This window comes from Limanda limanda, chromosome 1 (genome assembly GCF_963576545.1).
Source record: "Limanda limanda chromosome 1, fLimLim1.1, whole genome shotgun sequence".
Classification (NCBI taxonomy): domain Eukaryota; kingdom Metazoa; phylum Chordata; class Actinopteri; order Pleuronectiformes; family Pleuronectidae; genus Limanda; species Limanda limanda.
The window spans coordinates 20748628-20820132 of NC_083636.1; the positions used below are offsets into that span (position 1 = coordinate 20748628).

The following is a 71505-nucleotide window of genomic DNA, read 5'->3' on the forward strand; positions in this document are numbered from 1 at the left end:
GTGTGTGCGTGAGCGTGAGTGTGTGTGTGAGCGTGAGTGTGAGTGTGTGTGTGTGTGTGTGTGTGTTTGTGTGTGTGTGTGTGCGTGTGTCTGTATGTGTTAGCCTCCCTCTGAATGCCCTCCTCACTGAAGGCTCTGAATTGGCTGATAGAGAGAGCAACAGAAAACAAGAGGCCAATTTGGTTTTATTGTGGCTCTGCAGGTCCGCTCCACCCGGAGACACAGGAGGAGGAGAATGAGACTGAACACAGTCGACACAAAGCTGCAAACACCCGCTGCCGAGTGTCAGCGGCACAAGACCTGTCACGACAAGAGGGGCTTTTAAAACTGCTGAGTACTTCTCAGAGGAAATTCATGTTTGACATGTTGACAAATTCTCCACAAAAATTCACAATGCTCCCCAGGTGTAATCTGAAGTATTTGTATTTCTAGTATTGATGAACATGACAGCAGATGTGAATTTTGATTGTTTGATTGCATTTTTGATACCATGAATGACAAACAGTAAATTTGGGTTTAAAGTCGTGGAATGTTGGAAGAATTTACCGGAAAATGGCCTCAAAATCGAATAATTAAAAGTATTAACTCACAGAATACTTGGATTTTATTGTTTTAGACCTTTACTGGCACAAACTATATTTGAGTACAATTATGAGATACTTGTATATTTATATATATTCTTATTTTACTATTAAACACAAGACTTTAACTGGAATCAGAGTATTTTTACTTTTACTTCTTCCATCACTGGATTTGGCCGTTTGTCCTAATTATCCTGGATTTATATTTAGTTTTTAGATACTGTACATATTCAATAAGTTATATTTAAAACATTCAGACTCATTAAACTCTTTTGGATCATAAGACCAAAGACAGAATCCCCACACAACATCAATAATGAGTTTAATTAAAGATTTGTCAGGATTTACTCTGCAAATATACTGTTTTACTGAGATTTTAACTTCACAGCGATGTTTTGCATGAAATCCAACGATATGATGTGGTGGAGTAAAATTCAGGATATTTCCTTGATGCATATTCAATGTAAGAAAAAACACAAATATACAATATTAGAATATACAAGTAAAGTACCAACAACAGAACAACCTCAGAACTGGATAAACCCTCCACCTCTGCTCCTCCACATATCAGCACACAGTATATTGGTCTAATCCCGTTAAACACACACTCTGACGAGACAATAAACGGCTCCACAGGCACCACAGAACACACACACTCAAACACAAACACACACTTAAGGCCATAAAGGGCCGTCGGCAGGCCTGCTGTGCTGTCTGCCGCGGCAGCCGTTAGCGTTAGCCATAAAGGTCCCAATCACAGTGACCTCTACAGTAGAGAATCGAGCTGAAAGAAGAGGGCTGTAAAAATCCCTCGTCACCACTGTACCCGGCTCTAAAGAGTGGCGCCCGATTGGGCCCATAAACTACATGAGGGGTCCCTATCAGACCCGTTAGAGTCGGGTGGGGGGGGGGGGACAGATGGAGCGCAGGGACGGGATAGGTGGGGACGGGTGTGCGTAATTAAAGCAGGAGTCAGGACTCGGAGGAGACCAACAGATGGAGAGGAGTAACCTCCCTCCGCTCCCCCCAATCCCACAGAGGGCTGAGGCTGGCAAGCACAGGAACGCTAAGAGCAGAGTGCGTGTCTGTGTGTCTGTGTGTGTGTGTGTGCGTGCGGTCCTGGGTGTGTGATAAGCACATGCTCCCCTGGGTGAGTGCTTGAGTGATCTAACAGGGGCAATTAATTTGTTTTATATACGATTTAACTCCTCCGAGCTCTGACAAAAGGAGGCAGTCCTCTGGGAGCTCTGAATACTCTGTGATACAAACCAGGACCACAGGGGAGACGCACAATCAGCCCGCCACGAGAAGGCCCGTCCATGCCCGAGCTTTCATGTGTACTGACAGGGGGGGGGGGGGGGGGGGGGGCGAGCCACATGTAAACTAATTTCCCCTCCATGAATATGTAATGGAAACTGATGAGGCTAATGACTCGTAGAGGTGACCTACTTATTTACTCAGAGGAAACGTGGATCTGAGGCTTTTATCTTCAACACGGAGGAGGAATCTCAGATTGTTTGTACGAGAGCGATGCTGCGGTGTCCCAGGAGAGGCCGATGGTCCCAGTGACAGCGTCCGCTCCGTCTGATTGATCTCCCAGTCGTCGCTGGATGGGCTGCAGAGGCCGTGGCAATGTGACCTTTCCCCCCCTCTCACCACCAAAAGTCTAAAATGATCAACACGTGCAAACTCAAATTATAATTGAATTGTTATAAAATGTAGAAAACTCTTTGACATTAATTGATAAATTAAGGGGAAAGTGAGGTTTTGCTGAGTCGTCCAATAAGTTGCAGGAGAGTTCCAGTTAAATTAAACTTAACAAACCTGGCCTGTTAAATAACATCAGCTTTGAGGCAATGTCCAACAGTCAAGTTGTCAGGTTTTCAGAGTCTCGACTGTTCAAGCAGCTTGTTGCCCAGGATGTAGAAAGACTGTGGCTCGATCCCCAGCTCCTCCGGTCTACATGATTATGACGTCATGGGCAAGAAGTTGAACCACAAAGTTGGGCGAATGTGACTTGGACAGTTAAGCACTTTGAGTGGTCAGTAAGTCAAAAGAAGCTCTAGCAATATTAATAAAGTATATCTTCCATATTGATACCAGCAGTGACTATAGCGTCTTTTATATTTATGACCATTCTGAGAACAACAAACATACTGAAACCTAGAGGAAACACTTTATTTTGCCCCTTAACCACAAGTTTATTCTTGTAACACTACATTAAGACCAAAATAGTGGTGATGCCACCAACGGGGGGGGGGGGTCGCATCCTGTACATCACCAGGTACTTTCATGACTTTCTAAATAAAGTGGGTAAGACTCTTGTTGCCTTTTCTTTCAACAGGAGTCCTTTTGTTTTGTCTCCTCAGCTTATGATGCAAAAAACGTAACTGTTGCATTTGGCAGAATTTATTTTTGTCAGTTGAGCGTCGTGGCCTCACTGGTTTTACTGGTGTCGCTCCTGAGTCAAGGTCACTCATGAGGGGTCACAGTCTGCAGCCTGCGGACGCTGCTGATATGAGGAGTCAGCGGTTATCTGTCCCTCATCAAAACCTTTTCACACTACGCTCCCCGCCCACTCTGGCCCTCATTTTACCTCATTAACTCACCCGTCCTCCCCTCCCCTCCCCTCCGCCCGGCCCTCCCTCTCCTCCGCAGCAGAGCAGTGACACTATCTGCCCATCAGCCCCGTATTGGTCTCCTGAGAGAGACCGAAGCGCTGGGAACCAGGACCCCCGAACGGTTCTCTGGAGAACGGGGAACGAGCAGGACAACAGGTTAGATGACGACGATGAGGAGGAGGAGAAAGAGCCTTTTGAAAAACAGCTGGATTCACGGAGGTGAGCGCTGCAGATAGCAACAGGCCCCATTGTGTCCCAGCTAATTGAAATAAACAACAACCTGGACCTGACGATAAGGACGGCATGAGTGTCATCAGCTGCAGATATGAAGAGGAGAAGATGAGGGGACACAAAAGGACAGAAGGGACGAACTGTGGGAAGCATCTGACATGATGTCCCAGGACGGGATGTTGATCGATCAGCACCACTGAAGATTCTGGAGGACATATTTAAAACCTGATAACATTTTGTTTTGTTTCCCTGGGAAACCAAATCTTGGAAGCAGAATCCCAAACAGTGTTTCAACAAAAAGCCATTTTGTTTGTGTTTGAATTTATGGGTTTTCTCTGAGCGGTAACTCAGTCAAACAAGAGCCCACATCACACTCCTGTTCCAGTTGACTGTTGTGTCCGCATCCAGGGCAACAGTGCAAACAGGAACTATTCTTAGGTCAACGACATATAATCAACTTTAGACTGAAGGTGCAGGAAACAGTTTGCTCACTGACTCCATTACAACATTATACGTCCTGTTTGAAAAACCAAGTCGCCTGACGGATCGTCAACGAGATCGAAATCCTCGGCAGCAACTTTCTGGTGTTAGAACCGGGAGGAGGGGCCTGTTCTGAGATTCATGAAACCAAAGAGCCCACGTTTGAGGCAACTTCAAGACATGGAGCATTAGAATTGCATTTTGTTTAGCGCATTGTGAAGATTTCAATCCAAGTACAGATTCACCTCTATTCTTTCTTTGAGTATTGGTTTGTTGCCAGGAGGTGAATCCAAAAACAACACAACGCATTTCCATGGAACTTGGTGGGAGGACGGAACATGAGTCAAAAAATACCTCTGCAGGAAGTTCAGGATCAATAAATCAGTTTGATCCTTCCTGATATTTTGAATTCAGTAACAAGGAAAGTCCTGGAGTTAAGTGACTTCCTGTGAATAAAGGGAGTGAAAACCTAAGAAAAGAAAAATCCCAAACAAAGGCGTCAACGATTTGTTCTTAAAAAGACTCTTACCTCATATTTTTATTAAACTTCACCCTCAAATATTAGTGTAACCTTCCGATTCCCAAAGCCTGAAAACGTCACGATTTAGTGAATAGTTATTTGAAACAAAAGATGACATTTAATCTCCACAATAACCCCCCCTCCATGTGAGTAGCAGTGCCCTGATCAGGAGGGAGAGAGAGTTACATAAGCGTCGGCAGGGAAAGTGTCGGCCCAGGAAAAACTGCGAGGTGCTGATACGGCCGTGAGGAAACATGGCCTCTCCTCCCTGGAAACGTTCATCAGGCCCTAATCCCTTCAGCCTGTGTCTTAATGAGGCGAGCGGCCGCGCTGATTGGACCTCGGACGCCCGGGTAAATAACACCCGGGGGAATGCTGGGAAATTAACGAAGCACATTTCAGTCTGAATCGTTTTATACACAATTATACACAGAGACAGGATGAAAGCATCTGTTAGAGAGGGAATCCGCCCGTAATCACACCACAACAAAACTATTCAAAAGGCAAAAATGGTGACTGTTAAGTGGCTCGACCTTTAGTGACTCCTGCGCTCGTGAAATATACTTTTTGACGTATTAGCTGAAAGACTTTGGGAAGAGGAAGAGAGAGGGAGAACAACAGATTAACTTTCCTTTCATGCTCTGATTTACAGCCGTGTGTCAGTTTAGTTGAAGGAATTTAATATCAAATGATCTATGTTTCTTGGCAAGAAGCCGGCGCAGCGGAAGGTTGGATGTGAGCAGGTAGATTTCCATTCTGCAAAACAACTGCAGGAAGAGACCGAAAGATTCACACTGTCCACGATTTACATTTATACCAATACAAATGTATCGCAGCAGATCCTTCAAGGATTCAATGGCGTCTAATTTTATGCTGATGCAAATGTGCCAGAAAAAAACAGTTGTGTGGCAGTTTTTCTCTCAGGCACGGGTCCAGATCCGTCCGTCACACCCACAGGCTGCACGGTTTAGAAAATACAGGTGCATCACATTTCATGAGGTGTGAGTGAAGTCTACAGATGCAAAGTCGAGCAAACAAACAGATGAAAACAAGATTATTATCCTGAAGTTCATACATAAACTCTAATTAAATATCCAACAAGTCAAAGATATATATACGTAGATTGTAGTACTGTACATTGACTTGTGGTATTTCCCGTCCATTACAGATCAGCATCATTATTTACAAACTGAAGTTGAACCTTAACTCAGACTCTGACCTCGCCCACTTTTTGCATCTCTGCTGGTTCCACTTAGAAAAACAAACTCTCTTATCCGGCACAAACCTCGGCGTGTTTGCTCTCGGCGAGATGTGCAAACTCAGACCTGCGTCAGTTTATCTGCAGCTGACGGCGCTGCACGCCATCACGCCGCCCAGACCCGCTGCACGAGCATGTGGGACTGCAACAATGGATCTCGCTCTCTTCTCTCTCTTGCTCGCTCTGATTCGCTGTTGACTGAAAGATAGAAATGATGCTAACGTTAGCTCGGCTCCGCTATCACACACACCGAAAAGCCCTTGAGCATATGAAGGGGCCACAATGCACTGCCCCCCCTCCTCCTCCACACACACACACACACACACACACTCTCTCTCTCTCTCGCTCTCTCATACAAACAAACACACAGAGATTAAATCTGGGCTGGCTACTGCTGGCCTCTCACTTTGATGAGCCAAGGAGCCAAGAGTCTGGGTGCTGGATTAAGATGGCTGAACTAGATTCACACACACACACACACACACACACACACACACACACACTCTCTCTCTCATTCCCTAGAGGGGTTAACCCTGATCCCCTATTCATTTACATTGAGTAGCCTTTTTTTTTTTTTTTTTTTAAGAAAGACACAAAGACTTGCTCCACAATGGTTACAAAAAAATGTAGATTAGTCAGAATAAACACGTGGTCACCTGAGAGGAGACCTTTCTCTCTCCTCTCCATCACACACAGGCCGAGGCCTCATCTCGTTTGGCCTGGTTAATAAATTATATTGAGGGAATAAAGGAATGATCCACATTATTGGAGCTGGCAGAGGCTTGTGTGACTGGGCCGTGTTTCACCGTGGACGTGATTCTCGCTGTGAGGTATTGTTTATGGAAGCCGACACCGGGTTAAGAAGTGATGAAGAGCGGATTGATGCCGACTGATTCGCGGATCAAGCGTCATCTTTTCCATCTGTGTTAACTGGAGGAGAGACGGCGTGTTTGATGTGGGAGCTGCTAGCGATTAGCAGGAGGACGGGGAGTCAGGTCGGGTCATCGAGACCAGTTTCACCAGATTTGACCAAAAGAAAAGCTCAGCGAATTCGCCAAATCGTCAGAAAAGTCCTTTCTCCGAACTTGAAGTGATGAAGAATGGATCAGGAAAGAACTCATTCAACTGTGGTGGAGATGCACTTCCTCTAACATCGTGAGAACGATTTTCTTTTAATTCATGGATCTTGATGAAAGAAAAATCTGACATGTTTAGGGTACTGATATTTATGAGTGTGTGCAATTTGGTGCAGATCCAAATTAAAGTGAATTTGAAAGTGGTTTCATAAGGGAAGCGTCGGTGGAGGTATGCGCTCGGCTGAGTGACATTCTAGTTTGACAGCGTCGAGCCAAACTCAATCACAGGAGGAGAGGAGGATTTGTTTTATTAGAATAAAGTCTTTTTTGTTGAAACCGGCCAAACGATACACGAACAACGAAAATCCTCTCGACCTTCGCAAATTTGATCCTCTCAAATAACTTGAGTGGAAAATCGTCCAATTCTGCAACAACGATCAAGATTCTTGGAAAGGAAACTAAGAAACTGGATCTAAAAATAGTTTAAATGATGAAGAAACTGATTTGAAGCAGGCGAAGAGAGAAGAGCTGCAACTCGAGTGTGTTGATGAATTCAGATAAACACTGAACTGTGGCAGTGAATATATTGTGTATTTGTTGACCGATTTCTTAGTTGAGAAGTTGTGTGACTTCAGCCGAACATCAGATTCACTCAGTGGAAGCACCGTTGTCTTGTGTTGGGGTTAAAGTGTAAAACCTGTACATGCTGCTGCTGGAGAATGAATTCATGAAGTTAATCTACTGCTTTGCCTTGAAGTAAAAAGGTTCTCATGCAACATTTGACATCATCATTAAAGCTGCAGGCCTGTACTTTCCCGACATTAGTTGCTTGATAATAACTATGAAATGAAAACAGAAGCTGCAAATATTTGGCAAAATCCTGCTTCATGAAATTAGCTGAAAGATTCCCTGGAGATTAACCGTCCACTTATCGTCTCAGTGCCTTCTATCAGGGTTCGATTCCCCAGCTGGACGGGGGGGCCACGTGTCCCTCCTGACAGAGACGAGCGGAGGCTTTTCACAAGTCGGCCGATCTGCAGACTTTGGAAATGAAACAGTTGCATATGCACACAAACCTGAGGAGAGAGAGAGAGGAAAGCCTGAGGTGTGTTTGATAGTAACGGAGCAACAGTGTCTGCAGGATTACAACCGAGTGTGAGTGAAATGCAACAAGAGCACTTAAGTATCCACCTGAGTCCTCGTGCACAAAGACACAATCACTTAAACAGCCACACCTGTAATTAGCCATTCTGGCATCAGGGAGAGACTTCCAAGAACAGTGTGTGTGTGTGTGAGAGAGAGAGAGAGAGAGAGAGTGTTTGCAGGTCTATATTAACTTGACCACATTGGTTTGGTAATGACCATGTGAAAGTTTGACTTTTTGCTGATTTATGACGTTTAAGATTGTGTCATCTCAGCAGAAACAGTAGATTAATTCCATTAGATTAGAGTTGAACCACGTGACAATTTGGTTTCACCGGAGCCTTCCCTTGTGTGAGTGTGGATCCTCTTCGTGCTCCTGCTCCTTCAGACAGTCCCTCACTCGTCAGGCTTTGCAGAATGAATCCTGTGACCTTGTGAACGATTGACCCCGGCGAGCTGATATGAGATGACTCATCAGAAGCTGCAGGACGCGACGCTGTAATCACAGAGGACACGTGTCTCTGCGAACAAAGACCTGAATGAAGTGGAAATCATCTCCAGACGTATCGTTTACACAAGACAACACATGTCATCCCACGCACAACCGACAACCCCACAAACTTTTCTGCTGTGATTCAACCACATCTTCCGTCTCTCTCTCTCTCTCTCTCTCTTGTAAACAGGAGGGTTTTGTTCTCAGCTCCTCTGGTGCCCGTGCTGCGGAGGAAGCAGAGGGGGTGAAGGAAGACGAGAGGAAGACGAGACACGGGAAGAGTCTGCCAAGCTACTCCCTCATCCTAAGTGCCCCCGAGCGCAGATTTAGACGTCCCTTAATGTGCAAGCGTTTCACGTGTTTATTGTCCCCCTCAGAAAAGCATTCACTCCGTTCTGAGGCAGATTCCTTCAGTGCGGCTGCAGCTTGCCACCGAAGGAGACGCAGGGAGATACAACAGCAAGATAAGCAAAACGATGTCAATGAAATGCAAACACAAGATAAAGTTGACAAATTGCCATCTGTGTCATTGCTGCAATTTTAAATGTGGCGTGTCATCGTTTCAGGAAACAAAGGCTCCAGCTGCAGGAATGTAACGTGCGCAGCCCTAAAGGTAAAGACGTGTTCTCACTCTCATTCTCTTAATGCCAGTAAAGTCGGGGCATTCTCCAAACACTGCTACAGTTGTGTGCTGAAGGCTTAAGGGCATTTACATAAGCCATCTGCTATCAAATGTGAGCCAATGTACTTTATGGTCTTTCTGGAAAAGTCTCTTTCTTCCTAAAGTCATTTTCTGTCGTCAAAGAAAAAACTAAAATCATTTAAAAAAAACATTTACGAGAAAGCGAGAATTCACCTGCAGGTGAATTCTCAAGGGAAACGTCTCACTGCTGCTTACACAAGATTTTCTGAAGCAAGGCTGGTGAACCTCTGACCTCTGAGCGCTTTACATCCTGGGAGATGATGCAATCGGGCCTCAGACATGTTTCGTTAGCACAAGAAAAAGCGGTTTTACTGACTGACATTGTCCTTAAGGAATCAAGCACCGTGTCAGGACAAGAAAAGACGATGTGGAGAGTTGAGAAATGCATAAACGATAAAGTGAACAGGGGGGGGGGGTTGCAGGGACGCGCTCGTGTCACTCTGCGGCCGAGCTTGTATCCGAGCAAGCATCTTTCACAAGAACGATTTCTCCCAGAGGAGCCGAGTGTTGCTGTGAAGGAGCTAACGGCTACGAGGCTTTGTGACTGTGTGAGAACTCAAGGTTGATATTCACGACACAGGATCGTTTTTGTGCATGATCTAATCCTTCTGTCTTTTTTCGGGGTGATGATGTCGTCACCGTGAGACAACGATCAAAGGAGCAACGACGGACACGTCACAGTCTGTTGGAGAAAGAAAAAGGAGTTTGCAGGAGACGAGGGGAGACAGACAGATTCGCTGCCTATAATTCAACAACAATTTGTCAGAGGAAGCAATTCTGTCTGGAGTGTTGCCAAGTCTGAGTATTTTACAATCGGCAGGAGGGCTATCATTATATCTTTATTAATTCTCATGAAACCTGGCAGGTGTGATTGGATGAGTCAGACCTCACACACTCAGTGATTGGAAAAGTCAATCAAACTAGAAACCGTGAGTATTTTGGGATCCACGTGGCACCCAGGAATCTCTCTGTGTTTTAGAACCCAGCATGTGGTTGGGATGTCAGAGCAGAAACCAGGGTTCACACCCAGAGAGAAATGCGTCACAGGGTCGAGGCAACAAAATACTCAAGGTCATGGAAAGATAAGCTGCATCATCGTCGATACAAAACACATATCAGGTTGACGTAGTTTCTTCCAGCTCCAACAACAGAAACATGCATCAGAATGACGTATGCATTGTGAGTCATTTACTGCAGGATATTTAGGTCGTTGTGTCTGAGCTGCAGATTTACAGCTGATTTCTGTCGCTGCACAACGTGAGCTGCACCCGGTGAAAGGTGTCGATCAGAGAGCTTCCTCCTCCGACCACAAGGCTCCAAGATGTTCACCACAGCAGGAACCGTTTCCATAGGATGAAGAGGAACAAGTAGACGTTTCCCTCTAGAAGTCTTAAAACTTAAAAACTGCACGAACACCCCGTGTTCTTTTCTTTTTGTTTTGCTAAAGGATAAAACGTTGCCAGACTAAACCAACTCAGTCACCAGAAGAAATGAAAGCATCGCCTGTTGAAAGCTTCTTGACGTAACTGGGAGCTTTATCGTGATTATAATTATAAGAATAACAGCAGCAACCATGGCAGCAAGAACAATAGAGCTACATGTAATAATTCATATTATTATTATGGGTCCAGCTAATGAGGGGAACGGGACCTCAGCTGGAGAGAAGTCCATTCACTGCTCACGTCCATATTTGCACTCGTTTACTTCTGTGCATTGTCCTATAAACTGCAGATTTACGTGGCCTCACGAGTGTGTGTGGACGGCTAAGTGCTTGCATTTACTTTGGCAGGTTAATGCTCACTGCGACTTTGTGTGCGTGTGCATGTGAGCGTGTGAGCCTCCGCATGCCTGTGTAACAGAGCCTTGGTTGGGCCTGAGTGGTTCTGATCCATCCATGGCCGGCAGTCGCTTCCAGGGCTTCTCGATTCCGCTTTGTGTGCGTGTCTGTGTGTGTGTGTGTGTGTGTTCTGGCGGGAGGCTGGCAGCGGGTGTAGCCATGGCTGGCACCGGGCCACCCCACCTCCTCCTCCTCCTCCACACCACCATCACCCCCACCCTCCCTCCACTCTGTCTGAGAGCACAATGGGCGATCCGGTAAAACAATACAGGCCCAGGAACAAGGCCCTCTATAGAGCGAGCGACACACTATCCCTGAAAGAGAAACACTCCATAACGCAGGGCGGCCGAAACAGAAATAGAAAGTAAATTTCTTACCACTCGTCCGCTCGTTGTTTCTGAAGCCGACAATATTATTTTACCCCCGAGGACAAACGGTTACACGGCTCATTTCTTACACTTTGGTTGCACCTTTTCATATTTGTGATTTCTTCTTCTTCTTTTTCGAAAAATGGGGGGGACTCAGTTCCCTTTCATTTTGTAGAATGAGGAGGCCCAACAACCTTCAGATTCATGTGTCAGACACACGCAAGTGTTATTTCCTTACGTGGAAGAATCATGAAGTACTTTTGCTTTAAGGCCAATTGAATAGAATAACAATGAACATGTTACTTGTTACTTTCATTCTCACAATTCAGCTCATATTTCATGAAACTTTTCACCACTTTGTTCCCGTGCCGCTATTTGACCTACATATCAAAAATACAACTGTTCTCATCCGTTTTTTCCGCGCTGCATCCACACGAGACTAAAAAAAGACCACGAGTTTCTTTTATTGGACCGATGACAAGGTGGAAAAGCTCCTGACAGTTTGTGTGTCAGCGTCTCTGTTCCTGCTCGTCCACACTGGACAGTAGCCCCCGGGGCCAGCGGCGTTTACAGAGTTTCTGTGTTAGGTGCATAAAAACTTCGTCAGGTGTCACTGTAGCAACAGTGCGGCGTTTTAAAACCAAAATGGATTCATGTGCTGGTAAATCACAGGTTTATTTCAGGAGCAGGCCTTTACTGTTGGTTTTTGGTTCATACTTGTGTGTAATAGTAACCTGTAGCATGTTGGAGAACATGTGTTGCTGGAAAGAGGAGTTCACACACACACACACACAAGAGAACAAACATAAACACAGTCCCACAATAGCCAGCAACATTTCAGTTGTATACACTGGAAACATTAAACTCACACACATGCAGGGCTCCCACAGAACGAGCTCTGACCTGGCCCTGCGGGTCTGACAGGTAGAGAAGAGGAGCCGAGCAACCTGTTGATGCAAGTAGAGAAACATTCCTCCTGCCCCCCCACCCCCTCCTCCACACACACACAGGAGGAGGGGGGGGGGGGGGGAGTGTGAGCGAGGCGGCGCGACCTGCTCACACGTCCTTCAGCGAGGATCTGTCGCTACGTCAGCGTTTGCAGTTGATTCCTCTTCTCCAGAGCAGCACCTCCTCCTCTCAGTGCCCACTCACTGACACCGGTTCTGAAAACCAACTTCCCGTCCTCGCTGCTCTCTGAGCTCCTTTAAAGAGCCGTCACGCAGAAGGAATCGTGAATCTCAGTCCTCCAAAGCCAGAGCAGCCGTCAGACATGCAGGTCTAATCACAAATCTAACGTTTTCCTTGTTTGCAGATGGAATCTTTCCCATATTTATCAAACCCGGCCCATCTCCTCTTCCCTGTTCCCCCCCCTCAGGCTGCCGGGTGCATCAGAAATGACTGGCACATCGGCAACACACACACACACACACACACACATCTCTGTTACATTACCACTTATGACACATTACACAGCTGATAAGATCCCTCACGCTGATAGCGTCACCTTGCCCCAGAAAAGGTCGACAAAACGTGTCGGGGGAGAAACCATCAAAGAGCTCGCTGGGAGTTTTTAAAAACACGGCAACATGTCATACAAGACATTTGGAGGGAAGTGGCCTAATAGTTTCTGTTTAGCTGCAGAAGTGGCTGATGACTGAACTCACACAGGAGTGAATTTCCTTTTTCTCACCGAGGAATTTCGAAATATTCAAACGTGTCGTTAACTGCTCGTTAAATGACTTGGAATATTTCGAATACTGTTTCATATTTCACCTCCCTAAGCTGTCATCTGTACAGTGCTATTGTTTTCTTACACAACTATTATATATCTGCGAAATACTTGATGAGCAACTTTAGATACTTGATTGTTTTTCTTTAATCATAATTGACACATTTCCTTCTGAAAAACAGATACTTGATTCGAATCTGACAATTTATATAATATCTATCAGAAACCACCATATAGATTACCTACAATAAATATTTATTGCAAATAAACAAGAGTAAGTTAAAGATCAGGATTCCAACAGTAAACATTATTAGCACTTTATTAAATGCTATCTCACGTGAAAGTTGGCTGTTTAAAAAAAAATCTTTTTCAAATTTTCCCTACCGTTCCAAATCACCCGTGATCCTTTCCCCCACGTACGACCTACCAGCGCGTCACATTAACCTTCAGCATCTCAGCACTTTGTGCATTTAAGTCTTAAGATAATGAGATTTTTAAAACATGTCAGTGCCGATGTGAAAGTGACTGAGGCTGAGCGGTTTCCCCAAAAGCCTGCGACTGCACCGCCGGCTGCAGCGCGCTGCATTCCATCGACTTAACCGAGGCCCCATTAAATAAAGTAGTCTTCCATCCAGCTGCCCTCCTGTCAACGGGACTCGAGAGCAGCGCACTGTAATGCAGCAGCTCCGGCTAATTGGAATATCTGTGTCTCACTCCTTGAATCGCACCTGACATGTTACCGCGAGGGAAGAAGTGGCGAGGTGATGAGATGGAGAGGCCCCCGGGGGGGACGGCGAGCTGCTTTTACTCTCCCCCCTCTCTCTCGTCCCCAGCAGCTGAGAAAAAAGGGAACGACTCACGAGGAAGTTTGCTGTGTCTGTGTTCGAGTGGAACAATGGAGACAAACGTTCAAACCTCTGATTTTCATGTCAAATCTTGCCTCGTGTGTTGCACCACCGGAGGAATGTGAGCAGTGTGAGACAGTGTCGGATTTTTTTTGGGACGACTGAAACATTCAACATTGATTCTGTAACTTCAAAGTCCCGTCGTGTCAAAGGTGCATCAGGAAATTGGATGAAACAAGATAACAAGGACCAAATATCTGAACTCCTGCGTTCGTACTGACACAGAAACAACCCGAGCTCGTGCGTTTCATTTCATCTCCCCGTGAAGTACAGCAAGTGTGACTCACCTTTCACGAACTGTGCACACGTGTGCGCTCAGATGTGAGTGGACAAGTGTGTATCTGTATGCATGGGTGGCAGTGTGGGTGTCTGTGTGTGTGTGTGTGTTTGTGACTTCAAGGTTTTAAAATGGAAATCAAGAATGTTAATGTTGCGAGTAGCCCTGCAGCGAAGAGAGCGAAAATAACCAATGACTTCTCTCTCTTAATGAACAGTTGAGCATTCCTCCGTGGAATAGAGAGTCCCTTCTTCCTCCAACACACACACACACACACACACACACACACACACACACACACACCTGTCTCCAGCTTTCCCAGGTGTTCCTGTCTTTCCGTCATAAGGTCAAAACAGAGCCTGGCTACTTTTACCTTTTTCTTGTCGCGATCAATGCGGCGGACCTTAGATTTAATCATGTCTGCTCAGGTTGTGAATCGGACATGTAAGTAGCTCCCTCGGTCGTGAGGTCACCCGAACCGGGGCTCGCACACCTGTGCCGCAAGCCCCTCCCCTTTACACCTGTCACCACGGTGGCAGAAGGCAGGTAATGGTAAGAGCCGGCGATGGCGATCAAGTTTTTGCTGCTGGCCGGTGGTCGGGGCTGCGTGAAGCTCGGCGTGACCCCCGGCGACCCCCTCCACTGAGCTCACAGCTCCGCAGAGCCGGCTCCGGCCTCCGCCTGAATGGAGCTCTAACTGAAGCCCATTATCCAGTTGCACAACCTCCCAACCTGAGGTCCCAATGGGGGCTTCCCTTAGGGGCTGGCAGGGGTGTCCATTATGGGTCTTCAGCCAGGAGTTAAAGGGGGAAGAGGGGGGCGTCTATTACGGCTGTGGGGGGTTGTAGCGTCCAGATGGCCAGGTGCTCCAGAGGAACCTGTCCCATCCCGCAACAATCCCAGCATTCATTCACCTCAGCCCTCCACTGGTCGCACGGGGCCGCTCAAGCAGAGAGGACCTGGAGCAGGACGGAGACGTTCTGGGGACGAGGTTTAGTCCTCTGGTCTTTGTGATGGAAAGTCCTCTGCCAAGAAATAGTTAGCCTCGAAAACGAGTTCACGTTCATCCGGAGAAAAGTCATACGTGAGGAATCTATGACACAGTCGGTTTCTGGATCTGTCAACATGTCAATGTGATGATTGACAGGCGGTTATATAAATACACAACATGCTGCATCATCTCCAACAGTCTCTTCCCAAACTGGAATTACTCGATGTTGAGGTTACGAGGAAGAAAATCTATTTTCGATTCCTCGTTGCTCAAGAGCTTGGCCGGTGTAAAGGCTGCTGCGCTCCCATTCCAACCCTTCACCGCTCACGCAGATACATACCTACGCTCAGAAACTCACACACTTCCCACCCACACGCACACAAAACCCACCCCGACTCTCACAGGGCCATTGTGAGGCCACAAAACAGAAACAACAAGTCGCTCGAAAAACACCCAGGGGACTCGCAATTCACTGCTCAATCAATCTAACCGCTGTGCGAGCAGACGCGCACGCCCACTCTCACACACACACACACACACATGCATACACTTGAGGCACAGTTAAACGCAACAAATATGTTTTATGACAAATGAAGGAAACACACACACACACAGAGAGAGCACTACATTGCATTGCCCTCGAGGGACAGGCCAGCAAGTGCAGATATAGGATTACTAGAATTGACGCTTCAGTCTTTCCATTGTGAACGTGAAAATCCAATGAGGGGCCTCTAAGTGGATGCACTCACACAGAGAACCTGTTCTAAGGCTGCTAATTAAATCTAAACAGGCGGTGACATTGATTTGAGAGGCCATTACCGTCCTCTTATGGTCATAGAAGCCTCGTATGTTTAACAAGTGGTGTTAGCGAAGCGGGCCGGAGCACTGCGGGGTTAACCGGCGAGTCGGCAGCGAGTGGAAAATACAACTAAAGCGTCAGGGGAAGAAAAGTGAATCTTGGTTTATGTTGTGAAAGCAGAAGAATGTTGTCAAAGTGGCCTCGTCCTCCCTGTCCCGGTGTCGGCCGTCCGTCAGGCTGCGCTCGCACCTGAACTCTCACTGGAGCCGAGGCAGGCCGTCAACACTCCGAAGGGATTCATGAGGCCGAGCGTCGATGCGTCCGCAGAGAGACGCTCTGAATCCACTGCCGCTCGCTCGGGGAGCAGGAGGTCACGTGTTGGAGTTTCTTAATATTGAACGTATCACGGCACTTCCTCGTTCCTTTAACGATACAAATGCAGAGAGTGAAGCCGATGAGAAGACCGGTTCTCAAGGTTCACCAGCCACAGACTCTTGAAATGTTATATATATTTACACCTGCATGGACTCAGATAATGATATACATCTACCACCTTTCCATTATGATTTATTATCAATGAATCACACTCCAATTAGGAATATTGAGGGTTTTACAGCAGCCGGTGAAATACAGTCTCAGTTTCGTGTGTAGGAAGGAGGAATCAAAAAGGGGGGGGGGGGTATATGCGATCAGAAACTAAGGTGTAGGTGTCACCCAGAGTTTCAGTGGCCCCGTCCCTGCAATTAGCATATAACCTCTGACTTGTTCAGTCAAACTGTGACTGAGCGACGGGGGGGTGTTTCAACCTGCTGCACAGCGACGAGCCAGAGGAGCAACAAGAAGGAAGAGGAAGAGGAATATAAATATATATATGTTCAGTGAACCAGAGGGGAGGGGCGCTGCTGGTGGAGTATCTGCATGACATGTGTGAATAACTCATAAATATCTCCCCCGTCCCCTCCTCACCCCTCACACTGGCTGCGAGGCATCGACGTCCGGGTGAAGTAAAGTTCACGTCGGTTCCTTTTCCCCGTAAAGAACACACACGTGGCACCAGGGGAATGCAGACTTCACCTGCACTTTCACAGGGAGGGCTCACTTGTGTAAGTGTCTTTGCTGCTGCACTGTTTGAATTGAACCTGTTCGATTTGTTGAGTCACATCCATGATAATTGTATGTTTTTAGTTTTTAAAAAGGTTCTAAGGATCTGAGACCATGTCAGAGGTTGAGCTTCACATCCAAGCTAATCTGAAGTTCACTGTCGCTCTATTATGAAAAGTTGTAGTTGGGGGCTTTTTAGGTTTGAACCCCGGCTCCTGACTAGAAAAGCGTTATATAACTACAGGCCACTGTGTTTTACTGCACTGTTGTGTGTAAGGGTATTTTTAAGTTATTAAACAAAACTTCCAAACTTAGTTGCTCCTCTGCCTTGTTGTTATTGTTTGTGCGACACGTCCCTATGACACCACACATCAAAAAAGTTTCCCATGACTGATTTGAAACTTCCTGTAGAAGTTTTGACTTTGTTTTTTTCCGTTCCTATGATCCACTGATCTAAGGTCAGGAGGTAAAAGGTGTGAATGTGTTTAACCGGGTGATGCTCAGTTGGATCTGAGCTCTCAAGCACAGAACAGGCCCGGACAACGAGCCCATTGGTCATGTTTGTCAGAATTAGCTCCAGTTGACTGATATCGTCCAAACTCAACTCTCACACCTGATTAATGGCCACGTGTGAAAAGAATACGACGATAACAAACAAGCTGCCATCGGGGGAGCCAGACAGAGGAAACAAAAAGAAACTGCTTTTAAAAAACCGTCTGGCTTGTCCGAACTCTATTTATCCAACGTGTCCTGGTATGTGGGAAGTTTTGTTCGTTCTCTTTCTCAAGAGGCCAACAATTACAGGAACATTTTCATCTCCCTGGAATTTAAAGAAATATGTCTGAGAGGAGAGGATATATTCGGGGGGGGGGGGAGGAGGTGGAGGAGTCGTCTGGGAGGAGGTGAAGACTCACGGAGCGATGGAGATGGATGCGATAAAGGAGAGCAAGAAAGAAAGAAGTGTTTTTCCTTTTTCTGAAGACTCACTTGCCGTCCTCCTCTTCCCTCTCTCTCTCTTTCCTCCCCCCGGGCTGATCTCTCCCTTGCGTGTCCCGACGGGCTCGAGTCATTCCCAGGTAAAAACTGGTCACCCGAGTCCTCCCCTTCATCTCACCCCACCTCCATCTCCCCTTTTGCTCACCTGCCCCGAGGCAAACCTCCCACTCCATCTGGCACCGTGAGTAAGAGCAGGAGAAACCGCCGGGGTGCTCCGCGGAACTCTGCTCTGACGAAACGTCGCAGGAAACAATGCGCCCACTGTTGAGCCAAAGTTTTGTAGGAAACAACTTCTTCTTTTTTCTTTTTTTTTCAGTTGATTTACGGCAGCACTGTTCCAAAATGAACCCATGTATGCGTTTTGACAAATCCAAACTTTTAGTTTGTCCCCGCTGCTCTCGTCGCTTGGCAACAACAGTCCAGCTCTCAAGGTTAAGCTGCAGATGTGTTAATGTGCTAAGGCCGTGTGATCAGGCCTTTTTAAAGAAATTCTGAAGAAACAGCCGAGTGAATAGCGGTGGGATGAAAGAGGAGAAAGCTCATTTCTGCTGACATGGCCGGGCTGCTTAGCGGGGACAGTGAGCCAGGGCAGCAGAGAGTAACAGAGCTACAATGGGAACACAATGGAGACTCTCCTTCCCCCAGCGCCAGCCATCTCCCCTCGCTGGGTTTGTCCTCCCGCTGTCGCCCCTGCCAGGCGGCTGCGCGGGCCAGGCCTGCTCAGCAGAGCCGCAATAAGACAACACTAATAAACGCCAACTGGGGTGGGGGGATGGGAAACAACAAACAGCTTACACTTTCAAATTTTACACTGAACTAGTCAGGGCTAATTCCTTCTCCAATGTTTAGGGGGAAACAGCAGCCCTCACTAACCCCCATCTCTTCTCTTAACCAAACCCCCCCCCCAACCCCAACCTGTTTATCCACTGTCAACAACACAGGCCTGCCGTTGGAGCGAGGCACCTGCTGCTTCCTGGTTCACGGCTGGTGATCGGGAGGCGTTCAGGTAAACAAACTCTGTCTCGTTGGGTTCGGGTGTTGACAGCGACACATTCCCGCTTTTCATCTGCTCTCCTCTTACGCAACCCCACTCTGCACCGGCAGCTCTGCAACGCTCCTTTTCTTTTTTTTGTGGACATTGGTTTTCCCTCGCTGGGGTTAAGCATATTTCTGTGTGTGTGTGTGTGTGTGTGTGTGTGTGTGTGTGTGTGTGTGTGTGTGTGTGTGTGTCTTTGTGTTGCTTGCTTTAAAAAGTGCTTGCTTAGGCACCATTAAGTGCCGAGCCGCCCCTGGAGCGAGCGCAAGCGAGATGAACTGTTTATTCGTCTGTTACAGTCAAACAAAAACCACACCCACCGTTATATTATCGGCGAGCGAGGCCCCGATAGTAGGTAAACAACGACGACGCCGCTGCAGCTCCGGTGACTCATCACATCCAAACGCGTCGGAGGGCCTCAGGTTCACCTACAAATCAAAATTACTCACGGGCTTTGAAGAATGTGTGCACGCTTTCACTTTTTCTCTTTTAATCTGGAGCAGATACTTTTGAGGCTGTAGATCGTGAAAGAAAGTTACGGGGGTTTCTTTGTCCGCCCGCTTTGTGCGACTGTCACTTGAGGTCAAGGTCTATTAGCGGCATTCTTATCTCCTCCTTGCCGTTTAGACCGCACTTAAGTAAATTAGAGGCCTCAGTAAAAGACATACACACACTTACACACTTACACACACCCTCCCACCGACTAATCCATCCTCCCTAAAGTTGGTCTGCGATCCCAGTCTGCTCTCCAAGCAATGCACACTTAATGGTTTTATTGTGAAATGTAAAGTCTGCAGCAGATCGGGTTGTATCAACATCTCATTTGTACCCAGTGTGTGATTAAAAGTGTGTAAGTGTGTAAGTGTGTAAGTGTGTAAGTGTGTAAGATACAGAATCCCAGAAAGCACTGATGTGCTGATTTGCAGGTTACAACATGCACACGTCAAAGTTGAAGCTGGAGTTAATGGGAATTTCAATGTTTCTGTTTGGTGCTAATGTTGTTTTAAAAAGTTATTAATTTGATTATTGTTGACATTGTCACTTTCTGCATTATCTTCTTTCTGCAGCTTTGGTGAGACGGATATTTGGAGTTATGGGAAAAGAAGTTTTGAGAAAGCAAGACACAGATTCAACACTTTTAGATATAGAGTTATGTTGGTGAAACAAGAACACCCAAACTTTCAGGTTTGGTCAAACATCCAGCAACTGTAAACTATCTTCTGTGTGTGTGTGCAGGATCTTCTCGTCCCTGCACTGAACCGTTGTAAACTCTGAGCTCACATGCTAACAGGACCGGCAGGTAGCGAGTGAAGTATGTGAGGCCGCCTCAGGCAACACAACTCACTGGGAGGGCAAACAATCTGTTCAGCTATTTATCCATAAATTAGTTTGTCAAGATCTTTTAATGTGGGCAGATGGCACGTACAGTTTTTTCACTTGTCAAGTACAGACGTAATTAATCTTTTTCTCATTTTCCTAATTGAAGTGAGACTTTAAAGAAAAAAATAATGAGCAGAAGATATTTGACTTAACTTTTGTAATGGTTTTTAATGTCGTGACTGTCATACTCATCTGTGGGATATAATACTTTTCAAACCTATCCTGACATGTTGTGGGCGTGGTTGATATTGGCAGGCGGTCGGGTCTCCCAGACGGCGAAAGCCTGCGAACTGCCGTGCTTATGAGTTCATGTTACAGCACAAGTATGCGCAGCTAAACATTAAACTGTGGCGCTCCATGGTGACGTGATCACAGATCATCCATGACCTCCTGCCAGAGCCGCTGCTGCTCGGTACATGCTACAGCGGTCAACCCAGGCCAGCATTACCTCAGGAAAGAGCTCTCGCTATGAAAACACCAGCCGTCTCTGCTGGCGGCCTCCAGTACAAACACTCCCAGGGCTCCCAGAGGGAGGTGGAGTGGCTGTGGAGGCCGAGCGGGCTGGAAGGGGCCGGGGAACATGGGCCGGCGACAGGAGGTCGATGGCGGGGACGGTTCGGGTCAGAGCGGTGTAAAGCGGACTCTTTCCGTGGTGTTCCTCTGCAGCACTATGGGAAAAATGGCTGGTTATCACACTACTGTGGCAGATTGTAAACCGTGCAAGAGGCTCGGATTGCATCAGAGTGGTGATCTGCAGCTGCAAGTTTTAATCAAGAACACCGTGTTTCTTTTGGCGTTTTGGAGTCGGTGTTTCATCATCTGATGAACAGAGCTGCTGCTGCTGCAATCAGAGACAGGAACACAAAACTGTTGGTGTGGAATTAACTCAGTTTGGACAAGTAACGTTCCTCATGTTGCAAAACTTAAACTTTGCTTTTGTTGATAAAAAAAACATTCTATCCTCATGTCATAATTTATTTGGTTTTCTCCAGCCGTTCTCTTCACGATCACATCACTATCATTGTAAGAAATATCTCAAAAGCACCAACATGACACAAGATGAAGCAGCTATTGTTCAATTTGCGGTGAATTTACAACAAGAATCAACTTTTTGGTGTAAAAACCGATGTTTTCACCCAGTTCTCCAGGTGCATCACGTGAAAATAAACCTTTCCCAGCGCGTTGGTCGATACTCCTGCGAGGCTGAACCAATCTGGAGACGTTCACACTTTTCCAAACAGCTAATTTATTATCAGCGATGCCTAAGCCTTTCTATGAAATCCATCAGCCACAGACAAGGAGCGAGCAGGGAGATATCGAGCGTCCAATCGCGGGAGAGACGGCCACATGAATTAAGTCTCTAATGAGATATGAGGTAGATAGTCAGAGGGGAGGAGATACACGGCTGCACTAATGTGTTTTGTCACTTCCCTCATCATCTCTCTCACTTCCTGGGGTGATGCAGATAACCAGCCCAGATTCCCCGTGTGCTTGCCAGTGATTGGCCGCGGCGAGCTTATTTACCTAATAGGGCTTGTCAGATTGGCCCACGGAAGACAATGGCATGTGAAAACAGCCCTGGGGCTCTGGACAGCCGACGGACACAGCAGTCCCTTTGTTATAGGTCGCTACTCTAACTGTTGGCAGTCGACACATGCATGGTCACACACACACACACACACTCACTCACCGATCGCGGTTAAGAGTTGGACTTAGGTGGAACTGGAATGTTTGGGTGAAAGCTGCCAATGAGCAGCAGCAGAGGCCAATAGTTAACATCTTCAGAGGTGGACGGTATCAAGAGGTTCTTCACTGCTGCTGCTTCTGCTGCTAACGCACGGGACACGTCACTGTTCCATGAGCTGACACTGACATTAGCTCTTATTTACCATTGAAAATGTTAAATCTGAGGATGATTCTGACTCGACGTGTCTCTGAGGGAAATATCTCTGCTTCTATCGGATGGATTAACATGACATTTGACACATCAACACAGGATGAAGTGTATTAACCTCAGTGTTCTTCTGACTTTTCATCCAGAGATAATTCTTTGATGGTGTGGATGATACCAAACCTTTGTTTCCTGCACAGATGTGAAATCGTGCGTCTTTAAATTTGTCTTTTCATGCCAAGAAATTCTACACATTTCTCTCCCTTGTTTTATTTTGTGCATCTGATGCCTCAGTCTAAACCTCATGGTGCCTAGAAAACTTATTTCTGTCAATGTGAAATGATCTGAAATTAGCAGAGATCAACAGTAAACTCAGTAAAACGTCTGTAGCATCTGTCCAAAGACATCAACTTCTTCCCCAGCTTATTAAAAGGTGATTAACGCACGACTTGGCCCAGATACAGACGGAGTGGTATTCAACACACACTCTTCAAACACACCTTTGCAGACGGTGCCAAGATCGTGTCATCAAACACGGCTTAGCTGATGCCTGTCCCCTGGCACTGCAGCCAAATGAACAGAATACAAACACCTGTCTGCTCCACTTTTCTGTGGATTTGTGATGCGGCTAAGAGGTGCCAGTCAGCTATCAGTCGGTTTCTGCACAGCTTCGATGGTTTGGCTGCGGGTGTTGGTTCGCTGTGAAGAGCAGCGGAGGCTTTGTGTGGCGCTGGGTAAACCCCGGTGACAGTTTGTGGATACAGGCCCATGCAAATGTGCTGCAGCAGCCACAGAGTTTTTTGACAGGTGAGGTTCAGTTTTGCCCACGGGGCTGGGAGAGACGGCTGTCCGTTACACAGGCCAAGCAGGGGACAGGGCGGTCGAACGTTTCCTGAGAACCATGTGGTGCAGCGACACACGTGGGAATGTCCCCCCCCCACCCCCCCACCCCCCGAGCTGCCACAGGGGGAACTCATGGGGAAAGTCAGATCTCTGAAGAAAGAGGAATCTATTGGGTTTTATCAAACTCCAGACAACTTACCACCAAGAGGGTTGATGTACTGGAACTAAACACAACTTTACTGTATGTAGTTTTGAGTTTTGTGCAAAAAGCCTCTTACTAAGTTACTTTTATCCCTCGTTCACTTTTACAGTTTTTACTTTATTTTGTTTGCTTAAAGTTCATGCATACAATTCATTAAACATTTTACAGAAAGTTTCCTGGAAACTAAACTAATCTCTAATTAAAAGCAATAGATTTTAGGCAAATGCCCTGAGGATGTTTTCAGACATTTCTGACTCCAGTAGATCTTTAGTTTCACTTGAGCACGTGCAGGTGAAGACATTCTCTTTGCTTATTTGACTATTCCCCTCTCCCCTCTTCATTCCGTCCCTCTCATAAATCTTCCCTCAAACATGTCACCTTGTTCTCCTCTTGTCTCTCGGCTCATCACTCATTCATTCGCTCTGACGCTGTCTGTCACAGGCCGAGGTTCGAGCCCAGCGGCTGCTCCCTGACTGACCCGGTGCACTTTGTGCCACCTCCAATCCTCCCAGTTCTCTGCGGAGACCATTTCCTTCACGGAAAACTGGAGGAAAAAGCTCATGTTTGTTTCTGTTTTACAACCGTGTTGCATGAATCAGCCGGAAACCAGTTTATTGAGACGCAGCGGAGAAGGAAGCCGTTTGTTCGCGTGCACAATCACACAAGCACCTCGAGCATTTTCAAGTCATCTGCTAACGAATATCAACATCACGGCAGCAGGCTTCTATAAGCCTGTTGCAAACGTGTGAGAGAAACAGTGTGTTTGTGTGTGTGTGGGATGAGGGTTTAGGCACGTCGTCTGCTAGGCCATCCAAGAAGCCCCAGGGCACCTCAGTAAAAGAGATAATTATCTTTTATCTGCTATGTTGTGACGGGAGATTATGGTTCAAATTTACGATTGTTAAGGAGACAAAGCAACGCGAGGCTGCTCTTTTGAAAAGTGGCGAGGGGGTCTCGGGAACAAGTGAGCGAACTCCCACAATGCAGCGACAGCTCATCCCCCATGTTTCAGGCTCGAGGTCTTTTGGAAACAAAGGAGAAGGATAAGAACATCAACAGCCACTTACTTTCAGAAAGGACGATATAAATCCCATCGTAAATGTTAGATTATACCGTCGTGGAGTGGAATCAGAATGATCTTGTGACAGATCGAAGATAAAGCAGACGACACGCTCACTGTCAACGCCGGCTCAAATTACCTTTTAAATACCTTAATCGATCCTTTTAGAGATTTTAAAGTCGTCTGTCGTGATTAAAAGTTTTTATTCTGATGTGTCATAACTGTAAATACACAAAGAAAATCTGCAAAGTATCTTATTTATTCATCATTTAGTGATCCGCTTGGTTTTATTATGCTTTCACAATCAGGTGCTGGTTAGCTTAGCTTAGCATAAAGACTGGAAACAGGGGGAAACAGCTAGCCTGACTCCGTCCAAAGGTAATAATCAACATGTACTCTGGTAACGTATTTATTTATTTATCTTTGTTGAGTGTAATTTTTATTAAGTTTTTTAGGGTTTATGTGTTGCAATATTTCTTGTCCACAATATAAAGTTTGTTAATGAAGTTGGACAGAGCCAGGCTAGCAGTTTCCCTCTGTTTTCAGTCGTTATGCTAAGCTAAGCTCACTAGCTCCTGCCCTCAGCTTCATGTAGCACACTGTAACACACCGACACTGTAACACACCGAGAACCAAGTTGACCAAGTGTGGGTTTGAGTTGTTGGACAGAACAAGAATCATTAACCCACAACACACAACCTCGCCCCACATGTGACCACACTGACAAACATCGCTCCGCATTTCAAACCAAACTGTGACACAACTCATACGTGATATGACATCCTGTTTCCTTAATTAGGTTCTACTTCCTGTGTTGGTCTGTAGATCAAGTTTATTCTCTTTTTAATGAAAAGAATGCAAAATTGCTCATTAATTCCTCGTCATTTAGATTTCCGACGTTTCTCCCGTTCATTTTGTGTGAAAATAATAATGTTGCAACGACTCAAACAGCTTTTAAAATGACAAAATTTGCATTATAAACGTAATTCTGATGAAGAACTTATTTAGTTATATGGGTCACCCCCACATTTGACCCGACCCCTGCTGATGCTGACAGCGACGTGGCCCGGATGAAGACGGACGGTTCCAGAGAGCCGATTACACCCACAGCTCTGTCATCATCCTCACCTGAAAGACGAGAGGCAGACACAGGAAGCGAGGGAGACCCGACAGGACGGCCATAAGTGGTTCGTGTCGGCGATGGCGGGCGGGCGATGATGGAGGCAAGAGGAGAGGAGATCACAGAGAGTTCACGGGTCCGTGTTCGAATCCTCACCTGAGCCAGTCGCTGCACATGCAGTCACCCCTGGCAGACGTCCGCAGGCAAACACCCGAGGGAGAGGGGTCAGCCAGGGGCCACGGGGTCCCACCACGGGGCAAAGCTTCCCTCAATCCCTCTGTACACACACACAAACACACACACACACACACATACACACACACTCTCCCCGCTCTCATTCCACATGCCCCCTTGACCTCCCTATTAAAACACAGGAGCAAATCTCCCGATTGGTCACAACGGCTCAGAAACAAATGATGCCAAATACCTGACTTCTGCGTGGCCTTTTCTGCAGGGAGGCATGAGAGGGCCGCGGCCGCCGCATTCGACTTTCCACCGGGTCGAATATATATATTCTGTTGTTGGAAACGTGATACGCTGCAGTCCTCGTGATTTGTTCGGGGTTGGTAGGGACGTTTCAACGATATCTACCGGGAGGAGCGACGTGTTGCGTAAGACAGGATCGACCGGACACAGCCGGAGGATGGACAGAAGGGTGGATGTTAGAAAATCCAGCAGGAAAGAAAATAAGTAAAGAAACCACCTGTTTAACTTGAAATGAAGGAACTTGACAAGAACGAGCTGCTGATTGTTTTCACTCTCCGATCACAGGAGCTAAGTTCAGCTTTTACATCTTTTGTTGAGGCAAATACTTTTAATCTAAACCTCCAAAATAAGATGTTTGATTTGTGTCAGGAAATCAGCTTCAATTCTTTTTATTCCTGTTTGGTTTCTGCAAAACAACCTTGTTTGTGTTTTGCTCATTTTCAAATTCTTTCAGTTTCATTTATTTTCACATGTTGTCTTGTAATGTTTTGTGAATATTTAGGCCGTTGTCTTTCTGACAGAATAAATAAACTTCTTTATTATTTGTATTATCATGGTCTGGTGTGGATTCTTCATCTGTGAATGCTAAAAACTGCCCGAACCTGTATAAAAAGATACCACACGCATAAGAAAACCAGTCTCAACAGATCAGGAACTGAACTGTTCATTATTGCAGCTGCACGTGTTTGTGTATTAATGAGCAGCAGATGCTTCCTGCAAATTCCTGCAAATTATACCGATTTCAGAAAGTTGAAAGACGAACGAACGTTTGGTGAAGCAGGTGATTTCCTGCAGAGGGATTCTACGACCACAGAAAAGTTATTCATTCGTGATTTTGGATGACAAAAGTTTTATTTGTGCCTCATATTCGGCTATTGGTGCCTTTTTCTACCATAGTGGGTGTTTCAGCCTTACAGGGCAAATACTGACAATAATGTTGGTTGTGTATTATCTATCCATTGTTTATAAACTGAAATAATATAACAGTTTAATCGATGTTCAATAGCAACATAACAAAAGTTGATTATATATCTTTATAATGCTAATGCAGTGTGTAGGAACTTTGTTTGTCCTAAACCACGGAAAGTGATTTTAGTCTGTGGTCACTGGAAGTTCCGGGCGTCACCAGACAAAAATAATTGAATTTAAAAAGTCGAGGAAGCCACGGCCGTCGAAACCAACACATGGTTCCTCTCATTTTCCCAGTTTGACTCATTTCTAATGTTCACTGGTAAAGTTGAATATTGTAACTGGATTCCTCTGCTTTCAATGTATCTACAAGCAGAACAAGTGACTGAAGGAAATGATGCTGTTTCATGACTGATGTGTGTGTACCAGGTTGTGTGTGTTTGTATCGGTGAGATGAGACAAAAGCCCCTTCAGCCGACGGGGCCTGTGTGGCTTGACCTCTGCGACCCGGCCATTTGATTTTTTTCCTCCGTCGCCACTGTTTATTTCAGCTCTTCCTGTTTGTGCTCAGCTGACAGTAAGAGTCGCTCCTGTGAAGGCAGGCTAGAGAAATACATTTAAAAAGAAGAGACACAGAAAATATAAGGCCGGGTGTGTCTGTCTGTGGTTGTGTGACGGGTGGTAGTGTGGGGGGGGGGGGGGGGCATGGAGAGACAGAAGAAAGCTTGTGAACACGGCGCTAACATGTCAACAGAGATTAAACTAGTTTATTATTTTCAAAGAGGGAAAAAAAATACGAAACAAAAAGCAGTCATATTTTACACTAGTGATTATTATTAAATTTTTACAACCATTCAGTCTGCATAACATAAGGAAATAATTCTACATCTTTGTTTCTTTCGTATTTTTGGTACTCTGATTTATACATACAAATAACAAATACAGGAACTTTTTTCACAATGCATATAATCTGTGGGCAGGAAGAAAGTCTTTCAGGTGATCAAGTGTGTGTGTGTGTGTGTGTGTGCGTGTGTGTGTGTCTGTATGTGTGTGTGTATGTGCACGCATCAACACAAACCAATTGCCCGAGACCTATAGCACATCCAAAAAAAAAAAAAGGCGAGACGCCTGCAGCCAGAGCTGCTGACTCTCTGCAAACTTAATGCAACACAATTCACGCAGGCAAAAAGCGAGGCCTGCTCTTTCTCTGAAGTCTCTCCCGCTCGTCTTCTAACCTCCTCCTCCCGTTCTCTCTCTCCTCCAGGACTCGGAGGCGTCCTCTCCTCTCCTCTCCTCTCTCCTGCGGCGGCAAAGTCTCTCCACCTGCTGCGACTCGTACCCTTCTTGTCGTTAGCTGCCCACAGGCAAGTTTCCTTTTTTTCTTACTTAATTAAAAAGTCTTCATTAAATGTACTGTATTTCATACAATTTGTACAAATATATTCAATGTCTGTCTCTCCTCGTCTTCAGCAGAGGAAGAGGAGTGAGAAGAAGTAGAGGAAGGGGAGCGGGGGTTCCTGTTACACAGGTGCAAGGTGAGGAGAGGCGGGTGTGGAGGTTAAGGGAGAGGGCGTCGAAAAAGTCCTTGTAAAGTCTGTTTCTGTGACGTTTGGGTGTGGAAAAATGGCTTTTTGTACACAAATGGAGTTCCTTATCGTGTGGATCAGCTGGGAGGAAAGCCTCAGTGTGGTGGTGGTGGCGGCGGCAGCAGCGGCGGCTTGGGGAGAGATTGTTCTTTCTCTCCCTGGTTGGAGGGGAAAAAAAGAAATCTTCCCCCTGGAGGTCGGCGCGCCGCAGTCAAGTCAAGTCTGCAAAGAATTCACATCGCTTTGATTTTTATAAAAATAAGATACAACTGAGGGCAAAGGAGCCTAAAGCCTGTCGCTCTCGCACCGCGGCTCGGCGGCGACACAGGGGAGCTTAGGTGGAGCAGTCTGTTTGTCTTTGAGGAGATGGAAGCAGGTCAGCAGAGGTACCGGGGGGTGTGGTGGTGGTGGTGGTGGTGGGGCCGAGGGTTCGAGGGGGGGGCGGCGAAGTGAAGCGCGGGTCCGTCTAACCCATGGCTGAGACCATACTGGAGGGGTGATGGGGGCCGAATGAGAGGCCGGAGGAAGGGTGCATGGGTGTGGGGGTGCTCAGCATGTGGCCGGAGTGCGAGAAGGGCGGGAAGGACGACATGTGGCGGGAGAGGGCGGCCGGGCTGAAGGAGCTGCTCTTGTCCATCAGGCTCTTGGAGAAGTCGTCCATGGTGTCTTGGGACTTTTTGCTCTTCTTGGACTTGCTGGACATCTTCCGGTTCCTGGTCTGGATGCCTTCCTTCTTCATGGTCAGAGGTCGGTTGATCTGCTCTCGAAAGGAGACAGAGAGAAGATGGCAGATTAGTATTTTGTCACGGCAGATTCGTGGCAGGATAGAAATCTTTAAAAGTGGAGCTTTAAACACAAAAACATTGTGAGTCCATTCCCATAAGGGGAACGTAACAAAAAGAGGAAAGCGTAAGTGAGCGGTGAAACCACGATTCAAAACAGACACACGGAGCTCTTTAGTTTTCTTAGAGGCGGACTTTGGGGTTCTGGGGAAACATAATGATATGTAATGGAGTCCCATTACAAGACTGTCCCATCCTGAAACACAAAAACTGTTTATATACACCCTGTGTGCATGTGTGTAACAGTGTGTGTGTGTGTGTGTGTGTTGGGGTGGATTTAAATGTTGATTCCTTTAAGCTGGACTGTATCTGAGGCTGTGGGCCGTGCCAGGAAGTAAAAAAAGGAAAGACAGAGGGAGGGAAGATGGAGAGAGAGTGTTTCGGAGCAGCGACGGCGAAGGGTCTGGCAGCTAATGTGCAGCCGGTCGACCACAGAGACACATGGCCACGACGACCGCCAGCGTCGGCCAAGTCCTCCTCTCCACCCTCCTCCTCCTCAACCGCCTGGCCGTCTCCTGGCCAAAATGGCCCCAGCTGCCGTATTCCAGCATAGGTTTAGCCGGGAATGAGAGCTGGATGATGGAATTCCGGCTGTGGCAGGATTATGAGGGAGGTGGAGGAGGCCGGCTGGCTTCCTGATCTTTCTGAGCGCTTCTTCCCGGGGAAATGGGAACAGGGATTTCTACCCCGCGCTGTCTGAGACATTGGCATTTTCTCGCTGACTCTTAAAGCGGAATGGCCTCAGTGATTGGTGGAGGGCAGACGTCTCTTCTGTGCACCCCCCACCCCACCCCCACACTCCTCCCCGGTGATGTGGTTTCACTCTCTTAAGATGTGGCTCCTGCAGGTGACTGGCTCGGCCTTGCTTCCAGCTCTGAGGCGAGCTACGCCCGCCTAAAGCCGGTCAGGACTTTGCCCTTTGATGCTGAGACGTCTAGCGTCTAGCAGAGGAAGCTTCCAGCCCCGGGCCTGCGCTCGGGCCCCCCCCCCCCCCCCCCCGGCACATCAAACAAAAGCCAAAGTGTTGTGAGTCAGTGACCACCGCAGAGGACACAGGACAGCCCCTCACATCCTCCGCCTCCCAACCCCAGCGGCACCTTAAACCTCAGCCCCCGAAACCCTCTGAGAAATATGAAGATGAGAAAGGTATCGTTCACACGTGGTGAGAAAACCCCTGATTACTGAAAAGAGTGTGTCGATGTTTCGGGTGTTGACACAACCTCACGCTTGTGGCCGCGTCTCTGTTTTCACTAGTTTCTTATCTGAGCCGAAGCCTACGGGACAACAGCCTGCTACCATCAGGTGTTCTGGGACTGACTGTCCACACACACACATCAGGAGCACAGACCAGGCCAGCAGGGACTCGGCTAAATTCTCCATGAAGAATGTGGAATTTGTTTCAAAGGGAGCAAGGCCCAACAGAAGTCTTGGATTTACCAAAATAAACTAATTTCACAATTACACCGAGGTCGGGGTCGGTTCAAATGCTAATATGTAACTGGGAAATATTATTCTTCTCCCCTTTTAACCTTGGTCTGAATCTGGTTTCTGCAGCGCCCGAGCCATCTGCCAAAAGTAACATGGGAAAATGATTTAACGTGGAGCGCTGTGCGTGACAAGCGCTGCAGCCGAGCAGGGATATGGGAGATATATAGGCCGCCTTTATCTGCCGGAGAAGAATTTCTACCTCCACGTCAGCTCGGTTATTATTATTTTGGCGATAATGGCTGTTTGATTAAAAGTTACAGCTTCGTGCTCGAGAGAGCAGAGATGCAGAGGGTCCCTGGGGTCTCCAGATTGAGGATGTGAAATGATGTGAAGCTCCAACCGACCCAAGAGGAATCTGAGGGATGGGTGGTCAGAGGGAGGGGGGCGGGGGGGCCTCATCTCCCAGAAATAAGAAATTAATCGAATTTTAATTAAGCCCCCTCCTCTTATTTAACATGCAAACGCAAGGCGGCTGCAGGCTTAGCTCACTTTGCTATTACACATTTTAGATTCCCACTTACTGCCAATAAATCACATTAACTCTACAGTCTATGTGTTATCACCCTGGCCCGGACCCCCTCTGCAGGGAGCCCTCAGTCAGAGGGGGCAGAGGGAAGATGGAGGAAAATATCTGCAGCATGTGGGTTTATTTCTTACATTGTGCAGTTTGAAGTAGAGGCCGCAGGCGTTGCACACCGGGTCCCCGTTGGCGTTTCTCCGCCACAGCGTCGTCGTTGTCGTTTGACAGTTTGCACATGAGGTCCCTGCCCGCCTGGCTGCCGACTGCACCCGAACACCGAGACCAGAAGAGAGAGAGAAGAGGACAAACGTCACATGACCACGTAATAACACAATGAGCAGGTTTATTTTAACGCCAGCGTGCAGGGCTGCAGAACCTGAGATTTTTATTCATTTAAAACCAAGATCTAAGGAAATATATATATATTTTTTTTAAATGCTTCATGTTACATTTAATGTTTGAGGATGTGTTTGTGTGATTCTGGCAGCTCTGCACACAGCACTATACATCTCTAAATGCAATATAGAAAGATTAAAAACATTCCTTAATTCCATTCATGTGCATGTAAAAAAAAAAAAAAAAACTACAAAACTCAAAGTCTTTATTTTAACTGAATATACTTTCTCCTTTTTTTGTGCATTAAAATAGTTTTAAAATAAAGACACAAAAAAAACAGAGCTGCTTTCACTCGAGGCTAAAAATAGCGTCACGGAGCACATACCTCCTGCAGTATAAATATTTACAGAAGACATAAAAGTGCTGCCTTGAAATGGGAGAGCTATTAAATCTGATTAAATTTCCCCCTTTAAAAAAGCGCGTCTGTGCCATGATGCACGAGGAGGTTTGAAATGGCGACATGGAAAAGAAAAGAAAAGAAAAAAGGCCTGAATGTAGATTTTCATATCGATTAAAACCTAAAAAGAAATAGTTTTTTTTTTTTTTTTTAATAAAAAGTCATCACAGGCTTCAGGGAGGAATTATCCTGCAGTAATACTAGAATTTAAATTATGACGCGGTGGAATTAACCAAATAACTGCACATGCACCAGTTATTACGCAGACTAATAATTTAGAAAATGAGAAAGGGAGGATTTATTTCTGCTGCGGAGTGAAAGCCTGACTTCCCCCCCACCCCCCACCCCCCCAGTCAAAGTCACGTCTTCTCGGGGATTTATCAGCTGCTGTCCTCGGCCTCAGTTTGCTGCAGTGGCCTGACATTGATGTTATAATCTCTAAAAAAGACGATCGATAGACAGGTGACCGCAGAGGACGCGCGGACGTAAAGGACTACATTATCTCGGGGAGGGATTTCCAATTAAACACGTGTGCTGGCCTAATAACCCCCTGCTGCTGCTGCTGCTGCGTGCAGCGAATAGCCAATCAGATTAGAGGAATCAACTTTATTATAATCCTCTAATATCTGCTCCATTCTATTTGCTTTTACATTTTTACTGTAAGGGTCAAATTCTTTAGTTTTCCAGTGAATTTCTGCAGCAGAAACGTAAAATACGATATTTGATCAATGAGGTGATTGATCAGAATCGTCCTCGTCTTATATCTTAAAATGTTCCTCTGGTGTCACTTTGGGATAATTCTCTATATGTGAATCAGAGTGCGCGTGCACGCGGCTCTGGGTGAGGCCCTCACCTCCACGCTACTCGGATTTACGCACAGATTTATTTAAAAACACAAAAAAATAATCGTGACTATGCTGCAGGAGCGTGCATGGAGCCCGTGCATGGAGCCGTGCATGTGCATGGAGCCCGTGCAGGGAGCCGTGCATGGAGCCGTGCATGTGCATGGAGCCGTGCACGGAGCCGTGCGTGGCTCGGACTCTGCAGCCTGCGTGTGTTTTGACTGGGGAAGCGGGGCTGTGTTGTTACGAGCGACTTATCTGCGCTGCTCAGACATCCGGCAGCTCTTTCCCTGGGAAGTCGGGTTTTCACATTAGAGGCGAGATGGAGGAGAAGAAGAAGAGGAGCAGGAGTGAAGAGGCATCTGTGCCTCGAAAGACTTTTATTTGTTCTCTGTATAGAAAGCAGGGGAACTCCTCTAAAGCTGTGATGAGAGGGGGTTTCCCTGAAGTAACTTAACAGAAATAGCTCCTCTAAATAACAGCCGGAGAATAAAAAATATCAGAAATAATAATATTCATATGATGGAGCTCGTTTTTTTCAATGCAGGCCTGCAGCCGTGACTGCAACAAGTACTTTTCAATAGAGTCAATGACAAATTTTTCTTTTTTTTCTTGCAAATAAAAATAGGCATCTTCATTGCATTTATAAAAAAAAATATGTGCAGTTTTTGTTCTGTGGTAGTATCTGAAAACAGAGACCTGCACTTGTCGAGTCAATTTCCTGCAGCTAATAGGCCTACTTCTTCCTGGAGAGGGGAAAAACAGAGAGAGAGACGGAAATGTCATCAACAGAGAAAATGTGGTGGGGACGTACCAGCCGCCGCTTGGGCTTGATGAGGGGGCGATTCTGCCCGTTCATCTTGTGATAGAGTCCGCAGGCGTTACACAGATAGTGACCCGTACCGTCCCGCCGCCACAGGGGGGTCGACGTGGCCCCGCAGTTCACACACTCTCTGCCCTCTGCGCACACACACACACAGGCACACACACACACACACGCGCGCACACACACAACCATAAACACACACAGACATGGAGACAGGGTTCAGGTCAATAATCCTTAGAAATTAAAAAATAATAGTAATACTGCTTCATTTAATTATTAAAATAAGATATAATGGAAATATTCATGTGTGTCATGTATAAATGCAAAGTACAACAACAACAAGCATGAATATTAATCATTAAAAAATAAACAATAATACAAATAGAGTTTATTATGTTCATGACACTCTCATATTGGCCTAAAGATTAAACACATGTGGTTAATGTTGGTGATGACGAACAGTTAATGTCCCAGTTGAGGTCCATCAGGCAGAAATTATCACACACACACACACACACACACACACTGTCACACACACGCACACACACGCGCACACTAATCTTAAAGCTTCGTGTCCTTGAACAGGATTTTTTTTGGTCCGTGGCAATTTAAATAAAATCTAGTCGAACTGGTTTTATTCTCTCACTTATCAGCAAATCTCTCATAATTATAATAATCCTGATAAAAAATAATACAAATGCTGATAATAATAATATTGATAACAATAATAATAATAAAATATTATTATTATGTCTTTATATTTAATCGAGTTGTTTCGGAGCTTTTGAAATGACTGGGGGCTTCGAGCTGCGGTTTGCTGCCACTTCTCTAGTGACACCGGCAGGTGAGACGAGCACTAACACGCAGGTCGTAGCAGTGAAACAAGGGAGCTGCTCACACTCACATTTTCCAAAGCACACACGCACACTGAGCTTTTGTGCAGAGCCGAGAGCCTTTTGCATTTTTCTGCAGCCGCACTTCCCCTTTTTTTACTCACACAGAGAAAGAGAGAGAGAGAGACCGAGAGAGAGATACGTGCAGTGTTTAGATGTGACAGACGTGCACGCTCCTGGACAAGGAGTGCGTTTTTTCTTTCCTTTTCTAAATTGGCAGAAAGGAAACGCTGCAGAAATCAAACACGAGCCGATCCAGTGCAAACGAAAAGGAAAAAGGGGTTTGGTTTAAAAAGAGAAACGAGAAGTTTAACGTCATTAAAACGATAAAAAAAACGATTCTTCAGATCGTAGAAATATCCCTAAATGAACATTATCGCCCATTATGCTCGAATTAAAATCTTTATTTGCATTAATGTGCGATGCAGAATAATCCCGATGATATGCATCAGCTAATCCACTGTTTTCTACACTGCGCATCAGAGCCGCTGATATTAATCTCATTACAGAAAAAACTGCTTTTCAGCTGCTCGGCAATAACCTTTAAAATAATTACTCGCGATTTGGAAAAACGGCTCTCTCCCCCCTCCTCCCCCTTGCTCTCTCTCTCCCCCCCACTCAGTGGTTCATGCACTTTGCCACGGCGACGGTTCACCCGCTTTTTCTCCCTGAATGAACGAGCAGCATCCGGTGCTCTGCCGCTGCGTAAACAATGCAACTGTGGCGCGCACTGGTCTGACAGTAATGGGATTATCTTAAACATATAAACGGGGCGACAGAGCCCAGAGAGCCTCTGTCCCCTCTGTCCCCGTGTCCCTCTGTGTCAGTGCACAGGACGATGAGGGGGACAAGGAAAATAAAATAATCTGCAGAGCCGTCAACTCTGAACCCCTCCGCGTCACGGGGCTTTTATTTGGGTTTGGAGGAACATATCCAGTCTGGGAATTCGATTTTTGCTTTTACGAGTAATTTATTTGCAACAATTTAATTTAATTTGTTGTCCAGGTGTTTTTATATTCGGGTTAAATATATCTAAATGTCGTAATTAGTATTAGAGGAAGAGCTGTGTGCGTCTTTTTTGGAAACAGTCTGACCCTTGTTCTCGTGAGGGATGAATGAGCTGCTCATGGGTAATTTTTTATCTACATTTCTAATCATCACTAATGCTGTAAATCTGGGGAATCATGTTAGATCAAAAGGGAATGTAGTAAAGCGCACGCCTACCTGAACAGGACCTTGTTTTTGGTCTTGTTTTGGAACCATAACTAGAAGATGACCCACCTATCAGGCTACTTGGTGGGAAGAGGCCTGGCCCGTATTCGGGGACATATTGTGGGTATGAGGCGATGGGGTGATGGTGGGAGGCTGACCCAGCCCGGCTGTGAGCTGACTCCAGTTTCATACTCTCGGCCAGGGTCACCTGGTACTTTATGCACTCTTTGTCCTCCTGCCGCCCGGAGCTGCTGCCCGGGGTGGATAAGCCCGGGTCGGGGGACACGTCTTTCGGTGGGGTGGGGGGAAACGTGAAGAGGTGCGGACTGGAGTGGCCGGTGGACAGGGAGGAGGAGGAGGCCGAGGGGTAGACGGACAGGCTGGCCGGGGATCCGTGGTGCAGGGGGTTCTTTTGGAAGGGGCTCAGGTTCCAGGGAGAAGTGCTGTGGTGCGGGGCGATGCCTTTGCTCCCCTCCAGCCAGGGCAGGGAGCCGTGCAGTAATGAGGGACGGCACACCTGGCTACCTGCAGCAGCGGAGACACAAGAACACATCACAACCTGGAACAAATACACTCACATTTAATCCGTATTAAAGGGTCAGAGGCGAGTATCAGGCCACATCACACTTTTACGCACAGATTTATCAAAAACTCTCACGTGGATATTTATATTTCTCACCCAATTTTCCCTCCAGAGGTTGATTCTAAATATTCTCTCTCGTCCTGAAAACGTAATTTCACCCCCACCCACCCCTCATTTAACAGGCCTCAATATGACAAGAGCATAAAATAAACTATACGTCAACTCCTCGGTTTACTTCGTGATTGACTCTTCAGGAAGTTAGCGGCTCCAAAATAACCCCACACATGACTTAATGCCCACGAATAGCTCGATATAACAAAAAGATAAAGATAGTGCACCAGCACCATATTCCAGGTGGAACCGTGACTTCTGTGCCAACTCCTCTATTTGTTTAAACCCGCGACTAAACACCCGATTGATCCAGAACACAAATTACGCACGGGCTCCCAAAAAAAAATCTACTTTGACATATGAGTCAGCTGAGAGTTATTTAACGTTTGTAAAAGTTGAGAGCTGAGCAGCGGAGGCAGGAATTGAACCTTCACACACATATTCATATTTGCTGCATGTTTTTTAAGACGAGAATCGGCTCATAGAGCGAAAACCGAAAGCTGCTCCGGGATACACGTCAGATAATAGACATACAAAAATCCAAAGGCGTTCAGTTAATCGAGTCTTTTCTTCAGGGATGAATTACGCACAGAGGTGTAAACAGAATAACGAGCAGATTATTCAATAAAAGGCCCAGAGAGGCTGGTGACTTACTGTGAGGAGGAGGAGGGTACCTCTGGACGGCTCGGACAGAGTTTCCATAGTATGGAGAGACGTGGTTCCCCTGCCCATCGATATTAAACAGTACATCCACATCGTCAGCGAGCTGATACTGGGAAGGGTCCATGTATGAGTGGCCGAGTCCCGGGTGGTGCGAGCCGGGATGCTGCTCGTTCAACACCGCGGGATGATGGCTCATCCATCGGGGCTGATCCGCACTTACTTCCATCGCTTTGCCTTTTTCTCTTGTTTTCTGTGTGTGTGTGTGAGAGTGGGGTTTTTTTTCTTCAGAAAATGTTCATGCACGCCGAAGCAAACCGGTGCACGTCACAAGAGAAGAAAGAGTCTGTCCCAAATCCGTGTTTATTCTCGTTAAATCCACAGGTTCCGCGCTCGCTTCTGGTCACCTGGAGACAAGAGAGGAGAATTTTAATTGTCTGGTTTTCTCGAGGCTAAACAAAAACAAACAAAAAAAGAAGTGAATTCAACCGGTTCTGTTAGTGATCAAATCGTATTTAAACTCGAAACATACCCCACATTACAAATGCAACAAAGGTGTTGTCATATAAATAACGTCCAAAATGGAATCCAGCAGCCCGACGCACGGTTCCTGAACTTCTTCCTCGTCTGTGTGTGTGTGTGGGTTCGAGTCCGGCTCAACAAGTAAAGTGGAGGTTTGAGTCGAGGGCTCGATCGCTGCGCACTGACCAGCTCCAGCAAGTTAAACTCACTGATCAAATCTGTGTTTGTGCGCAGTTGTATCCCTCTCCATTAACTCCTCTCTCTCTCTCTCTCTCTCTCTCTCTCTCTCGCTCTCTGGCTCCGTGTGGCTCTGACTCTCTCACCCTTGCTCTAGTCTACCTCTCTCTCTCTCTCTCTCTCTCTCTCTCTCTCTCTCTCTCTCTCTCTCTCTCTCTCTTGCTCTCTTTCTCCAGCCCCCCTTTTTTTTTTTTTTTTTACAGTGAAGGCATTCTTTCAGGATGGCGCCAGGCAGCTCAATGCTCGCAGACAGCTGTGGCGCGACGCAACTTAAGGAGGGTCTGTCAGTGTCATCGGTGAAGGGGAGGGGCCTGCCCTAATTGAATATAACGTGGGGCCAGCAGATATGCAGAAGAAGAAGTGCTGCAGCATTTTTTTTACAATGACCTTGCCCCCCCCCTCCCCCTTAAAAAATATAATGCATTTGAATAAGTGAGAATCTTTATTTTTTTTATAGTCCTTTTCAAACTTTTAACCCTTTTTACGTATGGGCTGCAAAAAAATGTTGCAATAAGTTATTATGGTGCATTAAATAATTTGTAAAATACTAATTTGTGCATTGATTAAAAAATAACAATAATAACATAAAATATATAAAATATTTACATGGAGTATTTACAACTAAACTCCTCAAAAACTAAACACACAGATAAATAATAGGGTTTAGCTTTGTTGTGTTTAATTTATCCACAAATCTAAATGTTTGCTGCAGCTGGAGAAAAGAGAGAGAGAGAGAGACAGAGAGAGAGAGAGACAGAGAGAGAGAGAGAGAGAGAGAGAGAGAGAGAGAGAGAGAGAGAGAGAGAGAGAGAGAGAGAGAGAGAGAGAGAGAGAGGGAGCCTGTTGCTCACGGGCCTCTGGCAGCTCAGTAAACCTGTGACAGTGCGTCCTCTCGCGGTGACAGGCACATTATTCTAATGCTCCCGAAGTTGAGCCGGTTTCCTGCCCGTGAAGAAGAGAGGGCAGCGGACGAGCTCCGGGTAGTCTCCAGGAGAAGAAGGGGAGAGGACGATCTTATTGGCTGCTGCTCATCAATATCTGTGATGATAACCCACTGCGGAGACTCAACGAGACGAGCAGCGACGGGTCGTGTCATGATTTATTCAAACAGGAACATTAACTGGAACGTGATATCTCGCACTGGGACAGATCCACCGCCATCTGCATCTTTTATTTCTAAGCCTGATAAATAAGCTGCTATATGATTTTTTTTGTGTGTTTTTTTAAAGGGGCTACGTTTCAAAATTTCCCCCGCCAAATCACAGAATTCACTTTCTCTGAATGAGATGTGAGTGTGTGTGAAGTGTCACGCGGACGTGCACGCCGTGCGTCATGCGGCAGAGAGGAAGTATTTCATGTCAAAACCCCAGTTTGGTTTCTCCATTTACTATCAGATTGGCAGTGCGTAATAGTAGATATGTGCGTGTGTGTGTGTGTGTGTGTGTGTGTGTGTGTGTGTGTGTGCGTGCGTGCGTGTCCTTGGGTGGGGGGGGGGCAGCCTCGGCGACGCCACTGGATGTGACGTCACCGCGGTGGTAGGCAAAGCAGTCAGGAAATGAACCTTCTCACGGCGCGCAGTAGGTAAAAGGCAGCGGGAGCGCGCACGCCCTTGTGGTCTGTCTGATAGCAGGTAGGGTCTGGTGTGATGGGAGCGATGCATTGGCTGCTGGGAAAACGTGCACGACACGCAGGCCTGGTACCAACAACCAGTGACACACTATCCATTAGATAGAATGCATATTTTAGCCATGAAATAAGGTTTTGAATTGGAAACAAGGCCGCAGACTACACGCGTGCGTGTGGGTCTAGATTCCACATGCATCCCTCTTCCTTCCTCTCGGATGTTCTGATCCGTGCGCGTGGGAGAGCACACTGAGAGAGACTTGGCAAAGTGTCGCGTTTTTCCTCTCCAGGATAGCCCTATACCTGGAGAGAGAGGGGGGAGACACACAGGGAGAGCGAGGGAGAGAGAGGGAGGGAGAGGGAGCGTTTCCCACTCAGGCAAACCCGAGACTGAACTTGGATGCAAACTGCTGTAGCTGCTATTGTCAGGCTGTCAGCGGACTCGTGTAATTATCCTCTTGAAAAGTATCTCGCAGCCATTCAACACAGAGAACCCCCCCCCCCCCCCCCCCGGTATAGGTGCTGGGAGGCGACACATGATGGAAAACGCAGCCTAAAATCCTGATTATGTATTTTGTTTTTTGTTTTAGTTCCCTGGATGTATGGCAGCTTAGAGAGGAGGGAACATGGAACCCGTCCCGTCACTTGATTCCCGAGCCTCGGTGTCAATAACGCGCGGGAGCTTATTCAGCCCGGGAATAAAAAACCCTCTCTCTTAATAAAAAGTTGTCAGTTATAATCCCGAGTTGTTTCCACGGAGGGAGAAACGGTGGCTTCAGCTCCTCTTCCCCACGTCGGTGTGTGTGTGTGTGTGTCTGTGTGTGTGTGAGTGTGTGTGTGAGTGTGGAGCTGCTGTGCGTAAAGTTGGATCCGTGTCCAGATTCTGATCAAAATCAACTCTTGGCACCGTTTCCTTTTTTCCCCTCTATTGACACGAACAGATTATTCGATAAAATATTTTAGATCACGTGTTTGTTTACACCCCCCCCCTCCTCCTCCTGTTATGGCTCCATCAGCAAATACCATAATTCTTTATCTTTATAAATAATAATTCCCTTCCTGCTGCTGTTTCAATCCGAGGTGAGGAAGATAAAATCACACTGTATTAATATTTATAAAAAATCAGTTTGGCTCAAATAAATGTAACAACACTATATAAATGAATGCTATAGCTCTATAATAACAATAATAATAATATTAAAATTAATAGCAATAATTATATAACAATTTACGATTTTACCCAGAAAATAAACTAGATATATACACAAAAGATACAATAATTTAAAAAGAGTAATAACAAAAGGTGTGTGTGTCTGTGTTTGTGTGTGTGTGTGTCCATAATATTCTGTCACATTTTCTACATTTCAACACAAACTGCAAATCATCTTAACATTTCACCTTGATTTTAAAATTGAAAGATTAATGGAATCAAATTTATAACGACAAATAAATAAAGATGCTTAAAATAAACCAGGGAGCAGTTAAATCATATAAATAATAGAAAATAATAGAAAGGAGATTAATAGAGCTACAGACGAGTCATTGTGTCCCTGAGAGATTTTTCTGACACGCATTCAGAAACCAGCTCAGCGCCGCAGGTCGATCTTCTCCTCTCTGACTCATTCTCTACCTTTCTAGTCTTTTCAAGAAAAATCCGACTTGAACCCCAGATTAGCAGAAACTCTCCGCTGCCCCCTGACTGCCTGAGAACCGGCTCTGCTTCTCAGAACACAACAACGAGGGCGTCAGTGTGCGCCGCGAAACCCGAACACACACACGTGGATTTCCTCGAATGATTCAAACGAGGAGCTGAGGGGATAAATAAATCATCTTTTTAAAAACAGGCAGCTCTTCGAAATTCTGTGTCATTGTTTCCCGATGAGAAAAACAGAAGAAGAAAAAAAAAGATTGTCTGCCAATTGACTGGCTCGTGATGCTTATCTGAGCCTCTATCGCTTCACGCCAGACACACTGATGTAATCTTTCCTCCAACAAACAGGCCTTTTCACCCCTGAGCCTGCGCGCACACACACACACACACACGTTCATATTCTGCATATTTATCCTAAATGTCTGTTGGAATAATTAACCAACACCACTCAGGATTTAATAAAGAAGGTGAGAAATAGAAATAAAGGCACAGTACCTGCTGCTCCACTTTATCACGCCCGAGGCCAGAGCTGGTTGTTGTTTAAATTATCCAGATTTAAAAAGAGTTTAAATTTAACAACAGTTTCATAAAAACCTCAGGTGTATTTTATCGATTATTAAGGGATCGATACGAGCGTGCACGAGCTTCTTCTTCGTCTCCTCTCGTGTTCTCTGAATGCAAATGACCGCTGGAGCCCGTGACAGTGCGAATGTGATGCCCTTAATTTGGCATCCTATTCTATCTCTCTCCTTTCTCTTTCTCTCTCTCTTTCTCCGCCATATCAGGACACATCGACCGAAGACGAGATGGTGGTGTGAGTGTGAGTGTGTGTGTGTGTGTGTGTGTGTGTGTGTGTGTGTGTCTGTGTGTGTGTGTGTGTGTGTGTGTGTGTGTGTGTGTGTGTGTGTGTGTGTGAGAGAGTGTGTGTGTGTGTGTGTGTGTGTGTGTGTGTGTGAAGCGCAGCCTCAGCAAGTCCAACTCCCCCCTTTTTTTTAATGACCCGCCGGCAAAGGTAATCAGATCAATTTCACGGCGTGCACGGGATTGTGCCTCCACCACCAACCTGGGCAGGAGGTAATAGGTCGTTAAAAACCCTCATCTTCTCCTCTTCTCGGAGGGGGGGGGGGGGGGTCGCTTTGGAGGTAGGTTGCTAAATATTTTAAGGAATGCAGCTTTTTTTTTTCTTTACAAATCAGCCGCTGTGCGCTTTTACGCAGGAGGAAAATGAGACCGAGGAGAATTTCCCTCTTGTGCTAAAGACATGGCAGCAGCAGTTTCTTTTTGTACCACGAGCTCTATAAGGCAGCAATGGCGGTCGTTGTGTGGATGTTGTGTAGCCAGTGTAGCTGCTGCACAGCCCCCCCTTCTTTAAAGCAAGTGCGCGCAGGCGATGTGCAGAGAAATGCTGTTTCCATCCAGACCAGGAACCCCGGTTCGAAGAATCAGAGAAATGCACATTATTACCATTTCACGTCATTTACTTTCAACATGTACAAAAAACAACCTCCCGCTCCGCTAAAGTTTCCCATCATGCACAGACCATCAGACCATCAGACCACCAGTCCCAGCACCCCCCCACTGGTTCCAGCCGCCCGGGCACGACGCACGAGGCGCGTGCGGCAGGATGCACCGGCGGCAAATCGAAGCAAATCTAAATATTTACTGACCTGCACTGGACGGAGGGTGGAGGCGTTTTTTTCCTGCAGATGTGAAGAAAGAGTGACATAGAGATGGAAGCGCCGATGGCATTTAGAGAGAGAGAGAGACAGAGAGAGAGAGAGAGAGAGAGGGAGGGAGGGAGGGAGAGAAAGAAAGAGAGAGGGCGAGAGTGAGCTGTGGACGAGGAAGGTAAAAAAACACACACACATACACACATACAGTGCTGCTGCTGCTGCTGCTGCTTCGGTCCCGGAGTCACATCATAATGGGAGACACACACACACACACACACACACACGCACGCGCACAGACATCTTTACAGTGACTGTGCACGAGCCGTGCGCGCCAGCTCTTCCGGGTGTGAACGCATCACAGGTCAGACGAATGGAAAACAAAACCAAACGCAATAGAAACCAATGTGGATTAATTACAGGCCTTTTATTAAAATACAAATATCAAAAGTATTCGATGTGGTTTTAATCAGCGTTTTGGAATTTTTCAATTTGTGATTCCGGATATATTTCGATTTTATTGTTGTTATCATTAAGTTTTTTGTATTCTTTATTTCCAGGTACAGCACGTGATCCAGGTGACGCACTCTGCTGTAAGTGTACATGTCTTTCTATCAGCTGTCAATCACAAGTGACATAAATAAACATTATTGCCCGTTGCTTTTAGGAAAAAGCAGTTTTTTGCTCTTTTCTATTCGATACACATGAAGTGTTTCGTATACGAGCTGCACAGAATTCATGTATTAGTGTCTTTATTATAAGAATTGTGTCTGTGTCTGCAGATATTTCAGAATCTCAGAGTGACACATAACATGCTGCACCTCCTTTTGTGCCGGAGCAGCAGCCTCTTCTCTCTGCTCCGCCACAAAGGAGGGATGGAGCTGCAGCTGGAGTCTAATCAACACCACGCATCCGCAGCAATTAGCTCTGAAACCTGTGCGTAAAATACAGAAGATATCGAGATGCGATCGAAGCTGCTCGGCTTATTTCTATTCTGAAGCTCCGCGGCCTGCTAGCCCTGCGTGTTGACACCTCGGGTGATTGAAAGGAGCAGCAAGCAAATCCGATCCTCCTCCCTGTGAAATGCACAGAGGTGAGCGGAGCGAGGGAGGAAGAGGAGAGAGGGAGGATGGCTGCTCGGGGTTTGGTGTCTCTCACGTTGTGCTTTGACTCTTTGAAGGAGACTGTAAACTGATCACACCCAAATCTATCTTTTAGGGGGGTGGGAGGAATTCAATTAAGGCAATAAATTAAAGATAATTGGCGCAAACCTCAGTTGTATAAACTTACAAATGCGGCTGCAGCCAAATGCGTCTTCTTCTTTTTTTTTAAACCAATGAATAATTCAGCAGCTGTTTCCACGCACGCAGGGTAAGCAGAGCTTTTCATTTATGGAATTAGTATTTCAGTGAAAAAGAGAAAGAACTCATCCAGATAGTAATGATTTATTAATCTCTTCTTTGACGTAAATAAAGTGCTTATTTCAGGAATGATTAGCTCGTCGATTTCAATGCAAAGGTGAAGTTATTACGCGCCTGTGCTAATCACGCACACTGATGGATTGGATAGTGAGCCAATGGAAAACAACGTGTTTATGGCGCAGATAATTAAAGCGTATTATAGGTGTGGCCTAATAAAAAAGATTAATTATGTGGGAAATAAAATAGAAATCAATTTTGTGTCTTGTTCAGAGTGAATAAGGAGGAAAAATACGTTTTAATTAATTTGTTTATTTTGGAATAGAAAGAGGAGGAGGAAGAGGATTCAGTGGAGGCCATCTTTAATTAATTGTAAACGGAGGCTGTGAATGATGCTGGTTAGTTTGCCTCACTTTACCCATGAGGCCACGCGGTGCCACATCAGTGTCCGTTACGCGCAACGGAACCGGGGATTCGAACCTGAGAGCTGGAGGCCTGAAACCACGTGATTACCGTAGAACTAATGTTTCTAATCTGAGCCACAGCGTCTCCTCCTTACGAAAAAAACCCCAGACTTCATTTGTGCAGCTTCCAGTTAAAACCTCTCTGTGCACAAAACGGGGGATTGAACCATTTACGGCCCACCCGCTTTCCCAGCCTCCCAGAAAAGCAGCCTTGGCTTTTTATGAGCCCCCCCCCACCACACACACACGTATGAAATAAACGCTGCAGTATATATCTCCCTCTTTCTCCCCGCAGCCTACACGATTCCTGGCTGTAAACGTGGAATAAGATGACCTTAATTTGAGACAAAACACCTCCACAGACGCACGGGCCACGTATAATCTATTTACTTATTTATTTCCTCCATGTGTTTTATTATTCTCGTCCTGTGCACCCTCCAAACGTTAAGCCAAAGTGTTTTTTCTTTTTTTTTCTTCTCTTCCTCTTTCCCTTCTCCCTGCGATTTTATTTTAAAATATTAGGCCGAGGTGGGGAGAATTATAAACGACTGTGCTCTTATCTGCTCCCTTCACGTATCCAGGATCACAGAAGCTGATTAAGAAAGAAGTCACAGCCAACGCTGGATTCATAATGATTTGGAATAATGAATCCTTATCTCCCCTCTGCAGATTATCAGCCTTTCAGCTCGCCATGTTTTGTTACATGGGATAATTTATTGCATCTAATACATCACAATGAATCTGATGGGGGAAAGTGATGGCCATGTTAGGAGAGAGGCTGCTTTTTTATATCCCGGGGCAATGAAATGCCTTTACGATTTTTAATTGGTAAAATATAAGGGGGGTGGGGAGTGGGGGGGGGATCTGATAAAAAAAAAAAAAATAGAAGCACAGAGGTATAATCTTGCCTGCTAGTGTTCCAGCAGCACTCTGCTCTATAATTAGTGTGTCAATTTCAACCTGAAATTAACAGCATCGACCTGCCATCGCTGCTTTCCGCCGGTGGAGTCAGCGAGATCCTAATTTCGCATGATTTATTTTTCACCACGAGCAGATAATTAATCATATAAACAGTGAAAACAGTGCAGCAACGTGGAGATAACCAAAATATTTGCATCTAAAAAGATTCGATGGAGTCTCATTCGTTTCCACATCCCGGGACCAACCTGATCTGCAGGCAGCTCCGGTGCGGGCACCTGCAGGAGTTTTAATTTCCCATGATTAATCGTTGGGTTGCGATGTATCATTAATCACCGCATAGGAGTGTGGCTGCGTAAATAGCAGCTACACTGTGTGTGTGTGTTCGGTGTGTGTGTGCGTGAATGTGTGTGTGTGTGTGGTGTCACTGTTGTTGGGAGGGATGCCATCTTCCTTTCTACCCTTTTTATATTGAAAGGAGGTGGGAGGTGTCGCCTGCTCTGAAAACCTCCAGGATGCAACGTGCACAGGCCAACATGTGAACAACATATATGTGCATTATTATTAATAATATTAGTATTATTATTAATATTATTATTATTGGATCATCAGTCTTTGTTTGGAACTCGTCCCTGGCACGGTGCCTGTGCGTGTCTGAGTTTTTGGACGGCGCTTGTGTTTAAACTTGCTCGTCGTGCCAGGATAAATTTGCATTTTATTTGCAGCTGTAATTAGCTGATCAGCATCTCTCTCTCTCTCTCTCTCTCTCTCTCTCTCTCTCTCTCTCTCTCTCTCTCTCTCTCTCCCTCTCCATCTTTCTTCTCATTGTGATTTCGCCCCCTCCCTCCAATCCCTCATTTTCCAATGTCCTGGCAGCGCCACCAGATGTTTATCGCTTTTATACCCAGGGACACTGCCATGTCAAACAAACCGGGGATGGACACTTGCAGGAGGCTGGGTATCCAAGCAAGCCCTCCCTCTCCTGTTCTTCCTCTTCCTCCTCCTCCTCCTCCTCTTCTCTGGCTGAGCAGAATAATCCTGGACTGGGTGGCCACTGGGAGTCCAGCGAGGGTTTCACATGGAAGAAAAACAGCCAGATCACATTGGTTGTTGCGTAAAAAGGAGGGAGGAGGGGGGGTCTCCAAAGTAGCCAGATTTATAAAAGGAAATCTTCAGATACCAGGGGTCGATGGGAGGAGGCTGCTGCTGCTGCGGCCCTTCCACTGGAGATGCTGCAGATAGAGACGTGGAGCTGTGCGTAATGAGATGCGAGGCTGGGGACAGACATGCCGTCAGGAGGACTCGTCCCCGGGGACTCGAGCACAAAGCGACCTGCCTGTTATCTGCAGGGGAATGTACTCTCTCTTTTAATGAACGCTGGTTTATTAAAAACACTCCCTTTAACCTCCTAATTGGAAGGAGCCGGCCGTGCAGGACCCCCCACGGTGCAGGTGTATACAGTAGCTGTATCTCCGTGTAGATCAACAATCACAACAACGCATTTCTACGCACAGCCGCCGGTTTGGCCATGATACACAAATATTTATCCAGTGATAAGGAGCCGCCGCAGATAGCAGATAACCTCCAGTTCCACCGCGTCAGGACTCTTTGTCTGTACAGTCTCAGCAATTACTAAATATGCCCCCCTTCTTTTTTTCTCTCCCTCTTTCTGTAAACTTCTCCCTTGCTTTTGATTCGTTGAGGCTTTATTAGGAGACTCCCCATAAGCTGCTTTAGTCAATGACTGTTTGTGGAGTCTTGGAGAAAGCAGAGGAGGAAAGAAAGAGAGAGAGAGAAGGAGGGAAGGAGGGAGGGAGGGAGGGAGAGGGCTGCAATGGGAGGAGGGTTTGCTTAAAAAAAAAAAAAAAGAATGAATGAAAGACTGGCTTGATTTCCCCTTTCCTTTGCAATCCAAGGGGACAAACAGCGAACATTTAACGTTTACACCCAGTGGCTGGCGACTCACTGGCGCTGCGGGGCCGAGCCGAGCCGGGCTAAAGTGTCCCGAGCCTTTGGAGGGGTGTAAGTCCCCGGATATCGGGTTCTCCAGATCCCCTTTAAATGACTGTCAAAAGAGGCAAATATCAAATTGCATGATGGGAGGAGGAGGGGAAGGGGGGTCTCTCTCTCTCTCTCTCTCTCTCTCTCTCTCTCTCTCTCTCTCTCTCTCTCTCTCTCTCTCTCTCTCTCTCCTCTCTCTCTCTCTCTCTCCCCTGCTCTTTCCCTGCCAGCCTGGCACCAGTAATGAGTAACTGTTGTAATCTGATTACACCTGCAGGAGTGCCTCTTTCTTATTTGTTTTTAATTTGTGAACCTCAGGATATTTGCTCAGATGAAAAGAGACACCAGGTTAATAATGTGGCTGATATTCTCTTTCCAGATGACGGATCCTTATCTAATCTGTTAAATTGATCTTATCACTTATTGATTAAAGGCAGCAGCTGTTTCTACACCAGAGTTAAATACACAGATGATAGAATCAAGCAGGAAAAATAAATAAACGCAGCAAGAAAAGCAAATTATTACAATGTTTGTATCATATTATTATTAATATTGTGATTTGATCAAAGTGTTTCATAATTTTGATGGTATTTTATTACATCTGAGAGTATTAAAGTTATATCACTGAAACATCCTGTTGGAACTGGGATTAGTGTCGTGAGTGGACAGTTACTTTAAGGCCTTTAACAAGAATCTGTATTTATTAGGTTTGTGTTTCAGTGTAAACATCTTCACAGTGTTAGGAGGGACGGCACTAATAAATAATATATTTATAATAAACAACACTGCGAAGACCATGGAATAATAATAATATATATATATATAATAATGTGTCTGTGTCTTGGAGGCCGAGAGCGACCAGTAAAAGGTCAGAAGAATCTCAGCTCCACAATATCAGGATTTCCCTTCCTCCTCCTTCCTTTATTATATCACATTTTGCTTGTGGATTATTATAGTTTTACAAAATTAGGGTAAAAATCTAAACAAATCATCTGCAACTTGAAATGAAAAGATTAAGAGCTATAATATTAGATGTAGACATAGATAAAGATATAAACGTCTGCCTCATAATACCACAACCTCTTATTAGGACACATTAGTTTTAATAAAAGCATTTAAAGCATCTGATCCACTTTGATGCATAAATCCATAAAATGATTAGGCAGTAACTTAAGATTTTATTTTTCACAAACAATAAAGAATTACAAAAAGAATGCATTTGTCCTCTAAATAGCAAATTAAACTGGAGTTTGATGCCATTAAACACAAAGTGTGAAGTGATTCATCTCGGCCAAGCAGAGATAAATTCAAACTAAGGATCAATACTGGACTAATTTTAGCAGAGTTTACCTTCAGCCACACTTTCCCAAATTAGAGCCTCACACACTGAGAGGAGAGTGTGCAGCTTTATCTACTGAAGGCCTCTGCATTGTCATTAATCTTCACCGGGGTAATTAAATTAATCCATCGCCTCTTGGCATTGGAATATAACGACCACCAGTAAATCCGCTGCAGGAGAACAGATTTGTTTTTAAAACGAAAAGGAGTTCTGGGGCTTTAATGGCTTACAGAGAGAAAACACCAGGCAGGGGTCATTATCAGCTGATGTATTTTATTTTGATTTATCGTCCAATGTAAAATACATAAAATGCACCTTTCGGGTTCCGCGGTGTGATTTTATTTTTAGATATTTTCCTGGTTAACGGAAGGAGGTGGCACAGTGCTGGTGTGTGATTGACAGTCCGTCCTCGGGATCATGTTTAATCCCTGCCTCTCTCGAGCCTGTTCAGAACTCATTTCTCCAGCACAAGATGGGGGACTCAGATGGTTGCCGGGGCAACGGCGATAGTGCTAAGCCATTTCCATTTTCTGCGAATGAGGGAGAGGGGTGGAGGAGGGTGTGAGAGAGAGTGAGTGAGTGTGTGTGTGTGTGTGGGGGGGGCATGTGGTACAGAGGTCGTCACAATGTCATTCAGCAACACAGGGGAGGTGGGGGCCACGTTACTCGTTACTTTGCTCCAAAAGTTATTTCTACTCATCGTTACAGAGGCCTCTCTTTAGTTACTTTAGTAGTGGAGTAAAAATAACACATAACACAAAACTTTGTTGCAAGTAAAAGTCCAAATAAGAGCAGAATATGATAATAAATATTCATAATATAAATTTATATCAAATTCAAAACAACCTTAATTATAATAACACATGCTTTTGTTTCTTTTTACATCAGATATTTACGATGTCAATTAATGTCAAAACGTTAATTCATTCATTAATAAAATGTTCTACCAATTATGACAAATAGGACATCAAACTTTTTTCTAAATGTGACTTTTATCATAATTAGGCACTAATTAAATAATAATTAATAAACAAATAAATGTTATCTTTGCAGGGAATTATATTTGAAACTGTAACAAGTTGAGGAAAAGCTTTTTAATTAGTATAGAAATTATATCTGTGGATTAAATGTAGTGGACTTGTTAAAAATGACATTTGTACTTGAGAAAATCTACTTAGTTACTTTCCCTTACTGCTTTACTTTAAGTGATTATTAACTGATCTCACCTTGAAAACAGTTGTGACAGTCGTCTGATCTTTTTATTAATATCTACACTCAGATAAACGTGATGCTAATTAGGCCTCAGTAGAGTGGATGTGTTAATTCTGCTTCTATGTCAAAGCTCCGGTGATTTACAGACTCTCACTCCTCCAATGAAAAGAGTATCAGTTCAGCAGAACCTCAATAAGCTGCTGAAATTGATTATAAGTGACTTTACTCAATATTAAGAGGCGAGAAGTTCAGTCTTCTGCAAATGTGTATTGTCCATTAAAGCCTCCTGATGTCATCAATCTGTTATTAATAAGTTAAATACGCTACTGGATGTGAACTGTAATTTCATCTAAGAGCTCAAAATGTTTGAGAAGTTTCCAAAGTTACTGAAAATGTAAAATCTGTTATATTTCCATTTTAAACATTGGGTTTTGTGTTTATTTCTTTATAAACATCATGAACCTGATCATATCAGTTATTGATATAGGCATCAATAGGGAGTTTAAAACATAATTAATATAATTAAACATCAAGATAAGTAAGAAAAGTTCAAATTACTACATTAAAATGAATTGAGTTCCTATAAATGTGACTATTATTAGTATCATAATCTAATTGATGAGTTTTGAATGAGAGTATGTGAGTGAAACCTGAAGAGGAAACAATAACCTTCACATGCCCCCCCCCCCTGTCTTCTTTCCTTTCTGTGTCTTCAGAGAATCAAGGTGCATGATCATCATCATCACCATCATCATCATCATCAGCATCATCATCATCATCATCATCATCATCATCATCATCATCATCATCATCATCATCATCATCATCATCATCATCATCATCATCATCATCATCATCATCATCATCATCATCATCATCATCATCATCATCATCATCATCATCATCATCATGCGCCGCTGACGTCCACAGGAGGACGAAGATGAACCGGCCTTTCTGATCAAAGCCACCGTCTTTAAAGCTGCAGGCCGGGCGTCCTGGACGGGTATGTTGCTTTTATACACACACAGACACACACACACACACACACACACACACACACACACACACACACACACACACACACACACACACACACACACACACACACACACACACACACACACACACACACACACACACACACACACACACACACTGTTCCCTCAGCCCCTCACAGTGAACGATGCCTTCACTTTCAATCAGCACCCACAAACCTGCCATCTTTCTTTTCTTGGCATTTTAAATCCAGCGTCTGCTTCACCTGTGTCTGAAGCTCCTGCTCCCTGCCCCCTGCCCCCCCGGGGTGCCGGCTGCACACGGCCGGGTCGACCGAGTCGGGGCGTTAATGCACCGCTTGTTGGTTTTAATTAAGTGGCCTATAGCCTAGTGATCAGTGTGATCAAGGGCAGTTATTTAAATACGAAGCACACAGCAGGTCTGCGGTGAACTGCAGGCTCTGCTCCTTCCTCACCGCCATCACCTGGCCTCATTAATTCAAAAGCAAGTCTTTGCCTCTCGGAACCTGTCGAGGAAGCGGAGCCCACTCCTCGCTCAGTCCTGGCACCGGTGGTCTCCATCGTTTTGTTTCCCTCAACCCACCAAGTTTCCTTCCCCGGCACCGGAGCCACGGGCGTCTGCAGAGTTTGTTTGGTCTGTGTCTACACGATAAAGAGGAAAGTTAGGTGAAGGACAACAATCGGGTGGAGGAGACTGATCAGGAGGAGTAATGATAATAAGGCTAATAAGGTATCTCTGCACAGCACATTGTTGAGGAGTTTGCACGTCGCCTATGAGGCTGTTTAAATTAAGCCACATCCAGCAGGGTTTTTTTTTCCTTCTAAATATTGAATATGCAAACATTTTTGACAACGAATAGCGTAATTGCAGATGATGCTCAAGGCCTGTGTTTAAAAAGAGAATATTCAAACTGCCCTCCTTTCACGTCGCTTCCCCGACAGCGTCTGAAAAGCTGATGTTTGAAAAAGAATTGATAAAGGAGGCAGAAGCTCCGCGGGCGCCGCAGATAGAGGAGTCGCTCTCAGGCGAACGTCAGCCTGACGCAGGCGACTCATCTGATGAAAGGTTGGGATGTTGTTTCGAGAGTAAGCAGAAAGAAACTGGAAGTTACACACGGTTCAGGAGAATGAGACGATTTGAACTTTCAGGAAGAACAGTTATCAAAGAAGAAACAGCCATGAGACGCCTTCACTTTTAAACCTGGATTTATTGAGTTTTTCTATTATTTTTGACTTGATTGCACTTTATGATTATTGCACGTGTCTTTTAAAACTGCTGCATCGACTTACAATTATTTATGTCATTCATTTGATTTGAATGTTGATTTTTCATCATGAAATACTTGCAGATATTGATTTATATTATTGAAGCTGTGTCTGTTTCAATCTCTTTGCTTCAGAGTCAATTTCCTTTTCTCATATTTACACTGAAGTTTAGCATACCAATTCGAATTGAAATACCGAAGTTCACAGTTTCACAAATCAGATCCATCAACTTCTACAAGTGTAGTTTGTTGTATTTTGATTTCATATTTCTGAATTTTGAATCCGCAGACGATCACAGTTGAATCATAGACGGTAGAAGTCAGAGGTGGGACCAAGTCATTTTTTGCAAGTCCCAAGTAAGTCTCAAGTCTTTGCCCTCAAGTCCCGAGTCAAGTCCCAAGTCAAGACTGACAAGTCTCAAGTCAAGTCCAAGTCCTGCAGTTTGAGTTTCGAGTCCTTTCGAGTCCTTTTGACCACAGTAATAATATACACAGATCATTTATGCTTTTAAAATCTGTATTTATTTATTAAAACAAGTGCAATTGAAATTGCAGAAAAAAATTGTGCTGACATTGCACTTCCTTATTGCACTATTAACCAGTCATTTTTATCATTTAACTCATATTTTGCAAGAATATTCTTCATTTTAAACCACTCCTTTTACAGAATGAACACATTTGAAAAACAAGTGCAACTGTAATTATTTGTACAAAAGTGCTAACATGTATTTTGCATTTTAACTAGTTGCCGTCACGTTGACCGCCGTCTACTGTGTGTGATACACTGACTGACGTTATGTATAAGTACTTCATACAACCCTGCTTTAAAAAAATCACTTAAAAGGTGATATCACTTATAGGTGGCAGTTAGCTCACAAGCTAACGCTAGCTCGCGAGTCGCGACCCATCAGACATCTAAGTGGCCGATAAACATGCCGATCGTCGAGGCGGAGACCGCGGAGACTCTACCCCGGGGAGACGTGCTATCCCCGGAGCTGTTGTTAGCTCACGAGCTAACGCCGGAGCTAGCATTAGCGCGTGAGCTCCGGGGTGACGGAGCTCATCATCTCACCGGAATAAGAGAGTGAACTCGCAGTGGACGCAATAGATTACCGTGTGTGCAATGTAACGTTAACAGTGAATTTACATCCCGTTCACACACACACAAACGCACACATACACAATGAAGGATACAGAGCGTTCCTTAATAACATAACTTTTAATCTTTGGGTTTTGGGGAAAGGAGCAAGTCTTATCAAGTCAAAAGGCTCAAGTCCAAGTGAAGTCACGAGTCATTGATGTTCAAGTCCAAGTCGAGTTGCAAGTCACTTTACATTTTGTCAAGTCGAGTCTAAAGTCATCAAATTCATGACTCGAGTCTGACTCGAGTCCAAGTCATGTGACTCGAGTCCACACCTCTGGTAGAAGGTGAAGTCTGGTCCATGTCCCAACCACTAACATGGAGGAGGTGGGATTTATGACCAAGACTCCATCCGTAATTCTGATTAAAAACAAACAAAAACAAAACAAACAGACAAACAATAAAGAAAACATCAGATACTTGGCGGATGTAACAAATTCAAAAAGTAGTTTTTATGCTCCATGAGGCAGGAAATGCATTCAAACAGTCCAACAAGGTAATTTCACATCATTATCATTTACATTTGTTCCAGGAGAAATTAAATGGATTTAAATGCTATAATTTTTCTCGAGGCACAGTTTGTTCACGATCAAACAAACGGACTAACACAGAAAACCTCTCTGAAGCCAAAGGAAACACATTAAGACGTTGGCCGCGGCCGGCAGGAGCCACTGAGATCACAGATAACCCCAGAAATCATTCCACTTATTAAGATGCCGCTTGCAATTCTTAAACGTCTCCCTCCAAACTCCGGGACTCTGCTCCGAATGTCAGGAGTAAATCAGGAGGATTTAAGTTGGGACAGACGGGGAAGGTTCCTGCTGATGCACTTATACTCTAATGGTTTGACTTCTCAGCAGAACCTGTGCAGGGTCAGCATCAAGCACGCCGCCTGCCGCCGCCGCCGCTCATTAGACACGATAATCTCAACTGCTTCTCTTTCTCCAACAACATATCCATCACAAAGCGATATCCATGAAAACAGATAATGTTGTTGTTGGAGCTGCGCGACCTCAAAGTGTTTCCTCCAACGAAAACAACAGGTGTGAGATGAAGAGCGGCCGAGAGGATTCCACCACGGAGAAAGTGGCGTGTTGTTCTTGCGACTGAAGTGTTGCAATAAAGGAGCCGAGTGAAGCGTTACCTTTTCACCTCGTCGGCGAGGACCCTTCCTCTTGATTAAAACCCCCGGTGGCTTGTTTAACAAACCAGTTTGGTGAGGAAGAGGAGAAGCACGATCATATAGCTGCACCATATACACAAATTTACAGGCTTAACAGATTTGGCCCCGGGTCCTCGCGACATCGACTTCTGATTTAAAGATGAGAGGGAAAAATGCTTCAATCAGACTCATGTGGGAAACATTTCTTATCAATGCTCCCACGTACAAACTGCTACCGTCTGTCTGCTCAGGTCACAGGGATTTTTCTGTTTTAAAAGGAAGCAGGAACGATATCTCAGAAATAAAAGGCTGCAATTTTCTTTTGATTGTTCTTATCGGGGAACAGAAATCAGCTCAGGCCCAGTCGTTAAGTCTGATCAGCATGTGGGGACACTCCGGGACGGACGTATGAAAAGGTTATGAGGGATATCAAACGGTGACGTCGTGGGCACGCTGCTGTATTTTGTGCAGTTTAGATCAAACTGGGGCTGTTTGTTTCTGTTTGTTTGGGACTGGGGTGATACTGGTTTCAGCTGTTTTTAATGAAACTGTAAAAGTGAACTGCTGCTGCTGCACAAAGACCTGAACTGACGGAAAAGCATCTTTGAGAAACGTTTATTTCACGTGTACTTTGACTTTGTGATTTTCTTGCTAACATGGAGGAGGCGGTTTAGGACCTATACTGCAGCCAACCACCAGGGGGCACTGACGATGACTCACTTTTTGTCTATCCAAGTCAAAAGATCGGAATGTCAATATTTTATATTTCTCTTTTTCTTTACCAGACTTTTTTTGGCTCTTTGTTGTGACGCATCCTTCAAGTTCCACGTCCTCCCTTTTCATTTTCTCAGACTACGTCATCTGTCCTCTCACATCGTTGTTTCTCCTGGTCTCCATTTCTCATTAATCTGGTGTAACGTCGTGTCCTGATAACACTGCAGGGCTCCAACTTCCTTTCTCTGGATTCCCCCCGGACGGGTTTGTTTTACTACTGCCTATAACATTTCTAATTGGCCGGGGGGCAGCTGTTGTAAAACCATCAAAACCAAATTCGACTGTGTTTTGAAACATTTTTTAAAAAACACTTTCCTGCCCCCGGTCCGTCCAACAACACCACGAAGACCTGAGAGGCCTGAACTCTGTTATTGCTCAGATTCGTCTCAGCCTAATGAAATCTGCTCCGTCTCCCACCAACTGTTAACTTTGATCTCACAATTAAGTCCCCATGAACAGCTAATAAAGAATAATCTGCTCTGTATCTGCGTGTCTGTGCCACGAGCTCGTGAAAAGCCTTTTAGCAGAGCTCCGGCTCCTGACTGACGTTTTGTTGCTCTCGGCTGAAACACTGACTTTATTTTTATCGCGCCCCAGATAATACAATCAAGTATTAAGGAGTTAAAAATCAAACTGGAGCGGCTGAGTGGCAGATGAGTGGCAGATGCCTGCGGGGGGGTTCGAGTTATTCAGTCTCTTTTCTCCTTTTCACCGTCGGATGTTCAGTAGATGTGTTGACGTCTCAGATCTGAAAAGGTTCTTTCCCTTAACTTGGTGTGGATTTGTCGAATAAATCCAGAAGTCTGTTTGTAGAGTCGCTGAACTTCGGATAATCTCCTGAACTTTTCTCCAGAGTTTTTCCTGCCAGCGCCCGGGAACCCCGGAGAATCTTGTAATGTTTCTAACTCGAGACGGACGGATGTGTTTTGAGTCTGACTCACCAAAAATACCAAAAACATGTAGGCTCAGATATAATTTCACCAAATTTCATGCACATGCTCTCCTGTCAGTTTTTGCAAATCGCGCTGCCTCCCTCATTTGAGTGAAACTGGATCAGAACCTGTAAATTCCCTTTTGCAACTGTGAATATTTCTTATTTATCTCCTGGAGAATTCAACATTTGTTTCTCTTTGAGCAGCGACTATTGTCCAGAAATGGAATAAACCTCCTCTGTGATGCCGTGGTAACCACGTGATTAACACTAATATGAGCCGTTAGCAGGAGGTGTGGCAGACTGCCGCCGCTGCCGTGGCGCTGACCCTCCTCGACCGGCTGGTCTCAAATGGCCGACTCTTTTTTTTTACGTCTTGTCTGAGTGGAAACGTCCTCAGACATCACGCACGTGCAGATCGGTTTACGCCAAAAACATATATAAACCAGCTCGGTGCATCTGACAGCTCATCGGCCCACGCTGGCACACAGGCACCCATCCTCAGAGAGAGGGGGGTGGGCTCTTGAGGAGCCGACCCCGTGACCCCATTAAGCTGGAGGTCAGAGGGCGGGGTTAACGCCAGGGCTGCTTGTGTCTTTGAGTGGCATCAATGAGTGAGTTGTTCAGAGGTGTGAAGAGAGGAAGTCTGATACCTGCTCCTCTTCACCTCCGCTTCAGAGTCACTTGTTCCTCCTAGTCCCTCCTCCGTCAGCTCGTCATGACTCCTCTGCTGAAGGAGCCAGGAGGAGTTAATACCAATGAAAGTATTAAGAGGCATTGTTTTTGTTTTAAAACATTTCTGTGCTTTACCGATAAACCTAATAAACGATTTAAATTCACCAAATACTTTAATGATCAACTTCTTACAGCAGGAAACAAAAAGGTTTAGATGAGTGAGAAGAAAATTCAGTTTCCGTACGGTGTCAATCTGTTTCTTTTCCCAATAAAACCCCCAAAAAAACAAGTTTACATCTAAATAAACATTTTAGTTAGAAATCCACAATAAATAATGAAGGATGATTCTTAAAAAATGGAAAATTGTCGATCTGAAAACATACTTTTAGTTTATCCTGTATTAAAGTCCATTGTTTGTATTTTTCTTAATCGTTATAAACAGATTCTTCTTCTTGTGTTTTGTTCCCGAGATGCGTTTGACTCAGTTGTCAGTTCCACCAGGGATTTAAATTAACAAAAAGCTCACGATCATTTAAAAAAAATCATAATTTCCGAGTGTTAGCGTTTTGTTTTACCGGTGAGACGATGAATCCATCACGACGACTCTAAAGGAGCTTCATCAGCTCACCTGTGTGTCCTTGTGTGTTTGACTTCACTCGACACCAGACGCTGACTCTGTTGTGTGTGTGTGTCCGAGCAACAAGTGTGTGTGTGACAATGAGGCTAAATGAAGTGGCCACTGCACGTTGATTGAGACTAAAGGAGAGGGGGGGGGGGGGTGCAGACGGAGGGAATAATAGTGTTTTGTCACTCTGCGGTTTTGCAGGAGAAAGATGAAATGGGCTTTTTGTAGTGGAGGAAACTGGGGGAATCAAACACTTCCTGGCTTTTAAAGTGGAAACAGCGGAGACTTCCTCCCTCATGCAGGTGGAGGAGGCAACATCAGGGACGAACAAAGACGCAGAGTCTAAACACCAGACTTCACCATCTCCGTCTTACACACAGGGAGAGCTTGTGTGTGTGTCTGTGTGTGTGTGTTGTCGGCCTCTCCTGGGGTGGTAACGCACACCGTGGTCGTGGTGGTTCGGGGGAGGCGAGAGGCTCAGAGGCGATTTCTGTCGAGCTCATTCCACAACCGGTCAAGGGTTAAGTGCCGCAGTCATACACACACATGCAGACACACACACGTATGAACACTGGAGCCATTGAGTCCAATGTACAGAGGAGACGCCACCAGAGGGGGGCTCCTCACACACACACACACATACACACACACACACAGACACACACACACACACACACACACACACACACACACACACCTTCATGGTAAACAGGAGCTGAAGGCAGAGTGTGACCACACAGGCTGCAGCAGCTTTCTGACCAACATCCTTTAGTTTGATGTCATCCTGAGATCCAGGAGGAAGAGGCAGCGCTGCCTCAAGGGTTCCTCCACTCAAATCAGAAACACACAACATTTGTGTTGTCGAGCTGACAAGTAATCTCACATGTTTTACAGTTCACCTTCATTTCATTCATACATCCCGTCTGTACGTGATAATCTGTCTCACACACCCAGAAAGCAGACTGTGGAGGTGCTGGGACTCAAACCACCGACCCTCTGATTAGTCTGGTTGCCAGGTAACTCATCTACCAGTGATCTACTGCAGCAAACCTAATTGTGCGTTTAATTAACTGCACCCAACCTGTCTTAAGCCTTTTTACAGTCACACACGCACACAACGGGAGTTTTTCTGCACAGACGTGTTCACAACAGCAACTAATCTGTGTTACTCATGTGAGAGGTGGAGCCATAGATATATATATATAAGGCCTTATATATATATATCTATGGGTGGAGCCGCCGGGTGCAGCAGACAGAGACAGAAAGTGACATAGTAACTCCGCTGCGGAGATCACGTGACTTTGGTTGAACGTCCTCTCACTCGGACATTTGCGTTCACACGTGCACCGTCTCCAGAGAAGATACAGATCATCTGTGGAGTTCAGTGCTCGTCCTAAAGCAGCTTTATTCTCTAAATGTGGGGAATTCAATCTCCATCAGAAAGTTTCATTGAAGCAGAATGTGTTGAAGCAGAGACACAGGTTTTTATACGACTGCGGCATGAAATTAAAGTTTCGTCCATAATTAGAATTCCGTCACAGATGAAACTTTAAATTGCAAGTAAACATAAACTTTGATGATCTGCACCCACAGAACTTTCTGCTGAAGACGACAACACAAACGATGGATGGGTCTCATTGGAGAGTTGCGTGTTCGCGTCCCAGTTCCATGTTGTGTGTGCTCACAGACCTACAGACGGCAGGACTGTGGATCCACAGGAAGCTGGAGTGGTGGTGTAGCTTGGCGGGGCTGCAGAGCATCTGTCTTTGTGTCTTTGTGTCTGGGGTAAACCCCCGCTGCTGCCGAGCTTTTGTCTCGTCCTGATCGCCTCTAATGCTGCAGCACTAATTGTTTAACACAGAAACACATCTTTTCTCCCTTTAATGTTTTTGTTTTTATTGTCATCGATGCATTTATTACAAAACCTTTGTGGATTTCGAACACACGCCTCCCTCGCCCCTTCCCCTCCTCTCTTTCATCCCCCTCTCTCTCTCTCTCCCTCTCCAAAATGCCCGCCCTGAGAACGGGAGGAGGAGAAAAAAAGAGAGAAAGAAAATGTGCACATCAGCAGAAAAACGGATGTCTGGCAAGTTGCATCATTTTCAGAAACAAACAGTGTGAAACCGTGTTAGCCAGCCTATTAGCATATATACATAAAGACCATGTGTGCGTGCCCGTCTCCGAAATAAAAGGAAAACACAAAAAGAGGCGAGCGTTACTCTCCGCTACCCGTGACGGAGGTTTCTCAAAGAGATAGCGCTCTGGGTAAACATGTGATCGCCACAGATCCAATCAGCTCAAACAAAGGGGATAAGCAATGGAGCTGTGTGAATTCTATCATGTGTGTGTCTGTGTGTGTGTGTGTGTATGCAGTGTAATGTAGGTGAGCATCCGTGCTATAATGCCCAGTGTTGTTCACAGTGAAAGTGCAGAAGAAAAGGGAGAAGGAGGGAGCCAGGCACCACTGTTATCATTTGCATCATAATGGTAAACTGATATGAATAGTGCTGCGTCGATTCTAAGCTCCTAACACGCGTGGAAATTGCTTACCTTCAAGAAATGTGTCGCCACGTTTCGTGTGCGTATTGTTTCGTGGTTTCATCATCTCCCAAACAACACAGAATCTCAGCGAGGTATCGTAGGAGTGATTTGGAGACCGCTGGGGAAAGACGCGGCCGCCGGCTGAAAATAGGTAACGTGGATATAAAGAGAGACAGGGAAATTGGGGTGAATCAACTTTTTCGGCCTCATTTCAGTTTGTTTGTTTGTTTGTTCGTTATGTTCAAGTTTGAAGTGAAGGCTCAAACTTTCAGCTGTTTCGGGAGAAGAAGATCCTCAGAGGCCGAGAGATGCAGAGATGCACCGACTCGTTTCTCTGGGTAGATCAGATTTATTACAAGTCAGATTCATATTTTTTTATTATTGCTACGTTTATTTCTAAAGGATCCGAGAGCACGAGCAGGAAAATGACCTCACGCATACGTAAACAAATCAAGGTTATGTAAAAAGGGATAAATCCAAACGATCCAACTCCACCACCTCTTCTCTACTGTTATTAGTTGTTATTTGAACGCAGATCTTTATTCATAATGAAACAACAAACACTAAACTAACGGTGAATCCGTGGTTTCCGTGTCCACTGGCTCTGGTCCTTGCACCTCAGGGTGATGGGAAAGTATTTGTGCTGACGATGCAAAACACAGCATCAACCTGCAGGAGACGTGCATGTGCAAAAGAATTTAATTTGCCCCTTGGTCGCTCTTAAGGAGGTTAAACCAGCCGTTATCCAAACACCGAAGATAAAACCCAAGAAGAAATAAAGACGTTTGATTAAAAGGTCGATTTCCAAAACATGTTGTCGCTGCGTATATAAAAGTCTCACATATATAAAGTATATAAAAACATTGGAGGACACATCCAAAGACACCGAACAACAGGATCAGCCCCCCCCCCCCCCACACTTCTCCTTCTCCTTTTCCCACCCGACCCCTCCTCCATCTTTCTTCCCCACAGTCCCCACCTCTGCCTCTTCCCTCCATCATCTCCCCAGGAGGCGACAGAGGCCCTGTACGTCCCCGATAAGACCTTCTCAGAGGGAGGAGGGGGAGGGGGGGAGGTGGTGGTGATGGTGGAAAGGGGGGTTGGGGTGGTGGGTGGGGGGGGCCCCTCCAGGGTCACCACAATGGCGCGCTCCTGATAGCGCTATCAGCTTATGCTAATCACCAGCTAAGTGTTTCGGGGCGAGAGGGAGCGCCGGGCCGCCATCCTAAAACATGCGCCTCCTACTTAACCTGCGCCATATCGCGATGAGCCCATTCAAACAGCGGCCGATCTTTATTTAAAGAGTGACGACGGTGACGAGACATAAGAGGGCGGGGAGGCGGGGCAGGGGAGGGGGGGGTGCAAATTGATTAATCGTGTCACAAATTGATGTTAAGCGCCGTCGCAGATACGGCTCCTCTCTCGCTCTCTCTCTCTGCTTTTTTTTTTGACCAACTTGGCTTTTTGAGGGTATTGTTCTGCCAATAATGGCGAGGACGGGAGGGGTGTCGGCGGCGCTTTGGATGTCTGGCTGCACGGCGTGAATACAGAGCGGGCGTGTAATGTAATGTAAGGCGCCATTGTTACCGGGGCTTACTGTACATGACAGGTGAGAGATAAAGAAGTGTGCAGGCCAAGCTGCCTTCAACCTGTATTTCAAGATGAAAAAGTTGGCTGATAAACGCTCGGCGGGGAACAGAAGATTTAGATAAAAGTCCCGGTGGAAGTAGAATGGGAGACTTCAGTGTCTAAGTGAAGCATTTACCTGTCGCCCAAAGAGAAGGATGAGACCTTTTGCTCAATCACTCAGCGCATTCATCCCGAATCTTTCCCTCAAACCTCCTCCAGCCTTTGTGTCTTTTTCTCTAACTCTGATTTATGTTCATCTCACGCTCGCACTTCCTGCTTTTAGTAAAACTTCCTTCCTCTGTAACTTAATAAGCAGAATGTGAGCATGAGTGCGACGGCTTCAGGTCGAGAGCGAAAGAAGAAGCTCTCGTCCTGCATTTAGATTCTAGATTGTATTTATATTGTAATAATAATAGTTTAACAAAATGCTCTGTACGGTTTCTTTAGATCCAATTCTTCAACTATGGGCTCAGGTCGTCCATTCATGGGAGACTCGGTGGTTCGATCCCTGTCTCCCCCGGCTGTACAGTACCTTCAGTGTGTGAATCACAACTCTTTGAAACCTGATCAAAAATATTTAACGGGTATTTTAAGCGTTTTTAGTTTGGTTCATGTCCCATCTGTTAACATGGGGGAGACTGTCTTTGTGACCTTTACTGCAGCCAGCCACCAGGGGGCGATCCAGATGATTTGACCAGCTTCTTGCTGATGTGTTGCCGTGTAAGTAAAGTAAAGTAAACTCAACGAGCATCCGGTAAATTCACTTATTTAAACTTCTACCGGCAAGAGAAAGAACGTTATTTGTATTTTTCCATTTTAAATTAATCTATTTTATCATGTTTGAGTTTGAAACAAGTTCATTTTAACGATCTGCACCGGTTTTACTTTCTTATTTTCATTCACTGCCATTTTTTTAATGCTCAAAATAGAAGATATTTTCCTTAATTAGCAAATGAAAATGTTATTTCTGATAGAAATCGACACTCAAAGCATCACATTGGTGAATTGAACCTGATTTCACTGGTTAACTGATGGTTTTTAATACCACTCTCGTAGCAGCAGATGTTATTTTCCTCACAAATCTGAGAATGTAATTAATCCTCAGTATTTTGAAGCGTTTCTCTCGTCCTGCAGCTTCTCTCATCTCGTCAGTACAGTGTGTGCAGAGACACTTTTGTGAGTAAACGAAATCGAAGTTGTAAAAAGTTGAAGGTGACAACAACAGCATGTTCTTTGTGGACTTGACCTCCCGTCCGTCCCCGGTGGAAATTACGCCTCTCCACCGTCTCCCGACAAACCGGCTCGGCGGTAAACTCATAAAACGAAAGTTCTGGTGCGACGGCGTATCTCCTCCACCCTCCTCCTCCGTCGGCCGGTGTTTTCTCCTCCTTCCCTCAGTCTCTCCACTCCTGTTTAGATAGAGGAGCTTTGGGGGAACCCAGGGGACAGGAGGTGAGGTCCACAGATAGAGGACCCCATTGTGGTCCAACGGGAAATGCATTGTGGCTGGATTTGTCCAGTTTTATGTAAAAGCAATACTCTTTTCACCTGAACTAATACAAGCTGTGGCGTAAGCCCCTTACTGCCATGTGCTGCATTTTTCCCCTAATCTCTCTGGATTCAGCAGCGTCCCCACATACCTCAGGGCACTCACTGATAAAGCCTTAACTCTATACCACTCTGCCTCTCTCTCTCTCTCTCTCTCTCTCGACTCACCCAGCCTCGTTCGCAGTCTCTCGCCCGTCAGGCTTTTCCCCTTCCCTCCCTCACCCCCTGTTTTCTCTTTCCCAGGACACCGATGAAGCAGCCTAGCAAAAAATTAAAGTGATCAAGAGATTTAGAGGAACGAGGAGAAAATCACTTTGTGAATTCCATCTCGGAGAGGAGATGAGAAATGTCGAGAGGGGGGGGGGAGAAAAATGAGCAGGGAGGGAGAGAGAGAGAGGGAGGCAGAGAAAAGAGGCGGCAGGGGAATTTCTGAACTTGGAGGGAATCAAGTTCAGTATCATTTGCTATTGTGAGGTCACACAAGTGATGGATTTCCAGGTCGAAGGAACATAAATGATCCACTTTCGATTCCAAATCTCTGATAATTAGCAAGTTTTCCATTATTCTCCTCTGGAATATTCAACTTAAATAAAAATAACACAACACAAGGCACAATCGAACCGAAATCTGGACGTTTTCCTGAAAATGTCCAGAATGTGAGAACGTAAATGTCCGAGTCGGTTGCACCTGACCTGTTCCGTAACTCTTCCTGGTAAAATGTCGTTAAAATTGAAAGTTTGAAAGACGTAAACTAAGAAAGAGATTCAAGAGTTGTTGTTGACGAAGGCCGAAGAGGGATGTAAACATTATGTCCAGCCTCCTACACAGGCTCCACCCCTTGTGAACACAGACAATCTCCTGCTGCGTTCTTCAATTGTTAACACAGCACCGGACCCATTATTCTGGACATTTTCCCAGGTTCAGGGGAAGCTAAGACCAATCTGTAGGTTAATTATCCAAACCATCACATATTTAAAACCCTCTTAACGTGTTTCTACGTCTCAGCCAACTGAGCAGAAGCTAAAGGAGACGGCATGTTTTTTATTAGAAGCCTCATCTTTCGAGTTAAGCCGCTCTAATATCTCTGAAATGCATTTTGCGACTTCCTGCCCAGATCCCCTCAGATTTCCAACTTGTGTGGAGGTGTAACCATCACACGCGTTTAGATACGCACAGGTAGGAAGGCGCCTTTCTCCCATCAGCCACGATTTGTCAAAGCAATTAAGAGTTGTACTGTGGGTCCTCCTCTCGAACCAAGCGGCAGCGACGCGGCGCTGACAGGATCTTTATTCAAATGAAGATCCTGTCAGGAGAGATTAACTGTACACGAGCCCACACAGGGACGGCCGTGCCAAAAACTACAGATATTACACCGCTGCGGCTGCACCATCACTTCATGTGCTCACAGGTCTTACTCCCGTGACTTCTAAAAGCAATGCCTCCTCTTTCCCGTCTTTCTATCTCCTCCTAATCTACCTCGGGCTCGTAGTCGCCGTCGTGCCTCTGCGTGTTTTCCTGATCTGGAACCGTCTCGACAGGAAACGCTGGGATTGGACAACTGTGAGTTTCTCCTCCTGCGAAGTGAAGCGATATCTTCCTCCTTTTCCTTCACCTCGTCCTTGCTTTGGTCTCTCCTCCTCTTCCTCTTCCTCCTCCTCCTCTTCACTCCTGCTCTGTTTTATCTCGTCCTTGTGCTCGTCCTCTCCCCTCGTCCTCCTCCTTCTGCTGCCGCTAAACACTCCAGTGTCTTTGAAGCTATTTTGGTTTCCTCTGTGTTTCAGGTTGAATCGGCCGCGTGTGAAACACAGACAGAAATGTTCTGAGTAGAAGTCTGTGTACAGTTAGATTATAGAGTTTGAATCTATGTTTATAAGTGTGTTTTATTTTGTGATGTTACGAATATCATGCACATCATTTCCCATGAGGCCCGACTTACAGCTTGAAGATGATCCCTGCAGATGTGTTATGTCATATTCATATGATGAGTACATTCGTCAGAAGGTAACTTCTGTAAATATGTTAAAATGTCTAATTACACAAGTTGTATAAGTTACTCTCACAGCAGCTGGTGTCGTCCGTCTCAGTCAGCCTCCATGGTCCTTTTTTAATTCCTCTAACGTTTGATGCTATTTTCCATAAATCACACAATCCCCTCATTCCTCTTCATGGATAAAAATGATCTTTACAGTTTCCCATAGTTTTTTTTGTCTTTTTTGTGCGACAAAGAATCTAAAGCCTGAAAATATTCAATCTACTCTTTATGAACCAGCGGCCTCCTCCAAGTTCACGTCTCGGAAAGTTTCCCACGACCAACAGTTACCAGATCTCATCAGAACACCGCATTGAGAGCCTCAGAAATGTGGATAATACTTTTAATTTGCCAGATTTATGAAGTTAAATCCTTATCGGAGCATGGAGATGTGACGTGGACACATGTGGAGATTATAGATTCACTTTAATAACCGCGCTAATGTCTTCAGCATTAACGGAACCATTCATTACGGGTGAAGCAGGTGTTCCCGTGCGGCGGGGGGGCGGTTGGCGGTCGGCGTGCAGGCGGTCGGCCGCAGGTATCAGCGCTCGCCATCGGAAAAATTTCTATCTGCAGATAAAAACGAGGAGGAACAACATCTCAGGACAAGATACGCCCACAATCTCCAACACTTATCAACATTTCCCTGCTAATGTCTCCCTCCCCCTCCCCCCCACCCTGACCACACACACACACACAAACACACACACAAACACACACGTCCCAGCACGCCATTGTGAACGCCAGCCACCTTGGCAATGTGCTGCCGTGTGATACCGAGCGAGGGCAATTCAACTCCTCATAAAGACCCGGCTATAATCTCCTCCCAACGACAGGTCCACCTACCCCACCCACGCACTCGCTCGCACACCTGCACGTGCGCACGCCGCTCGCCGCTGCCGCACCTACACACAGACCGCGGTGACGACTTAAAGCTGCACCCGGGATGACACGCACCATTATAAATAGTCTAATCTATATGGTAATAGTGTTGTATTCTACAAGCAGAGAATAGGGATAAGATAACATTGTGACTCCGGGGTTTGTACTGGCTTCTGTGGTAATTGTTATCAAAGGTTATTTGGGATGACATCGGCGCCTCCCTGTGATTGGCTGGGCCCTGTTATTTACGATATGAATTATGATAACCATGATGTCTCTCTGCTCCTCTCCCTCTCCGCTTCCTCGCCGGCCGCCAGATACAATAAATTGCTATCGTTAATCATGGCGCTTTGTTCTGCCATGATTACCCCTCCACCGCAATAAGAGTTTTATTTAAGGGAGAATATGGATTTGTCATCCTTCTGGCGGCAAAATGAAACTGACAATATTTTATGTCCTGACATTTAATTTGTAAAAGCGAACGCGGGCTGCATTTGCATTTTATGACACTCTCCCTCTCTCTTTCTCCCTCGCACTGATCTATCTCTCCTCCCTCCTCCTCCTCCTCCTCCTCGATGTCTTCCTCTCCTTTTATACATAAGAGTGGAGGTGACATTTGTGGATCAGGTTGGGGCTGGAACGAGAGCAGAGGGAAGGAGAAAGGCGGTGAATGCTTTTGAACGCCGGCCAGAGTTTTTAACGTGTGTTTTTTATTCTGGCCCGACGTCGACAACTAAAAATAGTTGAGTTGGCAGATCGGTGCGGTTTGATTTACATAAGACCTTGATGCAGGAGGACTCGTTATCTGTACAGTATCAATACGACAAGGAGGGTTCTATTGATGACAGTCACTGTGTGGCTTGTTTTTAAAAAGCAAATTTGTTTGAGGTTGTTGTAAGAACCTGAAACAAGGAACTTTTATCGATATTCAAGTTGCAGCTGATGTTATAATAAAGCTAAACTATTCTAGTGAAGAGAATCTGAGGAGAGCAAACTTATTATCCAGATTAAAAGAAACACATCTGCAGTGTGAATGTGTGAGTCAGTGGTTTTATAGTAAAACTTTCATCAGGGTCAAAAGGACAAACAGACATGAAGAGGAAACAGAAGTAAATCACATGTTTAAACTCTGGTTAGTTCTGGTTTTCACTTGGTTTAAGTTTGGAGAAGAGGAAATCGACTTAAACAACTCAACACACAGATGAAAAATAAGAAAATGTCTGATTTCCATTCCGTCGACTCTCGTGAACTTGAGGAACACAACTTCCTTGAAGGCATCGCACAACGCAGTCCCACAACTGAACCTCATGTTTCCTTTAATTATCAACAACACACCCACACACACACACAAACACACACACACACTGCTCAGGAGATAACTATTTGTGAAGTTGAGCTATTTCCTCTTCCTGTTTGTGTGGTGCCAGGCGAACCACCCTGCTGCTGCAGAGGAATGTCGATAAAGCTGCTGGCCCTGGGCCCCAATGCATGCAGACACACACACACACGCAACACAACAACACGCACGCACAACAACACACACTAACAGATGACGCCCATGTTTTTGCACCAACGGCACAAAACGTTCTACATGTAAACATGACGGGGAACCAAACTCCTTCAAAAACAAAAAAGGCCCCAAGAGAAGACGAGACTTTGAACGACTTTGACTCTGCGTTGCCTGAGCTGACTCTCACACACACACACACAGACACACACACACACACACACACACACACACACACACACTCGACAGTGTCCCTCTCGTTCTCTCGGCTCCACCTTCCTCTCACTCCGCTGACCTTCCAGTCCGGGGGGGATGGAAAGAGACAGTGAGCCCACTGGAACCTTGGGCTGAGTTATGCAGGAGTGAGCTTTGAATAATTGTCCCGCAATATGAGTGTCTCTGATTAATTGCCTGAGATAAGGCCTGCTCTCCTCCCCTCCCCCCCCACCCCCCCCACCCGTCCGTACCCTCCGCCTCACCCTCTGTCCCTCCCCAGCTCCAGCTCCGCCCCCACCACCACCCCCCCCCACCCGGCCTGCCTGAGCTCCCATAATCAGCCCGGACTACTGAGAGCGAGAGAAACTATTTAACTGACCCTGTCATCTCGGAGCACGATGATGTGCTGTCCTAATTACTCAACAATAACAAAGGCGCTCATTTAGCGGTGACGGCTGCCTGCAATCAGCCGCTCTATGAATAACTTAACAAATAGGAATGAGGTAGGAGGGGGAAAAAAAACAATATTTACAGGCACATTAATTCAAGGCCAGGAGACAATACGTGTCACCTCCGGCTAACTCGGGATGCAGGTGACAATCGGTGTGTAGGTTGGCGTTAAGTCGTGCACGTGCATGTGAGTCGGGGGGGTTCGACGGATATAGAGAAAGATATTTAATTTTGATCGGCTGCTACTAGATTTATAAAGTTACCTGTAATGTCGACGTTCCTCCATCGGAAACAGGAAAGTTTGAATAAGTCACAGCGTCCTCGCAAACACATTTATTACTCAGTAATTGATGTTTCATCATTAAAATAATATACAAAGGTTTCATGAGGTTTTTAAGATTATTGTGGATTATTCCTCAAGACAAATACAGTGATAGTTTAAAAATCTGCACCCAGAAGTTTCCACGTGCAGGGTGTCATTCTATAAAGATGTTTATTTAGACTCATTGATTCCTTGAAGGATTATTCCAGTGTCTGATTTCAAGATAGTTCTGTTTGTTTGTTTGTTTGTTTTTCTGCTTCTTTATATTTCTGCTTCATTTAATTCCAGTGGAAATTACTGTATTTTTGTACCTCTTTAGAATTTATCTCATAACTTCAGCGATGAATTAATTTACAGATTAAGATGAAGAACACAGAATCGTATCAACAAATGTACACATACATGTACATGCCCAGGTATTTATATACCTTATAAAGTAATTAAAATTAGCTCCATGTTCACCCGCTGCACATTAAAGTGATGGAAACAAAACAATAGTCTGAAAATATATTAATTTTTTTGTCTAGACTTAAGCAGGTTTCGTTGAATGATTTCTTAATCTGGATTCTACACGTTAACAATTAGATTTTTATGTTTATTGATCCTGGAACTGAAATCAATAAATGAAGTCACCGGTGCAAGTGAGAAACAAAAAACCTTGTGTATTAAAAAGCTGCAAGTATCGTTTTAATGAATAATCATTGTGATTCAACGCAGGAGACGTCTGCAATCACAAACACAACATGTGACGGCACATCCCATCAGAAGGCAGCAGATCTGATAACAACAGGAGAAATAACCCTGTGACTCTGCAGCCTATCGGCTCCGTCTGGGTTTAATTGTGTGTCTGTATGTGTCAGAAGCAGAGGAAGTCATCCGCTGCCCAAAGTATCAGCTTCTGTCGCCACAGATATCACCTGGACTTTGTTCAACGGACTATTTACATATCAAACAGCCGCCGGCCGGCCGCCTGCATGCAAGACACGGGGAGAAAAGACGAGCGTTTCCTCCAGAAAAATACATAAACACAACAAGGAAGTGAAAAGAGTCATAATGGAGGCAGGGGAGCTGTGCGGGACTCCATTTACTGATAAACACACCGCGCCTTTATTGTGTTACAATGAAACGGCAGACCTGGACACAAACACACACAAACAAGGAGGCGAAGACAAGTTGTGTAAAAAGTTTGACTGGATTTCACAGGGTTTGGGGAGAGAAGATAGAGAGGGAGAGGGGGTGAGGGCGGTGGGGGGGGGGAGATAGGGGGGGGAGCAGGAGCCCAGTGCACACTTGACACTCGGCTAATGGTAAATCCTCAGCTTTATACTGTAATTTACTGCAGAGCCTTCGGGCCAAACTGTCTTTGAAGTGCTCCGAAATGTCAAATCAATTATTACTTAAATGAAAAAAAAGAATTCAATTTACACGTTTCATGATAATCGGTAACATTTCGTGATAGAAAAAGAAGGGGAGAAAAAAAAGCAAAGCAATTTGAGGGCGAATTGAGCCCCGGCGCCGTTTTTTATTCCTGCGCCGTTTCTTTTTGATTCATGCGAGTGAGATATGCTGATTGGAATATAAAGTTGTTGATGATTGCGTCTTTTTCTTTTTCGTCGTTCTCCTTTCTTGTGTCGTCGTGATCGCGAGAGGAAGGAAAATCAATTTGGCGGCATAATACTCTTCATCAATTGGAACGGGGCGATAATGATGTTCTACACCTGTGAGTGTGTGTCTGCCGGAGTGTGTGTGAGAGGAGCGTGGAACAATACGCCTCCTTCATGATTCATTACGTCCTAATGTCGCCGCGTGAATAAAGACGGCGGCACGGGCCCTCTGAATTACACACTCCTCACACTAATGGCTCTGAAAATAGGCCAAAGCGGCGTGCACGCAGCCCCCCCCCCCCCACGCTGCTCTTTGTTCACGGACAGGTGGAGCAGACGAGCCGTGGAGTCGACGACACGCTGCCGATGACAATACTGTCCGTTACATCTGTATCAGCTCAGAGCAAAGTCGTCTTCTCCCCTTCGACTGCCGAGCTCCACACGAGAGAAAAGATCGTTAAAGGATCATTTCACCTCAATTTCTTTGTTTGTTTCAATATATGTTAAAAAGAAACTCAACATTGACACGAAACAGACAAACAGAGTTTTAAGTTGCGTTATTTTAGCAGTTTAAGAGTCAACAACTCAGGAGGAACAGGTTCATCTTTATTTTGACGTTTGGGTGAACTCGCCCTTTAAAGATGGCCGACATGACGGCTTCCCAAATTAAAGCCAGAATCCCCTGGATCGCCCCCTGGTGGCCGGGCACACTATGTTACAGGTCGTAAACCCCACCTC

The 71505-nt window shown here is 45.5% G+C and overlaps 1 protein-coding gene across 2 annotated transcripts; it reads right to left on the minus strand.

Moving 5' to 3' along the window:
- Positions 1-29088: 29088 nt before the first annotated feature.
- On the minus strand, positions 29089-37621 carry gata3 (GATA binding protein 3). Of its 2 annotated transcripts, none has more exons than XM_061076125.1 (5): positions 37387-37621; positions 36051-36563; positions 33922-34067; positions 31610-31735; positions 29089-29379 (listed from the first exon to the last, which is right to left on the minus strand). In XM_061076125.1, exons 1-5 carry the CDS (start codon positions 37619-37621, stop codon positions 29089-29091), a joined length of 1311 nt encoding a protein of 436 aa, XP_060932108.1. The 2 variants fall into 2 exon arrangements, with proteins under 2 accessions (XP_060932108.1, XP_060932116.1); XM_061076133.1 differs by having other exon boundaries at positions 33922-34058; positions 36045-36563.
- Between the last annotated feature and the right edge of the window lie 33884 nt (positions 37622-71505).

What these genes read in the sequence shown, in the direction of transcription:
- gata3 (XM_061076125.1), bottom strand. Translation starts at nt 37,621, where the DNA reads ATGGAAGTAAGTGCGGATCAGCCCCGATGGATGAGCCATCATCCCGCG. An exon ending in TCAAGCCCAAGCGGCGGCTG is followed by an intron (nt 31,736 to 33,921) that starts GTACGTCCCCAC and finishes GTTCGGGTGCAG; the next exon opens with TCGGCAGCCAGGCGGGCAGG. An exon ending in TCTACTTCAAACTGCACAAT is followed by an intron (nt 29,380 to 31,609) that starts GTAAGAAATAAA and finishes TTTCGAGAGCAG; the next exon opens with ATCAACCGACCTCTGACCAT.